Raw genomic sequence first — 72089 nt, 5'->3', positions numbered from 1 at the left:
ACGCAGTGGACGAATCCATCCCCTTCCAGGTGGAAAGCGACGCGTCCGACTTTGCCCTGGCCGCTACCCTCAATCAGGCGGGGAGACCCGTGGCCTTCTTTTCACGAACCCTCCAAGGCCCGGAGACCAGACATTCCGCTGTTGAGAAGGAGGCCCAGGCGATTGTGGAGGCTGTGCGTCATTGGAGGCACTGCCTGGCCGGAAAATGATTTACCCTGCTCACTGACCAACGTTCAGTTGCTTTCATGTTTAACAACAAGCAGAGGGGCAAAATCAAAAATGACAAGATCTTGAGGTGGAGAATTGAACTTTCCACCTACAATTACGAGATCTTGTACCGGCCCGGGAAGCTCAATGAACCCCCGGATGCGCTATCGCGTGGCACCTGCGCCAGCGCGCAGATCGATAGACTGCGGGCCCTCCACAATGACCTCTGCCACCCGGGGGTCACCAGGTTCTTCCACTTCATCAAGGCCCGCAACCTGCCTTACTCTATTGAGGAGGTCAGGACCATGACCAGGAACTGCCAAGTCTGCGCTGAGTGCAAACCGCACTTTTATAGACCAGACAGGGCCCACCTGATAAAAGCCACTCGCCCCTTCGAGCGCCTGAGCGTTGATTTTAAAGGGCCTCTCCCCTCCTCCGACCGCAATGTGCACTTCCTCAATATTATTGATGAGTACTCCCGTTTCCCGTTCGCCATCCCCTGCCCGGACATGACCAGTGCCACGGTCATTAAATGTCTGAACGACCTCTTCACCCTGTTCGGTTTCCCCAGCTATATCCATAGCGACCGGGGCTCATCGTTTATGAACGACGAACTCCGTCAGTACCTGCTAACTAGGGGTATTGCCACAAGCAGGACCACCAGTTACAACCCCCGGGGGAACGGACAGGTGGAAAGAGAAAATGCGACAGTTTGGAAGGCCGCCCTGCTAGCCTTAAAGTCTAGGGGCCTTCCAACCTCCCGCTGGCAGGATGTGCTCCCCGATGCGCTCCACTCTATTCGGTCACTGCTCTGCACTGCCACTAACGCCACCCCTCATGAGAAAATGTTTGTCTTCCCAAGGAAGTCCACATCGGGGACATCGCTACCGCCATGGCTGACGTCCCCAGGGCCGGTCCTACTGAGAAGGCACGTGAGGACCCATAAAATGGACCCCCTGGTCGAGAGGGTCGACCTCCTCCACGCCAACCCCCAGTATGCTTACATTGCATACCCGGACGGGCGGGAGGACACAGTCTCCATAAGAGACCTTGCACCCTCGGGGGCCGCAGTAACCCACTACTCACTACCACCCCCCCCCACGATCCGATATCCAGCCCCAGCAGACGGCAGGCCTGGGCCCCGCGACCCGCTCGACATCTATGAGGACGACACGCCTGTGCCACAGCCCACGCAGGACTCGACGCCGGAAGCTCCACTACCCCTGCCGTCGCCACGCCGATCACAGCGCCAGACAAGACCTCCGGAGAGACTCCAATACACTAACTTTTAATACACTTCACCCCGCCGGACTCAATTTTAAACAAGGGGTGAATGTGGTAAACCACTGTTTGTATTCCACTGTGTACATGCCTGGACATGCCTCGGCTGACTCCTCCCACAAGTCCTAGTATAAAGGTGACTGCTCCCCAGCCCTTTGTATTTCTGGACCGGTCGACCACTCGAGGCAGACCTTCATTCTTTTGTTAATAAAAGCCTTTAGTTACTCTCTTAACTCTCGGTCTTTTATGAGTAATTGATAGCGCATCAACTATAGAAACTTTTACTGTCTGTTTTTATATTTTTTGCTAATTTACTTTCATAATCGACCTTCCCTTTCTTAATCAATCTTTTCGTTATTTCTTGCTGTCTTTTAAAGACTTCCCAATCTTCCATCCTCCCACTAGATTTGGCTACCTTATATGCCCTTGTTTTTAGTCGGATACTATCCTTAATTACTTTACTTAGCCACGGATGGCTATCTTTTCTCTTACACCCTTTTTTCCTCAGTGGAATATATATTTTTTGGAAGTTGTAAAATAACTCCTTAAATGTACACCACTGATCATGTACCGTCTTACCCTTTAATCTATTTTCCCAGTCCACTCTAATCAATTCCGCTCTCATACCTTCATAGTCTCCTTTATTCAAGCTCAGCACGCTTGTTTGAGATCCAACCTTCTCACCCTTTACTTGAATATGGAACTCAACCATGTTATGGTCACTCATTCCAAGGGGATCCTTTACTAGGACATTTTTAATTAATCCTGTCTCATTACACAGGACCAAATCTAAGGTTGCTTGCCCCCTGGTCGGTTCAGTTACATACTGCTCAAGAAACCCATCCTAATACACTCAATGAACTCATCCTCAAGGCTGCTCTGCCCAATTTGATTCGTCCAGTTAATATGATAATTAAAATCCCCCATAATTATAGCTGTTCCCTTATTACAAGCCTCAACTATTTCCTGATTAATACTCCGTCCAACAGAGTTGCAACTGTTCGGAGGCCTATAGACTACACCCACTAGTGTTTTTTTCCCCTTATTACTCCTTATCTCCACCCAAACTGTTTCACTATCCTGCTCCTTTGACCCAATATCATTTCTCTGTATTATAGTGATTCCTTCCTTTATTAACATAGCCACCCCACCTCCTCTCCCTTCCTGCCTGTCCTTCCTGATTGTTAAATAACCTGGTATGTTTAATTCCCAGTCATGGTCACCCTGCAGCCATGTTTCTGTAATGGCCACAAGATCATACCCATATGTCGTTATTTGTGCCGTTAACTCATTCATTTTGTTACGAATGCTACGTGCATTCAGATAAAGAACTTTCAAATATGTTTTGTAACACTTAGTTCCTGTTTTTTCCCTTTTTAGTACTTTACTTTTTGCTCCATACCTTCTGTCCCTTCCTGACACATTCTGTTTTTTAATTCCCCCACTGCTACCTAAGTCTATGACCTTCTCTGTTGTCATTTCTATTATTTGCTCTCTAGAAACCTCCCCCCCACTAATTAGTTTAAAGCCCTCTCTACAGCCCTAGTTATATGATTCGCCAGGACTCTAGTCCCAGCACTGGCCAAGTGGAGTCCGTCCCAACGGAACAGCTCCCTCCTGTCCCAGTATCGGTGCCAGTGTCCCAAGAAGCAAAACCCATTTCTCCCACACCAGTCTTTGAGCCACGCATTTAACTCTTTAATTTTATTTATCCTAGCCATATTCGCTCGTGGCTCAGGTAATAACCCAGAGATTATTACCCTTGAGGTTCTGTTTTTTAATTTAATGTTTGCAGTTGTTGTATTTGAGGTGTTTGTTTCTGGCATTATATTGTTTTCCGTGTCTGGTACCATAACTGCTGTTAATTTTGTCCGCTGTTTGACAGCTTTAGGTGAGGGTCTGATATGGATCCTGTTTCGCCTGTATTGGTTTCCAGGTTCTGTCTCTACCAAGTAAGATCTTGGAGTATCAGCTTTTCCAATAACCTTGGCTGGACTCCATTTTCTCAACAGCGGATCTTGTATATGCACTGATTGCCCATTTAGCAGCTCCGGTAGTGGTTTTGCATGCTTGTTATAGTGTGTGCTGCCCGTAGCTTGTGTTTCCATCAGCTTCTGCCGAACGTCCTCTAGGTCCTGGGGAGGATATATCTTTGCTGGTAGAGTTGTTTTGTATTTTCTACTGTTTAGTAGTTCTGCTGGTGATTTCGAGTCTGCTCTCAAAGGTGTCGATCTGATTGCCAAAAGGGCGAGGTCTTGGTCTTCTCCCATCTCCTTGCTTTTAATGAAAGCTCTTTTGACTGTTTGGATCTGTCTTTCAATAAATCCATGTCCCCTTGGATAATGTGGGGATGAGGTAATTATTTTAAATCCGTATTTTCCAGCCAGTGCTCTGAATTCGCTGGAGGTGAATTGTGTCCCATTGTCACAGATGACCTTCTCTGGGATGCCCTGTTCTGCGAATAAGTTTTCGCAATTTTTGTGATTGTGGCTCTCATGTCGTTTATCCTTCTGACAAAGGGAAATTTTGAGTAGTAGTCTGCTACTATGATGTACCACTCCTGGTTGCACAGGAACAGATCTGTTCCGCCGTGTGCCATGGTCTCGGGGGTACTTCCATTTGAATCATCTCCTCCTTCTGCTGTGTGTTTCGGTATTTCTGGCATATGCAGCATGTGGAGACCATTTGTTCTATGCTTTTGTACATGCCTATCCAGTACACAGCTGATCTGGCTCTTAGTTTACATTTCTCCATCCCCATATGGCTTTGGTGTATTAAGCGGAGAAGTTCCGTTTGCATCGTTTTTGGCATTATGATTCTTGAGCCAGCAAGGAGAACACCGTGCTCCACCGAGATGTCGTCTCTGATTGTCCAGTGCTGTCGGATTTGGTTTTGGACCTGCTGGATCTTCTCCGGCCACCCCTGTATTACCTGTTGCATGAGTCGTAGCAACTCCTCTTCTTTACCAGTCTCCTCTTGAATTTGGCTAAGCTTTGTGGGAGTAACATTTACGAGGTGGTGTATTTTTACTGTCAGGCTCTTCATCTCGTGTTTTTTGTGTGGTGACAATCGAGACAATGCATCTGCCAGTGCCATTTCTTTTCCTGGCCGGTATTTTAATTCGAAGTTGTAACTTTGGAGTCTTAACAGTAACTTTTGCAGTCTTGCTGGGGCCTTACTTAGGTTTTTCTTGTAAATTTGTTCGAGTGGATGATGGTCACTCTCTACCTCGAATTTTCTTCCGTATAAGTAGGTGTGGAACTTTTCACATCCATATACTACTGCCAATAGCTCTCTTTCGATGTTTGCGTATCTTGTCTCTGTTGATGTCAATGCCTTCGATGCGAAAGCTATTGGTTTTCCTTCCTGCACGAGGGCTGCCCCTAGCCCCCTGGTAGAGGCAGCTACCTGTAGGGTGACAGGTTTTTTTCTATCGTAATAAGTCAGGCTGGTTTCTTTACATAATAATTCCTTTAGGTGTTTGAAGTTCCTCTCATGGGATTCTGACCATTGGTATTCGGGGTCTTTTAGTAATTCTCTGAGGTTCGCTGTGTAGCCTGACATGTTCGGGATGAAAGAGCTCATATACTGGACCAAGCCGCGGTAGCTTCTCAGCTCCTTCTTGTCGTTTGGAGGTTTCATCTCTGCTATCGCCTCGACCTTTTCAGGATTAGGCTTGACACCCTCCGGTATGTAGATCACGCCAAAAAACTTGCATTTCGTACTTTTAACGATGCACTTCTCGGTGTTCAGCTTGATGCCAGCTGTTCTGGTGCACTCCATGGCCTCGTGCAAGTGCACGTCGTGGTCTCTTTCATTTGTTCCGTAAACTTGGATGTCATCAGCGATTCCAATGGCTCCTTCACAGCCTTTGTATGTTTCATCAATCTTTTGTTGGAAGATGTCTTGGCTGACTTTCAACCCGAATGGCAGCTGCAGGAATTTATAACGCCCCAATGGTGTATTAAAAGTCGTCAGGTTAGTTGATTCTTCGTCCAGTTTTACATTCCAGTAGCCGTTTCTGGCATCCAGTTTGGAGAAGACTTTGGCTCCTGCCAGTGCTGGTGTGATTTCTTCTAATGTTGGTGTGGGGTAGTGGTCCCACTTTATTGCCTGGTTTAAGTCTTTGGGGTCCAGACAGATTCTGAGCCGCCCGTTCGGCTTTTCCCGTACCACAATCGAGTTTACCCAGTCTGTGGGTTCAGTGACCTTTGCGATTATTTCTTTCTCTTCCATTTCTTTTAGTTCGGTGTATAGTTTTTCTTTTAGCTCAATGGGTATTTTTCTTGGAGCGTGGATGACGGGTTTTACCTCTGGATCTATTGTTATATGGTACTTGAACTCCCCGAAGCATCCTACAGTGTCATCAAAACACTCTGGATACATGTCCATCAAATGTTTCATGTCCATGATTTGTGGACGATTTTCCAGTGGGGTGTTGCTGTCGACTTTCAGTGATATTTTTGTTAGTTCGTGGTTTACTGAGATTAACCCCAGCTTCTCGCAGCTGTTTAATCCCAGGATCGCCGGTCCCTCGGAGTCGGTCACATAGAACATGCAGTTGATGTTTCTGCTTTTGTGTGTTCCTTTTATATAGGTTGTTCCGAGTTGTCTGATCTCACTCCCCCCATACGCTGTCAGCGTGACGTTGTTTGCTTTTAAACATCCTCTTTTCGGGTATCTATCTTCGCCCAAGTTTTCGGGGAAGATCCTCTGGTATAGCCTCAGTGGAAGGATGTTGCTCTGAGCTCCTGTGTCCAACTTTACTTTTAGATTGACGGTTGTGGGGTGTCCTTCGATCCTCTTTTTAATCTGGATGATAGTGTGCCATTCTTTCTTTGGGGTGCTTTCCGCTCTGGACGTTTCATGTAAGAGAACCTTTATGGTTTCAATGTTCAGAGCTTTGTCGTACCTGCAGTCTTCGTCATCTTGCTCACCCATGGTATGGATTTTGTTTTTCTTTTGTTGGTTCTGCTGTCCACCTCTGCTTTTGGTGTGTAGCCCCTCTCTTTCAGCTCTGCACATCTTTTGCCAGTGGTTTGCTTTACCACATGTGTTGCAGCTTGTTCCATACGCTGGGCATTTTCTTCTGTCTGTGTAGTCGTGTTGTCTTCCGCATTTTCTACACGTATTCCTCCCGCTGTCATATACTTGTTTTTGTGTGCTATGCTTTTCGCGCACTGCATCTACTCTGTGATCCGGTTCGGGAGTTGTCCGCACGTCAGCCGTATGAGTATTCAGCGTTTTCATCTGTTGTTTTGTGGCTTTGTGAGCCCTCGCTGTATCTATGGCTTCTGATATTCTGAGCTTTTCTTTTCCTATTAGTTCTTTTTGCACTTCTGTATGTGCTGATCCCCATATTAGTTGGTCTACCAGCCTTTCTTCTAGTTCCGTAAACTTGCATTTGCTGGCTTCGTTTTTTAATCTCGTCAGGAAATTGTCAGCCGTTTCACCAGGTTCCTGTCTTAAGCTTTGGAATTTATACATGTGTATGCGGTGGTTTGATTTAGGCTCGAGATGGTTGCTGAACTTTTCATAAATCTCCGTAGGGTTCGTTTTATCCTCTTCGGATAAACTCCAGCTGTTATAGAGATCTAATCCTTTTTCGCCCGCCCACAGTAGAATGTAGCTGACTTTTTCCTCATCGGAGGAGCCTTTCAGGAAACTCGCATTTTTGCTTTAATTTCCAGAAAGCTTCCACGATATCGTCAGCTTCCCAGTTCATGATGGGGAGCATATTCGCGGTCAGTGCATTGGACGCCGCCATTTTAGCTGCCCGTACGATTCGCAGTTAAAACGCTGCAGAGTTTACTTTTAAATTTCTTTCTTCAATCTGATATCGTTTTTATTTGCATAAGTTTTACTCACTTATACCGCTGCCACCATGTTATGTCTTCTAGCGCTTGTAGTGCTTTGTAAAGACGCCTCTGGACTCGGTAGTTTGTAATTATAAACTACTGTTTTATTTGAGTTGTAATGGCCGCCTGCCGCATGGTGCGGGGTGATATTTCCAAGTGCCCTGTGCGGCGCCTGCGCACTACTTTCCCAGCATCGTAGTGCTGCTACACTTGATTTGAGTGTTAGTACACTTGTACAATGTAGTCCCAACATAACTATGTAACATCCATTCTTGTATATCCCTTGACATCCAGGGTTTCCTGGACTTGTTGGTCTCACCCTTGACCTTTACGGGAACATGTTGGCGCTGTACCCTCCCTATTTCCTTTCTCTATGGCTCCCACTGCTCTAATGTGGATTTTCTTACAAGTAGCTGATCCCAGTCCACTTTGGCCAGATCCTGCCTTATCATATTAAAATCGGCCTTCCCCCAATTTAGAACCTTTATTTCCGGTCCATCTTTGTCCTTTTCCCGGATTCCGGTCCTTAAAGGGACTGCCGCCCCCAAAAAGATAAGTTTTGTAAAAAAAATACAACAACAACATCTACAGCAACATGTATCTATATAGCGCCTTTAACATTGTAAGTATTTTAAGACAAAAAAATTGACACCGAGCCACAAGGATAAATTAGGGCAGGTGACCAAAAGCTTGGTCAAAGAGGTAGGTTTTAAGGAGCATCTTAAAGGAGGAAAGCGAGGTAGCGAGGCGGAGAGATATAAGCAGGGAATTCCAGAGCTTAGGGCCTAGGCAACAGAAGGCACGGCCACCAAATGTTACCTGAATGTGGAGCCGAGAGGAGCAGGAATGTTCCTTCGGTTTTACAGCAGTCCCAATTGTAGTGTATGTGCCTTTAAGTCAGAACTACTTTTACAGCTCCTGTATACTGTAGTACCGGCAGTGACCACACCTCTATATAAGCTTTGCGCATGCCTCTGTACCCCCAGTCTTGAGACTACCCTCCTCCACTAAATACCTGTTTATTGTTAATGTACAGCATCCGTGTGATTATTTAATAACAGCATATCCACTGAACCACGGATCCAACAGTGGCGACGAGTGTCGATTCGAATCTACCTGCAACATAAAGAAAATAGTCGAGGCCAGGAACACGGGCGTCGACCACGAGCAAACGCCCATCAGTCAGGCAGAGATTGAACTTCGCAGGGGAGGCTGTGGAGAGCCGGGCTTGGTTCCCCAGCCACGACGAGCAGCAAGAGACCGACGACAGGTCCAGCGCAGACCCTTCCCGAGCAGCGGCGGCTAGAGCCAACCGATGGCGGAGAGAAAGCCGAGCACCGTCAACGGGGTAAGACAGAGGGTGAAGAGCGCAGGGCGCAGCCGGGGGTTGAACACCGAGCGGCGTCGAAAAAAAGAAAACAAACCGGAGAGAGGGTAGAGAAACAGCCGGGTTCTAGACTGAGCGGCGTCGAAAAATATAAAAAGAAGAACGCGCAGAGCACAGCCAGGGCTCACGGGCTGAACAGGGTCTGCGGGGCGAAGAAAGGGGAGCGCGGGAGACGCCATTGAGCTGCGGAGAAGAAGAAAGAGCGCGGGAGACGCCATTTTTAGAAGCCGCAGCGGAGAAGAAGGGCGAGCGCGGGAAGGAAGGAAAGCGTGGGAGACGCCATTTTGTGCCAGCGGAGAAGAAGGGGAAGCGCGGGAGGCGCCATTTTTGACAGTTAACTCACACCCAAGGATGCCGAAGAGTGGCAGTATCTCTACGTTCGACAATGAAGTCGAAGATTGGGCGACATATGTGGAACGTATTGAGGTGTACTGCAGGGTGAATGAAGTGCCAGATGCTAATAAAGCACTGGTTCTGTTAACTTCCATGGGTGCAAAAACTTATGGGTTACTGCAAAATTTAATAACCCCAGAGAAGCCGGTAAAAAAGAATTTTGAAAGCATAGTAGAAATCCTAGAGGACCACTTAAACCCCACACCGCTGCTGATAGCAGAACGATTTAAGTTCCATAAAAGGAACCAACACAAAGATGAAAGCAATGCTGAGTACCTAACGGAACTGCGCAAGCTATCAAAACACTGCCAGTTTGGAGCGGGACTAGCAGATACGTTAAGGGACAAGTTTGTGTGTGGGCTACAAAGTGAAGGAACCCAGAAACGGCTTCTATCAGAAAAGGACCTTACGCTGGACAAAGCTTTCAGAAGGGCAGTATCACACGAAGCAGCCGCAAGGGGCGCTGCAGAGATACAACGGAGACCGCAAGAATATGGCACCAATGAAATGTCCTATGGAACAGGGAAGTGCTATCGCTGCGGCAGAACAACACATGACCAGAAAGATTGTTGGTTCAAGGACCAAGTGTGCAGACAGTGTGGGAAAGCAGGACGCATAGCAAGAGTCTGCAGGTCTGGGAAGAAAACCAACAGTAAGAAATCTCCACAGGAGAAGTACAAAAAGGTACACCAGGTGATGGACAGTGGTTCAGACGAACAGAAAAGTGACACAGACTCCAGAATCAAGGAGCTGGGTTGTCTGAAACTACATAAGGTAACAGAAATGGAGGATCACCAGACTATCTGGGTTACACTCAAGATAGACGGAGTCCAAGTGAAAATGGAATTGGACACAGAGTCAGCGCTAACAGTCATAAATCAAAGAGACTACAAGCGGCTATTTTCACACATACCCTTGAAAGCTACAGAGATTGTCTTGAAGACGTATACAGGGCAAAAAGTCTACCCCAAAGGAAAAATAAGGGTGAAAGTGACATATAAAGGCCAGGAAATACCTAAAATGGATATATATGTATTGCCAGATGGAGGACCACCACTGCTAGGACGTGAATGGATCAGGAAGATACAATTAGATTGGCATTCCATACAGGCACTGAAGGTTGAGGCCAAAAAGGATGACGACGTCACACCTGGACGACTGTCAAAAATGCTAACTGACGCAAAAGAAGTGTTCCAGTAGGGACTAGGAACACTAAAAGGAATAACAGCAACGATTAAAATAGAGGAAAATGCAAGCCCAAAGTTTCTGAAGGCCAGACCAGTGCCTTATGCGATCAGACCAGCTGTTGAAGCAGAGCTGGAAGGGTTGGAACGTTCAGGAGTACTGTCCAAAGTGGACTGGAGCGAGTGGGCTACACCCATCGTTCCTGTAATGAAGAGGTCGTTGAGTAATACGCCTGGGGAACCAAAGAAGGTCCGCATCTGTGGGGATTTTAAGGTGACAGTGAACCCAGTCCTTCACACGGTACAATATCCGCTTCCACGAATTGAGGATATTTTCGCCTCGCTATCTGGAGGTAAACGCTTCACCAAAATTGATCTAGCCCAGGCGTACTTGCAAATGGAGGTAGAAGATGCTTCAAAACAATACCTTACGATCAACACTCATAAAGGTCTCTATCAATACAACCGGCTGGTGTTTGGAGTAGCCTCAGCTCCGGCTATCTGGCAAAGGGCGATGGATCAGGTCCTGCAAGGGATTCCAGGGACCCAGTGTTATTTGGACGACATCTTGGTCACGGGAGAAAATGACGGTGATCACCTCGCCAATTTGGAGAAGGTGCTCACCAGATTAAAGGAGTATGGGCTACGAGCTAATCGCCACAAGTGCGAGTTTTTCCAGAAACAGATCTCGTATTGTGGCCACGTCATCGATGAAGAGGGGTTACATAAGTCCCCTGACAAGATTGAGGCAGTAGTCAAGGCTCCAGCACCGGAAAATGGGTCACAACTGAGGTCGTTCCTCGGGCTGGTAAACTACTACCACAAGTTCTTACCAAATTTGTCTACGGTATTACACCCACTGAACACACTGCAAACAGGGGTACCATGGAAGTGGGATGACGAACGTAGATGAGCTTTCCAGAAGTGTAAAGAATTGATCACATCAAAAGAGGTGTTGGCCCATTTCAACCCAGCACTACCAATTCGTTTGGCATGTATGGTATTGGAGCGGTGCTGTCGCACAAATTCCCTGACAGGTTGGAGAGGCCAGTAGCCTTTGCGTCTCGGTCACTAACCTCAGCTGAGCGCAACTACGCCCAGATTGACAGGGAGGCCCTCAGCCTAGTATGGGGAGTAAAAAAATTCAACCACTATCTGCATGGGCGGAAGTTCACCTTGCTGACTGACCACCAACCACTTGTCTCCATCTTTAATCCTAAGAAGGGGGTTCCAGTGATGGCTGCACAGCGGTTACAAAGATGGTCCCTGTTTCTAGGGGCGAATCAATATGAAATAGAATATAAAGGCACGAAACAGCATGGGAACGCTGATGGGCTATCGCGCCTGCCACTGCCTACGGTGGAGGAAGCACCAGCAGTGGACCCTATCGAGATATTTTATTCATCAATAATTGAACGATTGCCAGTAATGAACGCGGATATAGAGAAGGAGACCCGCAATGATCCGACGCTGTCTCGGGTATATGAATTGATGGTGAGGGGATGGCCAACTCATGGCAACTCACTGTTGCCAGCATTCTCATCCAGAAGAGAACAGCTGTTAGTATGCCAGGGGACAGTGATGTGTGGATCCAGAGTGGTGATTCCACCCAAGTTAAGGGAGAGAGTGCTAAATGAGCTACATGAAGGTCATCTGGGGGGAGTGAAAATGAAAAGCCTTGCTAGGGCTTATGTGTGGTGGCCGGGAATCGATCAACAAATTGAAGACCTAACTAAGAGTTGCTTAGGATGCCAGAAGGTCCAAAATGCACCACCACATGCCCCTCTACACCCATGGGAGTGGCCCTCCTCTCCATGGCAACGGGTGCATATTGATTTCGCTGGTCCATTCATGGACTCAATGTTCTTAACAGCAGTGGATGCTCATTCAAAGTGGCCTGAGGTGATAAAAATGTCTTCAACCACTACAGAGAAAACGATTGCAGTCCTACGGACCATATTTGCCAGAAATGGTTTGCCAGAGCAGATTTGCTCTGATAATGGACCACAGTTTGTGTCCGACGAGTTCCAAAAATTTATGAGAAGGAATGGGGTAAGGCATTACACATCCGCCCCGTATCATCCAGCCACAAATGGGTTGGCTGAGAGGTTCGTACAAACCTTTAAGAAGGCGATAAAGGCCATGTGCGACGATGAAATTCCACTACAGCATAAGATGGACAATTTCTTATTAGCCTACCAAAACGCGACACATGCAGTTACCAACCAGACCCCGGCCATGATGTTCTTTAACCGAAGGTTGAGATCTCGTCTGGACTTGCTCAGACCAAATGTGCGAAGAAATGTTGAGGACAAACAATTCCAGCACATCAATGAGAAGCCGACAAGGAGCTTCAATGTAGGGCAACCAGTCTTGGCCCGTGACTATCGAACAGAGAAATGGCAACCCGGAATGATATGTACAAGGCAGGGACCATTAACGTACACAGTGGATGTCGGGGAGAACATTGTGAGACGCCACGTCGATCAGATCTTAGCGTCACAGGAACGCGTCAACCCCATGTCTCGAGTACCTGGGGATGAACCCGACATACCAGTAGCATCTACCTCAGACCCAGTAGCAGTGGAACCCGAAGAACTACCTGATGAAAAGGGGTCAGAATCGCCTCTGCACCAAGAACAAGAACCTCCGGAAAGGCGCTATCCTGAAAGGGTCAGGAAGCCGCCCCAAAGACTGAATCTATAAATGGACTTTTGTTGTTTAATGTACATGTTGAAATGTTAATTGTTATTTGAATATTAGGGGTGCTACTAATCTAAAAGGGGAGGAATTGTAGTGTATGTGCCTTTAAGTCAGAACTACTTTTACAGCTCCTGTATACTGTAGTACCGGCAGTGACCACATCTGTATATAAGCTTTGCGCATGCCTCTGTACCCCCAGTCTTGAGACTACCCTCCTCCAGTAAAGACCTGTTTATTGTTAATGTACAGCATCCGTGTGATTATTTAATAACAGCATATCCACTGAACCACGGATCCAACACCAATGACCATTGCTGGTCCCGCTCAGCCCCCTATCAATTGCCTCCTCCCCTCCCAGCACCTCTCTGAGGGCTGCTGCCAGCTTCACAGTTGTCCAAAATTGACGCTTGTTTCACTGGCAAGTTGTCTGGTGATGTGCAGCAGCCGTCCCCAGCTCGCCGGTCTAATTTAAATGAGTTCTGAGGTACAATTTTGATCGGGCCTCAGGCCTACCTGTTCCTGCGCAGGATGTGTACCGTGTGGCGGGTTTGCATCGACAGGCCAGTGCTATCCAATTTCTTCCCCCACAGACTCCTGCCTTTCCAGCCCCAAGTGCTAGGCCAGAGTGGAAGCTAATTCTTAACATTACATCCTCTTCATGTGCTGTTAAGTGACAGATGTTGGCACATCTTCCTTCAGTAGCCTGATGTTCCCTGGCATTGTGTGCTGTCTTCTTCTGCAGGAGGAATGCATAGTGTTAATTGGCCGCTGCAGTCTACAGATCCTGCAGTCACAATCTGTCAGAAATCGTGGAATGGATGGTTGTAAGGGTAGCTGTCAGGGAGCAAGGGCCTAGGTTGTGCAACTTTAGTGTGCTAGCATGCATTATAGGATGTGAGAGAATTGACATAAGTGCTGCCAAATGACTTTGCTTCTGGGACAAAGAACATGGGGCCATGTGGTAATCAAAAGGGCAATGCTGACTATTGTGCCAGGGAATACCCATTTGTGATTCAGATAGCTGACCTGTTATTCATTTGAAAACATTCTTACCTTTTCTGACCAAGACTATTCTGACACTGCAAGAGGGTCTTCGGGGTTATGGCGGTCCCGCTCACAGCCAGAGCCACCTCCTTCCACGTGGCCCATGCTGCTACAGGTGATGGTTTCTTCCCCGGTACTCCATTTAACTATCACTTAATTTCTCTAATTTGTGACAACAGCACTTCCACGTCAGCCTCAGAGAAGTGAAATGCTCGTCTCTTCCCTTCTGTTGCACCAGCCATTTCCATCCCTCTTCCAAGAGCATGCTCAGCCCTTTACCTGCATGCAAGCCTTTACATATGGACCTTCCACCCATACGCCACCCCTTTCTGTACCTGGCCTCTTGCTGGCAGGATAATTGCCCCTCTTCTGCCAGGACTATTTAAATTAGCTGACCCGAGGATTTCTGATGGGGTCCGCTTCCTCCGATTTTGGTGAACATAAGACCCGATCCACTGCATCGGGGACCCAGGAATTTCCAGGTCAGAATTTATTGATAATGAACTGCAGATTGTTTTTCCATAAAGCTGCAATAATAATGTTGCAATTGTTCATTTTCTACTGCAAACATCATCACAGATCAAGGATGTGGCCAAAACATTGCTAGTTGCCATCTGAACTAACAGTTAGTATAACGACAAGATTAACCAAATCTAAGCCAGTAAATATTATACATAACAATAGATATCAGTAAGGCAGGATCTAATCTCAGGGTTTGGATGACAGTTATGAACTGCTCGAGCTTTGTTCTTGTAGTTTATGTCGTCTATTAGGTTATTGACTTTCTATCATTCCCAGGCATCCATTATTCTATCTATAATATATATTTCATACCAATGTGTAAGATTGTAAATGGTTGCAATAATGAAACTTGTAGTATCACAATGCCAGTGTCATGTGAGGCCAAGCATTTACAGATTTAGGGGCTGAGTTTCCGTGGTCACTCTGCTGGACTTTTGACATAACTCTGATGGAAGTCCGGCAGAAAAACTCAGAAAAAGGTTGGAACCAGATACACCAGGCCTTGATCTCTGTTGGGGGATCCCACCCTGCCTTGTATAGGACACCTGCCATGTCAGTGGGTGTGGGACTGGGAATTCCCTATGCTGGGAATTCCTCTTTCCCCAACCTGTAAGGAAGCCAGTGCCAGATTGAAGGTCGATTCGTGTCCAGAAGTGAGGTAGTGGGCCCCAACAAGGGTTTGGGGGGGTGGTGTTCAAGTAAAAGGCGGAAAATACAATTTAGTTTTGTTCCCCCTTACACGTGGGACTAGAATGAGGGATGGATGACGGGGAGGGGTTTAGGCACTTCCCCCAAGAGCTGGCGGGTGCCCAAGTTTCTGGCAGCATGGGTCACATGGGTTTCTGAGGTGCGCCATTAGTGGCCTGGGCAGCCACTGACCTGATACAAATGTCCCACTGACCCAGTAAACTCTGGTTGGGTTAGTGCTGGGGGGCTCCTGTGGACATAATCCCAGCATAACTTTCAACCCCTGAAACTCATAAGAAGCTTTAATATCCTTTCATCTACATCAAGCTGCCTCCATCTCATGGCCAAACCTAAATTGTGAGGAAAAAATAATCTTTGAGCGGAGATGGATGCAGGTTCATATCCTGCTCCACTCGGTTCCTGGTAGGACTCATAGTGAGTGGGAAGATACCAAGCTAAGGTGGGGAGTATTTCAGTTTGGAGGGGGAGGGGAGAATTGGAGACAAGAGTCATCACTGGGCAGTCTCTGGTGCCGCCTTGTGGCTGGCTTACAGAGGGTTTTGGCAACAACGTGGGAGCAGCTCACGTTGCCCCCATTGGCTGCAGGTGTCAGATCAGGTGGACAAAAGGGGATAAAAATATAAAAAGGAAGACATTTATTGAAATGCCCCATAAACTAAAGCAAAATAATAATCTTCATGGGCATTGAGTAGTGCCCTGGATTTCATCTCTCAGTCTTGGCTTTGAATTCAGTCTAGACTGAGAGAATGAAAGTCTTTTTTCTCTGATGGCTTCATGGATGTTTGGGTACTTGCAACCCAATTCCTATAAGGTGTAAATCCACAGCACCAATCTTCCATACTTCAGTCCAAGTTGACAATAAAATGGTAATCTGATGTAGGGAGGCTAAAAGGATATATGTGAAATAGAAACATTTACATTGAAGTAGAAGACGATTTTCTGTGTTACCGGGTTCAAACATGTTATTGGAGCAGATTGAAGGGAGATTTGCTTTGTATCTGACCAACATAATACCAAGTCTGGGATTGCTGAATTCGGATACCGGGTGCCAAAAGTAGAAAGTTTTTCCTCCGTCACCTTTACGATCACAAAAATACACCATCAAAGTAAATAAAACTACTCTACAGTGAATGACTATGTCTGGCATTTGTTAAAGGATTTAATTAGGTTTCCAAACTTACATTATGTTTGGAATGGCAAAATATTAGTTGTTTTTTGCTTCTCAGTATATTGAAATTACATTGTGTTTGTGCGATAATAAGGCATGTACCATTTTAGCCAAAAATGCTAGTTTGCACTTGTAACTAACTGGTGGTATGTACTTTTGTGTCTTGGGAACGGTAGCATAGTGGTTATGTTACTAGACTACTAATCTGGCAGACGTGAGTTCAAATCCTACCATGGCAATTTGTGGAATTTAAATTCAGTTAATCCAATACAAATCTGGAATAAAAAACTAGTATCAGTAATGGTAACCATGGATTGTTGTAAAAACCCACTTGAGTCACTATTGTCCTTTAGTGGAAGGAAATCTGCCGTCATTACCTGGTCTGGCCTATATGTGACTTCAGACCCACAGCAATGTGGTTGACTCAGTTGTAATATCAATAATAAGAATAAAACTGAACGGACCATCCAGCTTTGGATACAACAATGGCACACCCAGCCCAGTCAACCCTGCAAAGTCCTCCTCACTAATATCGGGGAAATTGTGCCAAAATTGGGAGAGCTGTCCCACAGACTAGTCAAGCAACAGTCATACTAACAGAATCATACCTTTCAGCCAACGTCCCGCACTCCTCCATGTCCCGTCCCTCCCGTCCCACTGGCAGGACAGACCCACCAGAGGTGGCGGCACCGTGGTATACAGTCGGGAGGGAGTCCTCAACATTGCCTCTGGACCCCATGAAATCTCATGGCATCAGGTTAAACATGGGCAAGATTATCTCCCTCAGCTGATGAATCAGTACTTCTCCATGTTGAACACCACTTGGAAGAAGCACTGAGGGTAGAATGTGGTGAGAGAACCAACACGAGGGAAAAACCTACTTGACCTCGTCCTCACCAATCTACCTGACAGTATTGGTAGCAGTGACCACCGCACAGTCTTTGCGGAGACAAAGTCCTGTTTTCACACTGAGGACATCCTCCATCGTGTTGTGTGGAATAGATTTAGATCAGATCTAGTAGCTCAAAACTGGGCATCCCTGAGGCGCTGTGGGCCATCAGCAGCAGCAGAATTGTATTCCACCACAATCTGTAACATCATGGCCCGGCATATCCCTCACTCTACCATTACCATCAAGCCAGGTGACCAACAAGGAGTGTAGAAGAGCATGCCAGGAGCAGCACCAGGCATACCTAAAAATAAAGTGCCAACCTGGGGAAGCTGCAACACAGGACTACATGCATGCTAAACAACGGAAGCAGCATGCTATAGACAGAACTAAGCAATCCCACAACCAACGGATCAGAGCAAAGCTCTGCAGTCCTGCCATATCATGTCATGAATGGTGGTGGACCATTCAACAACTGACCGGAGGAGGAGGCCTCATGAACATCCCCATCCTCAATGATGGCGGAGCCCAGCACGTGAGTGCAAAAGGCAAGGCTGAAGCGTTTGCAACCATCTTCAGCCAGAAGTGCCAATTGGCTGATCCATCTCGGCCTCCTCCTGAGGTCCTCACCATCAAAGAAGCCAGTCTTCAGCCAATTCGATTTACTCCATGTGATATCAAGAAATGGCTGAGCGCACTGGATACAGCAAAAGCTATGGGCTCCTACAATATCCCGGATGTCATGCTGAAGACTTGTGCTCCAGAACTAGCCCTTCCTCTAGCCAAGCTGTTCCAGTACAGCTACAACACTGGTATCTATCTGACAATGTGGAAAACTGCCCAGGTATGTCCTGTCCACAAAAAACAGGACAAATCCAATCCGGCCAATTACCGCCCCATCAGTCTACTCTCAATCATCAGCAAAGTGATGGAAGGTGTTGTCAACAATGCTATCAAGCGGCACCTACTCACCGATGCTTAGTTTGGGTTCCACCAGGACCACTTGGCACCATACCTCATTACAGCCTTGGTCTAAACAGGGACAAAAGAGCTGAATTCCAGAGGTGAAGTGAGAGTGCTGCCCAAGACAGCATTTGACTGAGTGTGGCATCAAGGAGCCCTAGTAAAACTGAAGTCAATGGGAGTCAGGGGAAAGACGCTCCACTGGCTGGAGTCATATCTAGCACAAAGGAAGATGGTTGTGGTTGTTGGAGGCCAATCATCTCAGCCCCAGGACATCGCTGCAGGAGTTCCTCAGGGCAGTGTCCTAGGTCCAACCATCTTCAGCTGCTTCATCAATGACCTTCCCTCCATCATAAGGTCAGAAGTGGGGATGTTCGCTGATCATTGCACAGTGTTCAGTTCCATTTGCAACTCCTCAAATAATAAAACAGTCTATGCCTGCATGCAGCAAGACCTGGATGACATTCAGGCTTTGGCTAATAAGTGGCAAGAAACATTTGTGCCACACAAGTGCCAGGCAATGACTATCTCCAGCAAGAGAGTTTCTAACCACCGCCCCTTGAACGGCATTACCATCGCTGAATCCCCCAAATCAACATCCTGGGGGTTACCATTGACCAGAACCTTAACTGGACCAGCCACATAAATAATGTGGCTTCAAGAGCAGGTCAGAGGCTGGGTATTCTGTGATGAGTGTCTCATCTCCTGACTCCCCAAAGCCTTTCCCCCAACTACAACGCACAAGTCAGGAGTGTGATGGAATATTCTCCACTTGCCTGGATGAGTGCAACTCTAACAACACTCAAGAAGCTTGACACCATCCAGGACAAAGCAGCCCACTTGATTGGCACCCCATCCACCACCATAAACATTCACTCTCTCCACCACTGGCGCACCGTGGCTGCAGTGTGTTCCATCTACAAGATGCACTGCAGCAACTCACCAAGGCTTCTTCGACAGCACCTCCCAAAACCACGACCTCAACCACCTAGAAGGACAAGGGCAACAGGCGCATGGGAACACCGCCACCTCCAAGTTCCCCTCCAAATCACACACCATCCTGACTTGAGAATATATCGCTGTTCCTTCATCGTCGCTGGGTCAAAATCCTGGAACTCCCTCCCTAACAGCACTGTGGGAGTACCTTCACCACACGGACTACAGCGGTTCAAGAAGGTGGCTCACCACCACCTTCTCAGGGGCAATTAGGGATGGGCAATAAATGCTGGCCTTGCCAGTGACGCCCACATCCCAGGAACAAAAAAGAAGACATCAGTGTATAAGCATGTCATTAAAGAATGCCTCTACATAGTACAAACCAATGGAATGGTTGCTATGATTTTTCTCCCATAGTAAACAATTTTAAGATGAGGAATTTAATGCAGTTGCGCATCCTGTAATGTGTGTACTTATGTAAGTTCAAAATCATACTAGTGTCAGTTGGTGCACTGATTTAAAGAAACTGTGTGTTTATTAGCAATGAGAAGAATTCAGATATCAATCAATCAATTTTTTGTCATCTTTACAAACTGCCTGACTGCGGAGATCATTAATCGTATGGTGATAAGGCAGGCTGTGCTCTCTCATGTACCTGGTACTCACCTTCTCTTGCTGTCTTTAACCTTACAGTGGGTTATGCCTATGTGAAATGTCTCTGTGGTCTGAAATGTTAATATGTCGACAGCTGTGGTGAAAAGGTATATAAAGCAGAAGATAATATGCTTTGGAATTGTAAACTTACATAAAAAGGAGCCTAGTCATCACTAACGCTTTTAAATGATAATAATTAATTTCAACATCCTTTTGCTTCTTTTCTCTGATAATTTGGGTTACTTTAAAAAAAAATTTTTTTCACATAATGTGTGTATCAAAAATGGTTTTGTACATTCACAAAACAATAGTAAAACAGTTCCTTAACAATGTCTTGGCAGTGACAATGGTTGTTTAACATTCTTAGTTGTAATGATTCTTAGTTGAAGCACTTTAGATTAATAGCTATATTCACTATTTTGATTGAAAATTCATTTAAAAAACCTTTTTCTTCTAAACCATTTTGAGGCCGAAGGATTTTTAAATATATGAAAACTTGGATGTTACATAAACAATGAACTTTAGAGTGTTTTATGAATTAATTTGTGTTTGTTTATAGACATTTATGTTTATTAAAGACCATGTAAGTTGGTAAACTCACGAATAGTGCACTAAAGGAAAAATGATCTGTTTCTATGCTCCTGACAAATGCTGGGAATGCATATACAGAAAATGTGTATCTCTACCCCATGATTTGTTTATCCATTCATTTTAAGAACATAAAAATGTATACATGAATGCTTTAAAAAAAGAACACAAAGACATGAGCTGGTTGATTGTAGGGATAGGGATAGTGGTGGTGGGGTACCCGAGGGTGTAAAGGGAATTCAGATGGGCTAGAGGTAAAGGCTGACGGGCAGGGATTTCCAACAAGGTTGCTGGCCCTTACTGCCGCCCCCCCCCCCTCCCCCCCCCCCGCCTCCAATACCGGCAGATAAGAACATAAGAACATAAGAATTAGGAGCAGGAGTAGGCCATATGGCTCCTCAAGCCTGCTCCGCCATTCAATAAGATCATGGCTGATCTTCAAACTCAACTCCACTTTCCTGCCCGATCCCCATATCCCTTGATTCCCCTAGAGTCAAAAAATCTATCCAGCTCAACCTTAAATATATTCAACGACTGTGCATCCACAGCCCTTTGGGGCAGAGAATTCCAAAGATTCACAACCCTCTGAGTGAAGAAGTTCCTCCTCGTCTCAGTCTTAAAAGGCCGATCCCTTATCCTGAGATTATGCCCCTAGTTCTGGACTCTCTAGCCATGGGAAACAATGTCTCAGCATCTATCCTGTCAATCCCCCTCAGAATCTTATGTTTCAATGAGATCTCCTCTCATTCTTCTAAATTCTAAAGAGTTTAGGCCCAATCTACTCAATCTCTCCTAAACTTTTTGCATTTGTTTACCTTTATACCTTTAGGTTTCCTAAACTTTCTAATGAAAATGGTGCCTCTTTAAATTATAGTATGCGGAGACCTCCAGAGGTCCTTGGGCCAGCTTGTGAATTGCACAAATGACTGAATACTGTCTTTGACAATGACTTCAGGAGTCTGGACATTCAACACCCTACTATCTTTAGGTTAATGTAATGAAATGGAAGGCCTCATTCAAGAGGTAGGGTCTCCTAAAGTTTATCTTCATCTTCCGAAAACCTATTGTGGTCTCCATTGATATTTCCAGAAGGAACCGAATCTTAAAAAATTAGGTTCATGGTTCCAGACTGGTTCTGTGTGGCTTCCCCCCAGAAGTGTATTTGCTGAAGAATTTGTGGAAGGAGCTGAATCAGGTGTGTTCTTTTATTCAAGCATTTGTGGCCTCCAAGACAGAGTAGTCAAGCTGATGAGATGGTGGCCAAAGCAACCTAAAAGGAGAAATATCACCATGAGAAAGTTCCAGTGCTGCATGTTGGCATGTGACTAAAGGTTCAATGCTGGTCATGGTGGGACGGTTCCAACAATGATGGATGACAGCAAATATGATTCAACAGGAAATATTGGAGAAAGAAGCTACTAGAATGTTGATCCAACACAGTTGGCCCTAGTTAAACCAAAAGGTATCTAACTGATCCTAGAATGGGCGAAGGTTGTTGGATTCCAGATAAAGGTCTGGAATGTGTGCAGTTTCTCTGATCCCAAAGGGCTCCATTTCCCCAGGGTTGACCTAGCTGTTTGAGGACTGAGTCTGACTCCACTGATGTACCTATCAATTCCCAAGCTCATTAATGTGGGCCTGCAGGATAAGCTTACAGCAGTAGAGGCAGTCTCAAGCATCCCAAATGAGACAGTGCAATGTTGTGCTTTCACAAGAGACATGGAATACATTTGAAGTGTCTGTTTAAACCAGAAAAGACCCAGGAATACTTAACCTATCATTGTTTCAATGCTTTGGTTTCATAAAAGAAAAAGAAATGCAACAAGAACCTCAATCTAATACAGGAGACCTCAAGAGTTTTAGCTGAAAGTTGTCTGATGGGGAAAAGATTTGAGGGCACCCATGAGGGGCTTTCCTTTGATAAGACTTGGTGAGGGTCACATGTGTAGCATTCCAGCATCATAATGTCAGTAGTATTAAAATGGCTTAAAAGGATGGTGCTCTAATGATTCTCTCTGTTGGTTACTTAGACTTAGCAGTATGTGAAGGATTCTGTAACAAAGAAGAATTTAAATATTAAAATATAGCAGCTGCCTGTGTCAATTGACAGTGCAGAAGTGCTGAAAGCAGCTCACTTCATATAGTGGAACAAATCCAGTGGGATGTTATTGAGAATCAGACACAAGTCTTGCTTCAGCATTAGCTGATCACAGTAGCACTTGAAATACTGGAATTTTCCAAAGCCATTTTTCTCTCAGTGCTGTTAACTATTCTGAATTATTACTTTGAATTATATCATATACAGCTAATAAACTTCATAGCAATGATAAGTGAATTAATAGAAGTTATGCAAGTTTTATTGCGACAGTTGTGAATTATAGCCTAGACACTTCAACTGAAGGAAGATTGTAGCCTTAAACAGATTGATTCATTAGCTGAATCCATTACAGTACGGTGTCTCTTTTTTAATAACATTTCATCTTCTTGTTCCAAATCTGGCCAATTCTGTTTTCTACTTCTATCTTACTCTAATTCCTTAACTAGATCAGTTTGTTTTCCTACCCTTACTCTCTTTTTCCTATTCTTACATCTTACAAGGAGCACTCTGTTTTCCTGCTTTTATTCCTCACTTCTCTAAGTCAACATGGTAACAAAGCACAATTCCATGCATCGTGGTGCAAAAACCTCATTTCATTCGGCACCACTAAGCGCAGAATCATATTTCCAAATTAATATTAATAACTTCATTTACATTAATTTCCGGAGCACTTTAGCGTGAGTGTGCAGGAATTACGACTGAACGCCAGAGAGGAAATGTTCTTAAATGGTGGCCCAAATTTAAAGGGCATTTCCTCTTTTGCTCCAGGACTAGAGATAAAACTGTTTGGATAAAATGACACTCAAGCGATTGGAAAGCCAAGTTCTTTCATATTGTATGCAAGTGAAATTTATTTTTGTAGCTTTTATTAGCAATTTTCTCCACTCTTCTCCTAAAGCAATGATTCACAGGGTGCAGTTCTATGCATGCCAGTAGCTCTCGAATATCTTGCCAAGTGAACATTTTTCATATATGAGCCCAGGATGTGAGTAGGATATTTGTTCTCAGAGGGAATCACAGACAAACCTATTCCTGTCCTTATCTGGCATCCACACGCATATACTTTCCAGGCAGGGTTATTGGATAACAATCAGGAACAGGAACCTTGGTGGATTTTTCCCCTCCTACCCCCAAAGTTATTCAGGCCAAAAATATCCCCACCCCAACCCCACCACCACCCACCCCCATCCCCCACTGCTATCATGGCTAAAGAACTGCTAACTCAGCATGGACCAGAGATTAAACTTGGAACCTTCTTGTTCTGTATGACTCAGTCACTAGCTGAACAGTGCATTTATTAGGGAGCTTTCTGTAGCTATTTTTGAGAATGACAAAGTAGTACCACCACTATCCATTGAGCATAAATTAGGCGGGGTGTAAATCAGATGCTCGATTCGAATCCGCCCCTTCCCATCAGGCAGGTTATTTTAAAACGGGGCTAAAGACACTGAACAATGTTTTATGTGTTGGTGTTTGACAAAGAAATGTAAGTGTTTAAAAGTCCTGGAGCATGGGGTGGATTATTCATTAACATTTGGCATCCCGATTTCAATAAACATTGTTAGGAACCTTGATAGACCTTGCCAGAATTCAATAAATTAGACTGTATCTCTGATTTATACTTAAAAACAATGATTTAATCTAGCAGAGGTCCAATCCTGCTACTGTGCCTTTCTCCTGATTACCTGGAGTGAAGACACAATAACAAACCCATCATTCCCTCATGGACGCCACACTCAGTTCCATACCACTAGTTCTGTTGCATGACTCAGATGTCTCCTTGTAGATCCAAGTTTCTTTTTCTTTGTCTTACCAATTTCTTACCTGCTCTTTGCAGATTGTGTTAATCCCTTGCTGAGCTATGGTTACATTGGTGCTGGCATTCCTCTGTTCAAAGTGGCCATTCTTCATATGTGAGCCTGGGAATCACATGTCAACAGGCTATTCGACTGCAGAAGTCATCACAATCAATCCCAATTCTACCCTTGCCCCTGATGTCCACACATGTATTTTCATCAGAAGTCAATTTTCATTCAGCTAGCAATCAGAAACAGAAACTCCAGAGATTGAGGCCAGTTATAGTGCCTTCACTGTCATGGCTGAAATCACCCAACTCAGCACAGGATCGGGATCAAACCTGGATGGGACATTACTGGTTTGTGTGGCTCAGAGATGGTAGGGTAAATTTTTGTGTCTTCACCAGCTGGGCAGTAATCTGGTGGAACGGATTATCTACATGTTGTAGAACCTGCCAATTGAAATCAATGGAATGAAAATCGGGCAGGTTGCACAATGGGTGGGAAATCTACTCCACCACATTACTGCCCAGGTGGTGAAGATGAAAATTTGCCCCTGTGACTTTTATCTCTGAGCACCAGACAGAGTGCTTACTAATTCAGAACTTCTACGCTTAACTACTCACTGATAAACTCTTTGAGACACAGGGGAGCTGAATGCTATTTCTAACTTCTAATGTCCGTGAGCTGAATAGAAATTTCACTTTGTGCCTGACTCACTGGACTAAAGTGTACCTTTTAAAATACATTTTGTTTCAAACCAAAATGTTTGCAAGTGATCATCAGCCCTAGTGATAGAATGTTGGAATCCTCATTCAGAGGGTCAGAGCTCAAACTCCGCTATGAATTGTTGCTCAAATCAAGCTACTTTTGCAGGAAAGGTTTGTCAGTTGTTATTCAGGGTCTTAGGTGGGTGGTTTATGGTAGTGGAGAGATGATCACAGGGATATGCAACACCTACTGCCCAATACAAAGTGGCACTGGAAGTATCTATGACCCACATTCATCCTGCTCTCCTGACAGAAGGAACCAATAAGAAGAAAAAAGAAAGAGCTTGTGTTTATATAGCGTCTTACACAGCCCAGCAAATTCAATGTATGCCAGACATCTCCTAAGATCCCGCTCGCAACAGCCAGGAGAGTCTGTAGATGAATTTTTACGGGCGCTACAAACACTCGGCAGGGACTGTGGGCTAGATTTTCAGGATAGGCAGTTTTGGGGCGCTAACCTTAGCGCCCGCCCGAAGTTAGCGCCCCGTTGCCGGAAATTCAGTGGCTTCGCCCTAAGAGGTTGGTGGAGCGCTAAAAGAGGCGTTCCACTACTATCTTTAGGCGCTAAGCCGGCGGTCCAGAGGGATAGCGCCCAGGCGGGGCGCAGCGCGGGTGCGGTCATTTTTGGACTGACAGCGGACCCCGTGGCGCCGACCAGCTCTTAAAGGGGGAAGGGACGAATTGGTCTGCTGCCACGCCCTGCACACTGCAGCCTTGCAAAGAGGCCTCAACACTGCTGCTCAGCCCCAGGGAGTCATGGCAACGCCAGAGAAGGCCCGTCAGCGTGCCCTGCGCTTCTCAGAGGGTGATCTGGACATAATGGTCACAGCTCTGGAGGTGAGGCGCAAGATCTTGTTCCCAGAGAGTGGGAGGAATCCAACCCACCACGACTACACCAAAGCCTGGAAGCAGATCGCCCAGAGGGTGATGTTCACCGGCGATGCCCCCAGGACCCACAAACAATGTCGTAAAAAATACAACGACCTGACCAGGATTGTCAGGGTGAGTACCCTTTCCAGTCTCCTCCTCATTCTTGCATGTACACCTGACATGATGGGCAAAGGGAGCTGAAAGTCCTATTGGCCAGCCCTCAGCCAGCAGCATTGGGACAGTCATGAGCATCAATTGGCCATTCGGCACTCTACACTCTGGCCAAGCTATTCCACCATGGGAGGCTGTGCACACTACATCAGGGCTTCACTGTCCAAGCTATTCCACCATGGGAGGCAGTGCACACTACATCAGGGCTTCACTCTGGCCAAGCTATTCCACCATGGGAGGCAGTGCACACTACATCAGGGCTACACTGCGCACTTACAGCCCGTCCTTTCTCTTGCAGGCTAAAGTAGCCTTTAATCGCCAGGCCTGTGCCAGGGGTGGCCGCGCCAAGCTGCAGAAGCTCACTCGGCTGGAGGAGTGTGTGTGTGTGCTCATGGGAGCCCGTGTGCTCGTCCCCACAGCGTGCGGAGTAGCCGACCCTCCACTGCCCGGCAATGGTAAGGACCTCGCCTTTTGGCCCTCTCGCGTCGCACTGGCCCATCCGAGCTACCTCCTTTGCCACTGTCCCACCAATGCGCTGAATGCCACCAGTCCTAACTCCCTCGCTGACGCCGTCTCCTCACTCTGAAGCTACTCTTGTGCATTCCTGCTTTCAGCTGGTGACGACCAGGACCCTGAAGCTGCCAGTGACAGCACCTCCGAGCAGGAGTAGGAGGAGGAGCAAGCCGGACCATCGGGGGAACAGTCACGTCCCGCAGGAGAGGAGGAAATGCTTGACACCTCCTCACTGGACGAGTGCCTGGAGGAACTGTCGCAGGGCAATGCAGCTTCTGGGACCAGTGGCGTCCAGCCACCCAGGAGCCGTGCGCGTGGCCCGCAGCCTTCCCCCCAAAGGGGGCAAGGATCAGAGGGGAGTGCTGCTGATTGGCACACTCGCCGCCACCAACGTGGCAAGGGTCCTCTAGTTCGGCCCCCTCCTCCCCAGCGGGAGAGTCGCGACTCCAGTCCAGACACCTTCACCTCGGAGGAGGTGCGGAAGCTGGATAAGATGGCCGAGGATTCGGACCGGCGCCACACGGAGCTCATGAGCGTGGTGGGGCGCATGCCTGAGGCCATCGAGTCGCTGGCGACCAGTGTGCGCGAGTTCGGGGCAGCAACTGCCGCGAGTGGCCGCATGCTGACTGAGGCCGTCAAGACCCTGGCGGATGTGATGCGGGCGCACACCAGGACAACAGGGGCACTCACTGCTGCCACACGCGCTGTCTCAGGCAGGCATCGCCAGGGCAGCCGCCGCGCTGGACCATCCCAGCAAGCCGCCCCTCGGCTGATTGTTGCGGATCCTGCAGTGCGGGCCCGGCCGAGTGCCACCGCGCCACAGCACCAGCCAGCGCATCCCAGACGCCAGCTGGCCCACATTGCGCCATCCGTCGCCGCCATTCCCCCACTGGGGCGTCAAGGGCAAGCGGCTGCAGCTGATGGTGGCCAGGCTCAGGTGCGCCACTCAGCAGACGGCCCCTCGAGGCCCAAACGCCGTGTAGGCTGCCCCCCAGCGGCATCTGGCGGAAGGGCATCTGAGCCTCAGTCACCTTCCCCCAGCCTCGCAGCAGCCACTGGGCAGAGCTTGCGAAGGAGCAGCAGGCCGGGCAGGGGAGGCAAAAGGCTGGGCAAGGTCTCGCCCTCGCGGGCCACTCAGTAGAGGGTGTGGCCAGCTTTCCTTTTATATGGCGGTGGCCATCTTTATTTTGCCCATGGTTGTGTTGTTAGAGGGCTTATTTTTTGCGTTAGGCCGACGTTGAGGCCCGGTTTGAAGAAATGTGGAGTGACTCCTCCCCAGTTTGTGGGAGTGAGTCGTTTGTTGGGCTTTTTGTGGGGCCCGTTTATTGTTTTTGGGGATTCATGTGGGAAGGGCTTTTCATTTTTGTGTAATAAATAATTATCTTTATTCATGCAGTCTCCATGGTTGTTCTTCTTAGTGTTTGTTGGCTTCACCGGCTGAGGGCTTGCGGAGCGGCTGCATTCATCTTCCCTCATGGCCCCTGGCCATTCCCTGACAGGGGGCTTAGAAGTACCGTGTAATAAGGTGGCGTCGTGCGGCCCTTGGCCCTGGTCGCTCCCTCCTGGGAACGTACTCCTGCTCCTCCTCCTCCTCCTCCTCATGCTCCTCCTGCTCCTCCTCCTGAGGTGCTGGTCCAACGTCAGGTGGCAGTGCCTGAGTCCTGCGGATAGCCAGGTTGTGTAGCATGCAGCAAACCACCACAAATTGGGAGAGCCGGTCCGGCGAATACTGGAGAGCTCCTCCGGAGCGATCAAGGCAGCGGAACCGCTGCTTGAGGACCCCAATAGTTTGCTCGATGATGTTGCGGGTGGTTTGATGGCTCTCGTTGTAGGCCTCTTCAGCAGCGGTCCTGGGCGCGCGGAGCGGGGTCATGAGCCAGGTGCACAAAGGATAGCCTTTGTCCCCGAGTAGCCATCCTCTTGGGGGAGGCTGTGCCTGGAACATGTCATGCACAGTACTCTGCCGCAGGATAAAGGCATCGTGGCTGCTGCTTGGGAAGCTGGCATTGACTGCCATGATGCGCTGCTTGTGGTCACACACCAGCTGCACATTCAGAGAATGGTAGCCCTTCCTGTTGCGATACTGCTCGCCATGCTCCAGAGGGGCCCGCAAAGCCACATGCGTACAGTCAATGGCGCCCTGCACCAAGGGGAATTCCCCGAGTCTGGAAAATCCCAATGCGCGCTGATGCTGGCTCTCCAGGGCCATGGGGAAGGAGATGAATTGGCTTCTCCTTCTGAACAGTGCTTCGGTCACCTGGCGGATGCAGCGATGCGCGCCGTACTGGGAGATGTTTGCTATGTCCCCAGCAGCGTCTTGGAAGGAGCCGGTGGCATAGAAGTTCAATGCCACCGTCACCTTCACTTCCACCGACAGAGACGTCCTGCACCTGAGCTTTGGCCGCAGATCTCGGCGAAGCAGGTGGCAGATCTCTGCAATCACCTCCTTTCGGAATCGGAGCCTTTTAACACATCGCGCGGCACTCATGTTTAGGTAGGAGCGCTGCTGGCGGTATAGCCTGACTGGGTAAGGCCTACGTGGCCGACGCCTGTAGCCCCCTCTGCCTCTAGCCAGGGCTGCCCCTCTCACAATGCGTCTGCGAGCCCTACGGACATGGAGCTGCAGCTCCGCGTTGGCACCCCATGCAACCCCCATCAAATCCTGGCAAACACTCAAATTTTCAAAAGGCCACTTGCAGCGCTCTGGCCTGAGTCCAAAAATACCTGAGCTCTTGCTGCTTGAAACCAGTTAGCTATCCTCCTTGTTGTGTCTCCAGAAATGCGTTGCACAAGAGTGTTTTCTGAAAAAAGGCTGGCCTTTATACTGGAGAGCACGTCCCCTTTAATTTGCGCCCCCCGGGGCCCGCGCTGGTTGTGTTGCGTTCCTTTTTCCAAACGCTCCGGCCGCCAGCCGCACAATGGGGCGGTCCGACTGAAGTTTGGAATCGGGGCGGCCAAAGGGCGTTGCACGAGGATGTGACGTCATTTTCTGCGCGCGCATCCGGCCGGGCGCTAAACTTTGCGCCGGCGCTAACGGGCAACTTAATTTGGGGCGGGGCGCAAACTGCGCTGCGCACGGGTGCTACACGCATAGCGCCCGAAAATCACTTCTCTTAAGGCGCTAACTGCTGGCGCTAGCAACTGAAAATCTAACCCTGTGACTTTAAAGCTGTAACGGCTGCAGAAAATGCTGAAGGAAATATCCGCGATGCCTTCGTGAAAGGCCTTCGGTCCGACTACTCACGGCAAAGACTGCTCGAATCAAAGGACCTCGAATTGAAAACAGCTGCAGCCCTCGCTCGCTCCCTGGAAGTGGCCCATCGGGACCTCGAGGCGTACTCCAGGTACAGTGCTGCGTGACCCTGGGACTCGGGCCCGACTCCGGCCGCAATACCCCTCGCACCGCCGCCCCTGGGACCTACTACGGCGTCGGTGTCCCGGAATCGATCGGGACCGCCACCCCCGGGACCTGTTGCGGCAGCGGACCTCCGCGATCGGGCCGCCAGCTGCTTCTTCTGTGGCCAACAAAGTATTTTTGAAGTGTGGTCACTGTAGGGAAAGAAAGCAGCGAAAGGGAGAAAATAGAATTAAAATATCATTCCTCCAAAGGAATTTATTGTGTTGCAAGGTAATGTGACCAGCAATCTTAAAACATTCAAACAAAGAGGTTAATACCCAATGTTTAGAAAGAAAAATGTGCTCATTTACCAATCTCATCAGCTGAGTCGCTATGGATGCCAGGACAGTCGTATATATTGCTGTGACCTTGTTCTCAGTGCTGAAGCTCCAACAATGAAAAGTAACTCTGTTAAAATATTTCACTTTCATTGTTCTTTATTAACTCAGAGTCCCTTGAACCAGCACACACTGCCAAATGCTGTTTTTGTGCTGTTGTTGCCAACTAATGCTAATGCTAATATGACCCATCAAAAGACACACCCCAGCGTAGGATCAACCTCACAGGAACTCAAATTTGTGGCTTCTCCTGTTGTCATGGCATTCGAGGTGTATGATGCCTTTGTACCATGAGCTGATCTGCCAAGGTCCTAACAAATTAACCTCTGGCATTGGGAAAGTCATGAATAAACCTTTCCACTAGATATTAGTTTATTTTTGTTAACTCTATTCACTGAGCCACTGCTAAAGTTGCTTTTGAATTGCATTTAGTGGGGCAAATGGATCCTAGTCACAATGCCACAACAGGCATTTTCCAATTTTCCTTGAGACATTTACGCGCTTCCTAAACAGATTTTTATTTTTATTCCATTTTAACGGGAGCACAAAGACTTTGGAAAGGGTGCAAAAAAAGTTCAAGTTCCATGCAGACACGCTGGATAGAACCTTACCGATTGCACTGTCCCTTTTGGCCTGCATCAGCAGATCCACATCCTTAGTTTTAAAAGAAAGAAAGCAATACGTATGATTTTACAAATGGACACAGAAAGACCATTAACCTGGATATGTTCTTCTTCTGACCATTCCTCCCATACCCTGAATTTTAGACATTCATACTTTTTATGATGTTATTCTTGGAATCAAACATTCACTTCATACTATGTGGCAGAACGGAGATATTTTCAGACCTAGCTCTGGAGAAAATGAAAGGTTCACTCCTGCAGTCCACTCTAGCGATTGCGTCCTTGTTACTGTGGTGGCAGTAATACAAGGAAGTCTAACAACTGCACTATGTAGGGGTGGTGGTCGAGTAAAACTAGCAAAAGTCATGGCTGTACTGGTGTCTGATTTCCCTTCCAGAAGATGATGATGCAGGAAGCCTGTGTGGATAAAGCTGGATGTAAGCTGCCATTAACACATCACAATGGCCAAAGGCATTTACTTTTTAAAAGATTATGGACCGACTACCATAGCCAGCATGGCAAGAGTATTGGGAGAAGTCAGAATGTTTAGGATTAAAAATAAACACATGCAATTTAAAGCCATTTGGGTGTTTTTCTTTTGCTCTCTAACTGACTTCCTATTTCCTTCTGCCACTGACTCCACCAAGACTGCCAGAAGAGACCAAAGGCTCCACTTCCGCACAGCATGTCACTGGCTTACAATTGCCAGTGTTGTCCAGCAGTGGGCATTGAAAGTACAGTATTGCTCTTCAGCAATTACTGAATCTTTGCATTGACCCTGAACTAGGGATTGTGCAAGTGCCATTTTGAATAGATATTCATCCCTCAGCCTAAAACCTGCAAATGCTGGGAATCTGAAACAAAAAGAGAAAATACTGGAAATACACAGCAGGCCTGTTAGCAACTAAAATGGGAAAAGACGGGTTAATGTTTTGGATATTCCAAGGAAGGGTCTTACCACGGAAACGTTAACCTGTCCGTCCTATTTACAAATGCTGGCAGAACTCAGCTGTATTTTTCATCATTTTCTGATTTTGTTTCAGCCTCCAGAATTTGCTTTTAAAATAATATAGCAATTGTTCCCCATGTCTTCAGTCTACTTGCAAGATTTTGATTGAAAGCTACCCTAAATGCTCTATTATAAGAGTTGACCAGTAGAGAATGCAGGTGGCTAAATTGCTTCAGGCTACTTCCTTCCTTTCAGTTTCATGACCCTGCCTTAGACCTCAGTTCAGCTCAGTGAGTCTACCTATTCGCCTGTTGGAATCTTACCCTGACACTGGCAAAAACATGAAAATATCACACAGAATGTAGAAAGCAGTTAAACCAGAGCTTTGAAATAAAGTTAATATCTTATTAATGGAGCTGTAAAAAGCAGAAGTTACTAACCTGTCAGCTCATTGACATAATCAGTGTTCTGTATAGTAGAGCTCATTTGTCAGCTATTAACTTTTGACTGGATTATTTAGGCATTAAAGAATATTTATAAGAACATTAAAACAGGCATAAATATTAAATAAATATTAACAGATATTCTCTACTGCATGAACAAGATCTGCACCTCTAATTTTATATAAAATGAGATTGGAAGAACGTTTTTGTTAGTTTTCTCCAGTCCCCTCCTGAAGGCACTAACTCTTACCGGGGTTCTATTACATGGGCCGGATGCCCTCTGCTATCTTGATCAAGTGGCCACTCCTGTGTCAGTGAGTGCTGGCAAGCTTTACTACTATGGAGGGGCATCATAATGGAACTTGCCTTCAACATCTATACACCTACTTTCCAATGGGGGTTGTGATAAAGCAAGGGAACTCTGGCTGATATTTTCCCCTCGGTAGAGGTCTGAGGCCAATTGTAGCCTCCACCTCCTCCATCGACTGTCACTCCAAGTGAGATCATTATAGACCAGGAATCAAATATAGAATCTTGAGGCCAGCAAGATATGGTTGCAAACTGGGTGGTGTATTTACAAACAGAGTCATCAGAGTTGGTGGGGGGGGGGGGGGGGAGGTGCGGCAGGGGGTGGTAAATATATTTATTGTAGCTGATTAACCTATCATTAATAAATCTGCTATTTCACCATTTTTTCATGCCATGACCTAAACTGGAAGTTGGGTAGAGAGAGAAGCTGCGAATATGGTGTCAGCAGTACACTGGATCTGATGGTGTTGCTCATACTGCTAAAGTTAAAATTAATGGGCTTGATGATGCAAGGAGCTCTGTGACTTTTGTTTAAAATTGTTATGAATGCAATAGTTGCTGTGTGCTTAAGAGCAACACAGCTGAATAATGGTTAAGATTTACTTCCAGTTTGTCATCAAATGTGATTTATCATCTGTGAATCCATTCATACAGGAATACTTGTAACAGGGTGACAGTTACAAACAGCTATATACAGCAATGTCTTGAAACTTGGACTTCTCTTAGCCCCAGAAATTGGCTAATTTGCAACAGGGATTTTGTGAAACAAGGTCTGTGACAATGAATGGAATGCAGTGGTCTTTGAAGTTTTGGATCTGCAATGAGGATCTGGAGCTGTGAATGTTCCAGGCAAAGAGGTCTGTTCTTGTCTGAGGTGAAGTCTTGTCTGGCCTTGCCTCTGCAACAGTAGTTGTCCCTTCTCTCTAAAAAAATACAGAATGTGTTATTCTCAACAAAAAAATTATCAGTTTGATTTTCATGATAAAGAAAGATAAAACCAAACAAGCAAAGAAAGAAATAATTAATTTGCATTTATATAGCGCCTTTCACAACCTCAGGACGTCCCAAAGCACTTCACAGCCAATGAAATACTTTTGAAGTGTAGGCACTGATGTAATGTAGGACTGAGAACTGACTAAGTTAATAGTAGAAAGTAGCAGCAGCTCACCTGTGAAAAGTCTGATTGCTGAAACATCCTCAATGCCAAGGAAAAACAAATACCCCTGTATAACCATTGAAAGCTGAGGATGGGCAAAGCCAACCAGAAATGTTCCAGATTTCTTTGTGCCTTTAGGGCACAAGTTCTCTGAAAGTGGTTGCAAACCGCGCATATTCATTCACAGGACTTTGATGCAGATTTTTTTTTGCTTTTCTACAAGGAAGTGCCATTTGAAAGATAAAGGTGATGCGAGCATGCCAGTGGTGCTTTTGTGAAAATAGTGTAACTTCTGCACTGCCAAAAATGATCAAAAAAATAAGCATAAGAACCACGTCAGAGAACTCATGTTCTAAAGGCGCAAGGAAATCCTCAAAATTTCCCTTATCTGCATTGAAAATGACCATTTCAAACACTCCACGTGAGACATCTCCCAGCTTTCTGCATTGGAAATCATCCAGTTCTTAATATGACCCTAGAACACCTTGTGCAGCTGAGGATTGAATATAATTTTTTGAAACTCAGATCTTCATAAATATTGCTCTTTTACCTGCTATAAAATGTCTAGGTTTGCCCTATAGAATTGTCTGTTATATTCATTAGGCACTCTTTACCCTTAAAGGTTAAATTAATATAATTTATGACTGTGCTCGACATGGCTGTGACTGCATCTTTATGTGGTATTCTGTAGAAAGCCTTTAAATTAAAGTTGCCATAACTTTTGGAGATGGTTGAATATTCCCACACTACCATACCTGAGGTGGGAGCTGGGGGAGGGTGGGGAGGGGGGAGAGAATCACTGCAGGAATCGGAGCTTTACATCAACTCACTAATGAGGGGCAAAGACCTGATACTCAATCTCAATTCTGAAGGCCTTTCACTCGAATAAGAAAATCTCAGTATTTAATGCACCAGTGATGCAGTATTCTGTTTATTACATGGGGAATTCTGTTTCCATTTTAAACACCTTCTCGAGCGAATGCGCCTTGCAGTTCAGGCCATTAGGTAATAATTCACTGCAGTCAGCACTTTAAATCGCAGAGCAGTGAGTTATCACCTGGCCAGGCAGTGAAATATTTATCTCTTTCATTTTAACTGATTTACGTCAGAATTCTGGGATGACTAACGTTGTTCATCGTTACTATAAAGGATGGCCCTATGCAGAATCTCTGCATTGTCACATGAAGTATGCTGCCTATTTTAAAGGATGTTGAAAATTGAAATTGACACAGTGTAAATGTGCGTTCCAGGAAGAGCTGGGATTTGTTTTTAACTCCTCAGATTACTTCTGCAATCCACTGTTGTTCTTTGATGACTTTATACAATAATCTCTATAATCTACCTGATCTTTCCAGAACACAACTACAATACTCCATTTCACACCTATGGTTTAAAGTGGCTCCCCACCCCCACCCCAATATATTTCTCCACAATTGGTTATCTGTCTGATCTCTATTAATGTGAGTGGTTGGGGTGGTGGGGGAGGGGGAAGAGACAGAAGGGCTTTTCTCCATGTGGCCTTTAATAAATCTGGGGAGTAACTGGTGGTGGGCTGGGAACCAGAACAGTTGAGGACATAGAATTTTCAGCATGTCAATCCAATTGATTTCCAGTTAGTGGCAGAATTTTGCCAGAGAATTTTTTGGGACTGACTTTCCAGTCCATGTTTTCCATATACAGGTAGAACATCCCGAATCCGGCAACCTCGGAACCGAGGCCGAGCCGGTTTTCGGGTTTTACCGGACTTCGAAAGGTGTTTCTGATGTCCGAAGTCCAGAAACGCCTAAGATAACAACAGAAAATGCTAGAAAAACTCAGCAGGCCAGGCAACATCCGTGGAGAGAGAAATAGAGTCAACATTTCAGGTCGAAACCCTTCGTCAACGCCCAAGTCCAGGCTGCGATATTTCCGGACTTCGGACATCAGAAACACATGCCAAGTCTGGAAATGCCTGGGCCCAGGTTGCACTTTTGGTAAACCTCCCTCAGGGTGTCCGGATTCCGGAACATCCCCGGAACTCCGGATTTGGGATGCTCAACTTGTACTGCTTACTGCCAGATCTAAGATTTTTTCCCCACTCTAACTATAGGCTTCCATTAGGTGCAGAGTTCCAAGTTAACCTTAACTGAGCAGGTTTAAAAAACTAACATTGTTAGAAGAAAACAACAAATTGAAATCTAATATTAAGCTTATACCAAATTTTACAATGTAATTTCTCCTTTTTAAATTCTCCATCTACTGCAAACGAATGGCTTTGATACTTAAGTGCTAGAATTTCATGATGTAAATCCTATTAATACGTCACTATGAAAGGCCAGAATGTAAAATGTTCATATGATGCAATGGATTAGACACTGACCTTTCACCTCGGGGACCTGAATTCAGATCCAGTCCAGAGTGAAAGGATGAAAGTCTCTTCTCTCTACTAGCTGTAAGGGTCCTATGTGAAATACGTTGAGCAGTCTCAATCCAGAGGTCGCACTTGTTCATTGGTGTAGGAAGTGGAAAAATATCAGCACTAGTAATATCTCTCACCTTGACAAGTACAAAGTTTGCACAATTTTTTTTTAATGTCCCCGTAGGAATTTATATATGTGAATGGAACAGTATGTATTACCTGCTACAGGAGGTATTATTTGACTAAGGTAAGACCCACAGTGTAACAGAGGCCACATGCTTCCAGAAACTACCGATTGTGCTACTAAACTGACTTACGTTACTTCTAAAAATAAGAAAGACTTGCATTTATATAGCGCCTTTCATGACCTGAGGATGTCCCAAAGAGCTTAATAGCCAATTAGCTACTTTACCGAAGTGCAGTCACTTTTGTTACAGCAAATGTGACAGCAAATTTGTGCACAGCATGGTCCCACAAACAACAATGGAATAAATGACCAGATCATCTGTTTTGGTGATGATGGTTGGGGGATAAATATTGGCCTGGACACCAGGGCACCCTTAAATAAAGGGAATTACGAGGGTATGAGACGGGAATTGGGTAAGATTGATTGGGTGGTGTTTCTGGGGGGATTGACAGTGGATAGACAATGGCAAGCATTCAAAGATAGAATGGAAGAATTCCAGAACATGTTTATACCGGTTTGGCATAAAAATAAACCTAAAAAGGTGACTCAACCGTGGATAACGAGGGAAATTAGGGACAGCATAAAATCAAAAAAAAGGGCATATCAACTGGCAAAAAAAAGCACCAGACCGGAAGATTGGGGGCAGTACAGGATACAGCAAAAGAGGACAAAGGGATTAATCAGGAAGGGGAAAATAGAATACGAAAGTAAACTTGCAGCAAACATAAAGACAGACTGCAAAAGCTTTTATCGGTATATCAGGAGGAAAAGACTGGTAAAATCCCAAGTCGGTCCCTTGCAGTCCGATTCGGGAGAATATATAATGGAGAATAAGGAAATGGCAGACCAATTAAACTCATACTTTGGTTCTGTATTCACAAAGGAGGACACAAATAACCTCCCAGGAATATCGGCAAACATAGGGACTAATGAGAGGGAGGAGCTGACAGAAATTAGTATCTCTAGGGATATGGTGTTGGGTAAGTTGAGGGGACTGAAGGCCGACAAATCCCCGGGGCCTGATAAACTACATCCTAGGGTACTTAAGGAGGTGGCCCTGGAGATAGCAGATGCTCTAAGGATCATCTTCCGGAACTCCATTGACTCAGGAACAGTACCCGTGGATTGGAGGGTAGCTAATGTTACCCCAATATTTAAAAAGGGGGGTAGAGAGAAAGCAGGGAATTATAGACCAGTAAGCCTTACATCGGTTGTGGGCAAAATGCTAGAGTCCATTATTAAGGATAAAATAGCGGAGCACTTGACAAATGGGGAAAGGATCGGACAGAGTCAACATGGATTTACAAAGGGTAAATCGTGTTTGACTAATCTGCTGGAATTTTTTGAGGAAGTAACTGGTAAAATAGATGGGGGAGAGCCAGTGGATGTGGTGTACCTTGACTTCCAGAAAGCCTTCGATAAGGTTCCACACAAAAGATTATCATGCAAAATTAAGGCTCATGGGATTGGGGGCAAAGTATTAACGTGGATAGAGAACTGGCTGGCGGATAGAAAACAGAGAGTTGGAATAAACGGCTCGTTTTCGGAGTGGCAGGCAGTGACCAGCGGGGTGCCGCAAGGATCTGTCCTGGGACCCCAGCTGTTCACAATATATATAAATGATCTGGATCAGGGAATTGGATGCAATATTTCCAAATTCGCTGACGACACTAAACTAGGAGGAGGGGTGGGCTCTGATGAGGATGTCAGGAGGCTACAGTGCGATTTGGACAGGTTGGGGGAATGGGCGGATACGTGGCAGATGCACTATAATGTGGATAAATGCGAGGTTATCCACTTTGGGGGTAAAAACAGGAGGGTAGATTATTATCTAAATGGCAATAGATTGGGAGATGGGGAAGTGCAGAGGGACCTGGGTGTTCTTGTGCACCAGTCACTGAAGGAGAGCATGCAGGTGCAACAGGCGATTAAGAAGGCAAATGGTATGTTGGCCTTCATATCAAGGGGGTTTGAGTATAGGAATAGGGATACCTTACTACAGCTGTACAAGGTGCTGGTGAGACCGCATCTGGAGTATTGTGTACAGTTTTGGTCGCCCCATCTGCGGAAGGATGTTCTTGCCATGGAAAGAGTGCAACGGCGATTCACCAGGCTGATACCTGGAATGGCGGGAATGACCTACGAAGAGAGATTAAATAGTTTGGGCTTGTACTCACTGGAGTTTAGAAGATTGAGAGGGGATCTCATCGAAACATATAAAATTATGGCAGGCCTGGACAGGCTGAATTCAGAGAGAATGTTTCCAATGGCCGGGGAGCACAGAACCAGGGGCCACAGTCTAAAAATAGCGGGCAAATCATTTGAAACAGAGATGAGGAAGAATTTCTTCACTCAAAGAGTGGTGAGCCTGTGGAATTCCCTGCCACAGAGGGCTGTGAAGGCTAATTCAATAAATATTTTCAAGAGAGAATTGGATATATTTCTGAAGGCTAAGGGGATTAAGGGTTACGGAGAAAAGGCGGGGACGGGGTACTGAACTGGTAAGATCAGCTATGATCTCAGACGAAGATCAGCCATGATCTCATTGAATGGCGGAGCAGGCTCGAAGGGCCGAATGGCCTACTCCTGTTCCTATCTCTATGTTTCTATGTTTCTCCCCTTCTCTTGTATTGAAATAGGGCCATGGGATCTTTTATGTCCACCTGAGAGGACAGATGGGGCTTCAATTTATATCCCATCCAGAATACAGCACCTCCGACAGTGCAGCTCTGGAATGTCAGCCTAGATTTTGTACTACTGCGTTGACTGGAGTGGGTATTCGATCATTATTACAACCTTCTGACTCCAAGGCAAGAGTGCTACCAACTGAGCCACAACTGACAATCTATAAAACACATGAAAGAAATACCACCTTGGTGAAGCTTGGATGGCATACGATAAAGAAGTGATGGAATCATTTTATTCCAAATAGCACAGAAAACATTTACAGTAAGGAAAAACAAGCTGATTAAATTTAAATGAAGTTGCATTTGCCACATAAATTTTAACTGTAAAAATATGAGCTATCGGTGATAAATATATTGTATTGAATAACAGGTTAAAGTACTAAATCGCTCCTTTATAAATCAGTACCTCAACGTTTGTAAAATTTTCACAGTATGTTTAGCTGTAAAGTCTTTTTCTGGTAACACAAACTTAATTCTGAAAGAGGAACATCTCTGAAATTATGTATCATTTCTGTATTTACAATGAATAGAATTGACCATCTGTGAAGTTTTGGTTGGAATTCTCAGTGCAGGTATACTCCACTAGGTCATGCTCAGGATGGAGTGGCACATCTGGCACAGTACCACTGTATGGTGCTGTCATTCCTTTCAAGACAGATGTCAGCTGACTCTATGGCGATCGACTGTTAATGTGCTGGTGTGGAAAGGTGGAAGAATATTGTGTGCAGCACATCAACCAGAGAACCAAACTGCTGTGCCAATTGTGCAAAGCTTTTTGCAATATGCTAGTCCCTAAGTATGTGGCTGTAATAATGTTGCGCAGTTTCCACATGGTTATCTAGCTCCAGACATATAGGGCTAAGTACTTGCTCCTGTATGCCCTGCTTTGTAGTGGGAGAGGTGAAGGAACGGGACATATGTGCTCTGGTTAATGTTCCTTCTATCCTATCATGACTGTAAGGAGGATATTTTTATATGAGTGATGGTCCCAGCCACTGAACAGTACATTCATGGATCTGTTTCCCATGTGCTATTTACCACCATTCTTTGGCTGTGATCATCTTCCTCAGCTTCTACAGCTTCTACAAGGTGAGGTTTTTTTTCTTCTGACACTTCCTTCTCCTCTGAGATCACGGTAGCTTCTGGTTGTGTTGACCTTCAGATTGCACATGTTGAAGAATCCTCTGTGTAGAGGTGAGTAAAGGATTTTGCTGAATTGATATTTTTCGTCCCCTCCCCCACAGTTTTCTCCCTTGCTTTCCTGAAGGTACTGGCGTATGTTGTGGTTTGGTTTTATAGGTCATGGTTGCCTTCTGTTACCTCACCCAAGTGGCCATTCTTCATATGTGAGCCCATACAGTGAGTGTCAGCAGACTGTTCCTATCATGGGGAAGCATCACATTCATTTTAACTTTTCAGGAATGATAGCAGCTAAGACTGTTATATATGAAATAAAATAGATACATTTATTAACATTCAATAGAATCAGTGAAGTTGGAGAAAATGTCAGCTTATAGAGGTTGGATATTATGACCAGATTTTTCAGCTTGTTAAGATTTTTTCCTGGGGCAAATTACTGGCATCTGGCGTTGTATTGTTTTCCTGTTATTTGCAGCTTATTTTGTTTTAGGGCATGGTGAATCCACTAGTGGCAACCAGCAGTATGTGCAACTTTAGACCCGCTGGCAACTCTTCTGTAATAACTGGCCAACCCACTCAATGACCCTGTGGTGCAGGAGATCCCGTCTAGAATTCACTATGACTGTTGCAGAAGAAAGTTTAGATTCTTGTTGTGTGTCTTTTTTCAATGTTATTTTCCACATTTTACCATCTGTGCAGCGTGGAAACAATATTGCTTCTATGGGTCTTACTGCTTCGTTCCTCTGGTTAAGGCAGTACATTAAATAAATACAGCTGATTGCCAGTCAACTGTCCACAAGAGAATTTAGATATTTGGTAGAAATGGCTTTTTATCCTCTAAAAGTTTCCAAAATTTGTTAAAGCTGCCTTTCTACCCAATACCTGGTCAAAAGTTCTCCCACCCACCTGCCCATGTTTACCACATTTCCTCTCTCACACAGCATTGGGAGACACAATTCTTCCACCTAGTGGTCAGGCTGAGAACTGGCAAAATATCTAAGTAAATTGATGCCCACAAGATGAAGAGGAAATCAGACACTAAACTCATTGACCTAAAAGATTGAATTCAACCAGAATGCATCTCTCTCAACTGAATTTCGTCTGCTGTAGAGTGTCTCTGGAAAAAAAGACACACATCGTTTGGAGTCAAATTATAAATGGGCAGGAGTCCAATTGTGCTGGAACTAAAAAATTCTAGTTGGCTTCTAACTTACAAGTGGCAGTAAAAATGTGATAGTTTTGTCCACAGCAACAACAAAATCAAGTTAGCCCACTTATAGGGAGGTTGTTTAATTTTTTCCACCAATTTCCTCCTTTTTCTGTGCTGGAGGCATTGCCTGATTCTGGGGAACAGTTGTACAGAACTCTGGGAAACAGTTCTATAGGCTCTCTACCCTCCACTACTTTGCTCAAGGGCCAGTTATTTCTGTGTGATCAGGCTATTCTATCACAGCGGGCTTCATAATTGAGCCTGATCCTGTTCTCATCCGATGTCCAGTAAGGGACGCTGGAGAACCATCAGGAATGGGAACCCTGGCTAATTTTCCCCTCTCTAGGCCCGGGGTACTGTAGCGACTTGCTGCTACATGGCCGAGATCACTAACTCAGCAAATCTGGGAAACCCTTAGACCTTTCAGCTCATTGTCACTGATGACGGCTTTCGCCTTGCAGCCTAAAGGGTGCTTCCTGTTTCAGAGTTTATGAAAAAAAAGCTTCTATTGTGCTGCGTACCTCAGGGACATTATTGTACAGTCAACTCTGCTGAAGGTGAATGACTGATTTGTGAAAATCTGAATGTTCTTGCATTCATCATCACAATCACTCCTGTTAAATAAACACTGTTTGCTGCTTATTGTGTTAACTGAATAATTGTCCACATTACATCCTTTAACATGTTCACGTTGCAATTATGTAGTTAGCTTTTGTATTTAATGAGTTTGACCAATCTGCTAAATTATGGAAAGTGAAATGTTGCAGTTTATATTTCAAACACACTTCTGTTACAGTTAATGCCTGTGAGAACTTGTGACAGGCCTGTGTATGACAGTTAGCTGCTAGAGCACTTCCATCATCCTGCTCACCACCACTATGGTCTAGGTCACTCCACACAATGGAAACCATGGTCGAAGTCACTGAGACAACCTTCCTGTACCGTTCATTTGATCACTGTCAGGTTTCCTTCAGCTTATGATGAGTGCATCTCTAACAACGTTTTAATCATTTGAACTCAGCATAACTTAATACAACAGTTTTGCTGATTCTGGGCAAATAAGATGCAGGCACTGACCTGCTATGAGTCAGTTTCTCAGTTAACTCAAATTGGGTGACCCACCCTTTTTATTCAGCGGTCTCTGTTAGTAGTGGAAGACTCACTGGCCATGGCATTTACTTCATTATTTGCAGTTCAGACTTGGCACAGGATAGAGGAAGATTTTATATCCCTGGAATGTTCTCCATGCCAACCATGCATATAATGACAGGGTGTCGCCGCGTTGGCATCCTTGCAGTCCGCCACCCTTACCCAGGATCAAAGCTCTGCTACAGACTAAACAGGACAGAGCCTCAGGTTCTTAAATGAACTGACCCAAGTAAAATGCCTACACTGCTCTGGTGTGAGTGGGAATTGATGCAGGTCACAGCTCGGCTGATAGCATTGCTTGGTCGAGATTCCTAGACTTGTAGCACTACCTAGTGGACAAAAGGCTAAACACCTTTTTTTTGCTGATGAGGAGAAAATAACGGGTCATTTTTCCACGTTGGCCTGTGGTGAGCCTGGCAATAAAACAAGCAATGATAGCTGGATTTCCTCTGCCTTAACTGAATGCTTCTCCTTCTTCCCAAATAAACCCTGCCGTATAATATTCCACAGATATGCTGCTTGTATAATTTTATTACACCCACATGCTTGGTGTCACTTTACTGCCTAATCCATGCTAAGTTGGTTTTATCGTAGGTTGGAGAGCTTGTTATTTTCAGTATTTGGTGGGACAGTAAATTTTGTGGGTTTGAGTTCTTTCATTTTATTTGACTTTTTTAACACTTCGTAAAATTTAACTAGTGTGCTTCATGTTTACAAGGCCACAGAAGTACTGGCAGCTTGTCAGAGGGCTTTTTTTTATGATATACTCAGTGAAATATTACTAGGCCTCAGATAATCATGCCAAGAACTTTATGGAAAGCCAAGCAATTATCCAGCACCATTTCCCTGCTGATAAGTTAGAGGATGGATAGGACCAGTCCAATGGTACTTTCCCCCAGAGTGAAAAAGGGAAGTGTGGGGAATTTGTGTTATTTAAACGACAAGAGTTTCCATATTATTCCGGGCATTTCTTTGTGTGTTTGCAGTTATCAAATATTTTGGTCTGAAACCAACTGTTAGGCCTGAACTAGACCAGAAAAAATGGAAAAGTGAACTTGTACAAACAAATAATGTAGATGTTATACTCGATAAATGTTATCAATCAGAAAACATTATCTGCTCACTTCACTTTATTGCTCTTTCTTCTCCTTGGCATCCAGTTTTGTTATGTTTTCTGCCATTTCTGTTCAGCTTATTGGAAACAAAAGCTCATTTGTGACTCCTTGAGACACAAGTGGACAGTTTGGAATCAGCTCAGTTGCTGTCTGTGGTGTTTCTGCACACTAAATAGACCATAGAATTGAATGAGTCTCTCCATATGTAAACAGACTGCTTTTGAAGGTTACGATTATGCCATGAAGTTGGTGATAGGCAGTGCCACACTCTGACGTGCCTTTCATGTCTCGACCCAGAATTTGATTTTTATACAACCTTTACAGCCGTCCAGACTCAATATCAAGTTCAACAATTTCAGATCATAACCTTGGCCCCCATTACATTTTTACTTATATTTTTTATACACACACCTTTGTTTTGGCCTTTTCCACCCCCCCCTTTCTTTTTTTTTCTCTCCCACATGGCAGTTGTCTCCCATTCTGCCAGTGCATTTCACACCTAATCTAGAGCCATCTTTTGTCTCCACTAGTCCTATCACCATCTCGTCTCGTTTTGAATACCTCTTAATGTCTCTTCACTTCTCTTTTGTTCTCTCCCAGCCTGGCCTCTTAATCTATTTCATTTCCTGTGCTTTTTTTAGTCTTGACCAAGGGTTCACCCGAAACGTTGACTCTATTTTCTCTCCACGGATGTTGCTTGGCCTGCTGAGATTTTCCAGCATTTTCTGTTGTTATTTCGGATTTCCAGCACCTGCAGTATTTTGCTATCGTCATTTGTTTTTTTTGTTCCCAATCAAAAATGGGCCCCTGATTTCAAGTAAAATGCTGGATTGCTGACAGAAACGGACATCATAAGAACATAAGAATTAGAAGCAGGAGTAGGCCATTCGGCCCTTCGAGCCTGTTCCGCCATTCAATAAGATCATGGTTGATCTTCTACCTCAACTCCACCTTCCAGCCCTATCCCCATATCCCTTGATTCCAAAACTCTGTCGATTTCAGTCTTGAATATACTCAATGACTGAAATCAACAGCCCTCTGGCTAGAGAATTACAAAGATTCACAACCCTCTGAGTGAAGTAATTTCTCGCTATGTTTAAGTCGGTTGCATTGACTCACTCTGATCAGGTCTGACATTTCCTCTCCCCAATGTTGACACCTCTTGACCTTTCCAAAATCCTGGCAGAAAACTTGTTGGCCCTTTCAGAGTACCAAAGTAATAAGTAAGGCAGAAAATGACCAATATCAAGACACTACTTGTGCTATTCCCACCAGCCACAAAGATTTTCAAAGTGTCATGCATGCTATGCATTCTATACTTTGTAACCTTAATACTTACCCCAAATAATGTACATGGCCTGTAAGTGCTAAAACAGTGGGGAGAGACAATAGACCATTAGGAATTTAGTTATATTTCCCCATGGTGTCAGCTGTGGCTCAGTGGGTAGCACACTCACCTCTGAGTTCAAGAATGGTTGTGGGCTCAAGTCCAGGGACTTGAAGCATAAAAATCTAGGCTGACACTCCAGTGCAGTGCTGAGGGAGTGCTGCACTGTCAGAGTTACCGTCTTTCGGATAAGACGTTAAACTGAGGCCCCATCTGCTCTCTCAAGTGAACGTAAAAGATCCCCTGGCACTATTTCGAGGAAGAGCAGGAGAGTTATCCCTGGAATCTTGGTCAATATTTATCCCTCAATCAACATAACAAACCAAACAGATTATCTGGTCATTATCACGTTGCTGTTTGTTGGAGCTTGCTTGTACGCAAATTGGCTGCCGCATTTCCTACATTACAACAGTGACTACACTTCAAAAGTACTTCATTAGCTGTAAAGCACCTAGGGCTAGATTTTCAGTTGCTTGCGCCAGCAGTTAGCGCCTTAAGAGAAGTGATTTTCGGGCGCTATTCGTGTAGCGCCCGGGCGCAGCGCAGTTTGCGCCCCGCCCCAAATTAAGTTGCCCGTTAGCGCCGGCGCAAAGTTTAGCGGCCGCCCGGATGCGCGCGCAGAAAATGACGTCACATCCTCGTGCAACGCCCTTTGGCCGCCCCGAATCCAAACTTCAGTCGGACCGCCCCATTCTGCGGCTGGCGTCCAGAGCGTTTGTAAAATGGAACGCAACACACCCTGGGGAGCGCAAATTAAAGGGCACTCCTCCTGCACTATAAACGGCAGTCTGCATGTGTTGTGTGGAAGGATCCAGTGTGTTGCGGTGAACTACTCCTCCTCCTCCTCCTCCTCCTCCTCCTCCTCAAAAAACACATGCACCCTTCCCCTTTAAGAGCTCACTGGCACCAGAGTGTCTGCCGTGCGCTGCGCCCGAGCTCGGGCGCTGCAGTAGCGCCTAAAGATAGTAGTGGAACGCCTCTTTTAGCGCTCCACCAACCTCTTAGGGCGAAGCCACTGAATTTCCGGCAACGGGGCGCTACTTTGGGGCGGGCGCTAACTTCGGGCGGGCGCTAAGGTTAGCGCCCCAAAACTGTCTATACTGAAAATCTAGCCCCTAGAGTTTAGAAGAATGAGAGGGGATCTCATTGAAACGTATAAAATTCTGACAGGGCTGACAGACTGGATGCAGGGAGGATGTTTCCCCTGGCTGGGGGGTCTAGAATGGGGGGTCACAGTCTCAGGATACAAGGTAGGACATTTAGGACTGAGATGAGGAGAAATTTCTTCACTCAGAGGGTGGTGATCCTGTGGAATTCTCTACCACAGAAGGCTGTGGAGGCCAAGTCACTGAATATATTTAAGAAGGAGATAGATAGATTTCTAGACACAAAAGGCATCAAGGGGTATGGGGAAAGCGCGGGAATATGGTATTGAGATAGAGGATCAGCCATGATTATATTGAATGGTGGAACAAGCTCGAAGGGCTGAATGGCCTACTCCTGCTCCTATTTTTCAATGGCCCGTATTTTCCGATCGCAGGCCTCCCGCGGGCGGAGGCCTGCGATCTGGAAAAATCTACGCCCTTACCTGAGGGCTCCCGGGACGCACACGCTTCCATTCCTGGGCCTCTCCAAACTGCCGGTGTGCAGGGCCCACGTATCCCAGAGGCGCAGGTAGTTCGCAGCATCCCTGGGATCACGTGGGCCATGGGAGCCAATCACAGAAGGGAACCTCCCTTCATACACTTGACAGGAAGACCTGTCAAATATATGAATGGAGAGCACCCCAAAAACATAGTAAAACTTTAAATAAATTAAGTTAAAAACGAAAATCACATTTTTGAAATGACTTGAACTTACAATAAATTAAGTATTTTAAACAAAAATTAAATTTTTTGAAAAAACGAATTAAAGTTTTTTACGGCCTAAAAATGAACTTACCTTTTTTAAAGTATTTTTAAATGATAAATCAGTGAAAAATAATTTTTTTAATTACTTTTTTCAACTCTTATCCTGGTAAAAGCAGGCCTTATGCCTGCTTTTACCAGGCATAAGAATTGTAAGGGTTTTCTGCGGGTGGACGGTCTCCAAAAAGCGGAACTATTTGCCCGCAGAGGCCCTTCTCCAGGGCAGCCTGAGGATCTGTCAAGACCATTCTTGCCAGATCAGAAATGCCAGTTTTCAGCGCATGCACTGTGCATGCCTGAAACCGTCATTTCCGATGTCCCTATGGGTGGGTACACAGCGCATACCCACCCGTAGGGATCGGAATATCTGAGCCTATGTTTCTATGCTTCTATGAGACGTCTGGTGGTCATGAAAGGCACTATATAAATCCAAGTCTTTCTTTCTTTCTTTCTTTCTTTCTTTCATGCTACCCCAGGCTAATACTGATCTAGGATGTACTGACCCAGGTTAAACTGACCAGCAATGGTGTGCAGTTTTATCATTTTCAAGGAGATTATACATTCCTTCAGCTACAATACAGCAAACAGCAATGCTGGTACAGCGGCCAAAACTCAAAAAATACAGTAGGAAAGTTCACCCATTGATGGCACCCCCAGAACACTTTCAAAACTGGGCCCAAAGAATTTGAAAAACACTTTGTCAATGCTGGATGTTTTCCTTGTGTGATTTGTTATGTTTTTCTTTGTCTGTGTATAATTTACTCTGACTGGACGTAGGACCTTTTGCTCTGTTGTCTAGGTCTGTGGTACTTACTGAGTTAACTCTGGATGGGTGACAAGGCAGACATCTGGCTGTCAGCTACAATTACATCTCTGCACATGAAATTGTTTATAAATACTTTGGTTTCCCTTTGAACGCAGAACTGTGACAAATAGCAGTTTCGGGTCATTAATGTAAGGGGTTGAGTCAATTTAGGGATTAAACAGGATTAAAAGAGATTTATGAGAGGCATTGTATCCATTTTACTGAGAGGGAGTCTCTTTTCCAGCACTATCTCAGTGATGCTGTTTCCTTTTATGGCCGACACAACCAGGCTTTGAATGCAATAAGGCCCATTTCTGGAACTCCTAATCAGATTGCCAAAAGGAATTTACAACTGTCCAAAATGATAACAGTGCTATTGTTTTTGCTATATCTTAAAAGTATGTATTGCTAATAGGAAGTTCTGGATGATAATTCAGAAATTCAGAGTTGTTAATATTAGGGAAAATGTTAGGAGTGAGATTTATGATCAAAAAGATTGTAGATCTGTTTAACTATGTGGAGCTGTGTTTATTGTTAAGAGTGAAATACAATAAATAGGGCACATTTTTAAAGCTAAAATGAGTGACTCTCACTCTAAATAAGTGAGGTGTCACAGGTCTGAATGATTCCTTTACACAGTCATACTTGAATCAAGGTGCCAAAGATAGTACGAGAAATATGAATCCGTTGAATTTGTTCAAGAAAAACATTTTGACTTTCAAATTTTACAGTGAGGGGTTCTTTTTAAAAAATAAGATTTATTCACATTTCTGGCACCATCTTTGAAGTTCCACACTGTCTGCTTTTGGAGATAGGAATTGCTGGTTTACAATATACTAACTCCTGGTAATTGTATGCGCCTTCAAACTCCAAGTTAAAAAAACCTACAATTTACCAGACAAGTTTCAAACAGCCACCTCACATAACCCGCAGCACTGACAACGTAAGAGCAGATCTTGCATTATGACCCCATTGGAACCTAGCACAATGTTTCTGGATCAAACCATAAAGAGTACTAGTTGTCAGTCCATGAAGCGTATGTGGTTAATAATGTACTGCTGTAGATTTATTATAAGATGTGTAATGATCATTTTATACATGTTACATTTGAAGTTCTTTGGTTAAATTTATATTGATGCAAGCTTGCAAAGGCTTTAAATCTCATTTATTGGACAATTAGCACTGGTAGTGTACAAAATAATGACTAGTGCAGAGATTTTAATGTAAACTACGGGTTGTATGTAGTGATTAAAGGAGTTAGATCCTAGCTCAGCCTCCAACTGGCAGTGCTGTTTTTCTGCCAGATCTGTCAGCATTAAGCTATAGAAAAGAAATGTGTGTCTAGCGGCTCTTGAGAACTCTGACGTTTCAGTCATGCATCATTTTAGTAGGTACTGTACTGAGCAATTAAACTGCATTTATTGTGGGCTCTTCCGTAAAATAGTTACCTTCCTCTGACAGGTCAAGCAGCTCACTTTTCCTTTGGTTTGGTTTTGCTCACTCCTTTATTCTGTTTCTTTAGCGGTAAAAGGAATAAGGCCTCCTGCCCCTTGCATCTGCTGTGTTTTGGCGAATGTATTTAAAGCAGCTTAAGATGGATGAATAACCCTTATGAGAATATATATATTATGGTTAGACCTAAGCAAGTGCTTTGATCAGCTGTGAGCCCTATTAAAATATACACCAGGGACATGAATTCACTGCACTTTAGATGCTGTCACTGTTCTTAGTGAGAGACACTAATATAAACTCAGAAGTAGCATAGGCAGTGGTGGAAAGCAAACATTAAGCATTTTAATAAAAATAATAAATGTAAATATCTTTAATCTAAAACTAACAATGAACTCCAAGGAGATTCTTTATCCTGGTCACATCAATTAATGACCTCTTCCCTCAGCCAAACAGATTTTTTTGTGCTCAAACACACAATAAACATGGACATTGTTTGGTATTACCCAATTCAAGTTTGTCTGGTCAAAGAGGTGACCTATTAGTGGTTCTTTAAATGCCCTCTATTTCACAGTGGATCTGCTGGTGTTTCCTAATATTTACAGGCAAAATGACATTGACAGTGCTCTTTTCACAGTCAATGGGAATCAGAGGAAAAACTCACCACTGGCTGGATTCATACCTAGTACAAAGGAAGATGGTTGTTGGCAGTCAATCTGCTCAGCCCTAGGACATCACTGCAGGAGTTCCTCAGGGCAGTGTACTCGGCCCAACCATCTTCAGCTGCTTCATCAACGACCTTCCCTTGATCATAAGGTCAGAAGTGGGGATGTTCGCTGATCATTGCACAGTGTTCAGTTCCATTCGCAACTCCTCAGCTAATAAAGCAGTTCATGCCTGCATGCAGCAAGACCTGGATGACATTCAGGCTTGGGCTGATAAGTGCCAAGTAACATTTGTGCCACACAAGTGCCAAGCAATGACTATCTCCAACAAGCGAGAGTTTAACCACTGCCACTTGATATTCAATGGCATTACCATTGCCGAATCTTCTACCATCAATATCCTGGGGGTTACCATTGACCAGAAACTTAACTGAACCAGCCACATAAATGCTGTGGCAACAAGAGCAGGTCAGAGGCTGGGTATTCTGTGGCGAGTGTCTCATCTCCTGACTCCCCAAAGCCTTTCCACCATCTGCAAGACACAAGGCAGGAGTGTGATGGAATACTCTCCACTTCCCTGGATGAATGCAGCTCCAACAACACTCAAGAAGCTCGACACCATCCAGGACAAAGCAGCCCGTTTGATTGACACCCCATCCACCACTGGTGCACCATGGCTGCAGTGAGTACCATCTACAAGATGCACTGCAGCAACTCACCAAGGCTTCTTCAGCAGCATCTCCCAAACCCGCGACCTCTTCCACCTAGAAGGACAAGGGCAACAGGCACATGGGAACACCATCACCTGCAAGTTCTCCTCTAAGTCGCACACCAACCTGACTTGGAAATATATCGCCGTTCCTCCATCGTTGCTGGGTCAAAATCCAGGAACTCCCTCCCTAACAGCACTGTGGGAGTGCCTTCACCTCAAGGACTGCAGTGGTTCAAGAAGGTGGCTCACCACCACCTTCTCGGGAACAATTAGGGATGGGCAATAAACGCTAGCCTTGCAGCGACGCCCACATCCCAGGAATGAAAAAATAAAGTTGACACTTTTCTGCTTTTGCATGGTATCATTAATTCCTTGATTGACAATGGTGTTTTAGAACACTGTTAATATCAGCCAGTGAGAGCAGGGGTGGGATTCATAGAAACATAGAAGATAGGAGCAGGAGTAGCCCATTTGGCCCCTCGAGCCTGCTCCGCCATTCAATGCGATCATGGCTGATCATCCAAATTCAGTACCCAGTCCCTGCTTTCTCCCCATACCCCTTGATCCCTTTAGCCTTAAGAAATATATCCAACTCCTTCTTGAATATATTTAATGAATTGGCCTCTACTGCCTTCTGTGGTAGAGAATTCCACAAGTTCACCACTCTCTGGGTGAAGAAATTCCTCTTCATTTCTGTCCTAAATGGCCTACCCCTTATCCTTAGACTGTGACCCCTGGTTCTGGACCCCCCGACCATCGGGAACATCCTTCCTGCATCTAGTCTGTCCAGGCCTGTCAGAATTTTATAAGTTTCAACGAGATCCCCTCTCATTCTTCTAAACTCCAGCGAGTATAAGCCCAATCGACCCAATCTCTCCTCATATGTCATTCCTGCCATCCCAGGTGTCAGCCTGGTGAATCTTCGCTGAACTCCTTCCATGGCAAGAACATCCTTCCTCAGATAAGGCGACCAGAACTGCACACAATACTCAAGATGTGGTCTCACCAAGGCCCTGTACAACTGAAGCAAGACATCCTTGTTCCTGTACTCAAACCCTCTCGCTACGAAGGCCAACATACCATTTGCCTTCTTAACTGCCTGCTGCACCTGCATGCTTACCTTCAGTGACTGGTGCAGCAGGACACCCAGGTCTCGTTGCACTTCCCCTTCTCCCAATCTATTGCCATTCAGATAATAATCTGCCTTCCTGTTTTTGCCACCAAAGTGGATAACCTCACATTTATCCACGTTATATTGCATCTGCCATGCTTCTGCCCAATCACCCAACCTGTCCAAATCATCCTGGAGTTTCTCGGCATCTTCCTCACAGCACACACGCCCACCCAGCTTTGTGTCAGCTGCAAATTTGGAGATATTACATCTAGTTCCCTTGTCTAGATCATTAATATATATTGTGAATAGCTGGGGTCCTAGCACCGATCCCTGCGGTACCCCACTAGTCACTGCCTGCCACTCGGAAAAAGACCCGTTTATTCCAACTCTTTGCTTCCTGTCTGCCAACCAGTTCTCTATCCAAGTCAATACCTTGCCCCCAATCCCATGTGCCTTAACTTTACACGCTAATCTCTTATGCGGGACCTTATCGAAAGCCTTCTGAAAGTCCAAATACACCACATCCACTGGTTCTCCCTTATCTATTTTACCAGTTACATCCTCAAAAAATTCCAGTAGATTAGTCAAGCACAATTTACCTTTTGTAAATCCATGTTGACTTTGTCCGATCCTGTCACTGTTTTCCAAGTGCTCTGCTATTACATCTTTTATAATTGACTCTAGCATTTTCCCCACTACCGATGTCATTCCCCGTTTTCTCTCTACCACCTTTTTTGAATAGTGGGGTAACATTAGCTACCCTCCAATCCATGGGAACTGTTCCAGAGTCTATCGAATGTTGGAAGATGATCAGCAATGCATCTACTATTTCTAGGGCCACTTCCTTAAGTACCCTAGGATGTAGATTATCAGGCCCTGGGGATTTATCGGCCTTCAATCCCATCAATTTCCCTAACACCATTTCCCTACAAGTACTGATTTCTTTCAGTTCCTCCCTTTCATCAGACCCTATGTTCCCCGACATCTCTGGGAGGTTATTTGTGTCCTCCTTTGTGAAGACAGAACCAAAATATGTACACCACTGCTGGGCTGACTAACATTTTCGGGACTCAATTATTTTTACCTCTTCAGCTGTTGAACACATTTTTGCTAAAATTCATTGAGATTGTGTGTGAGAGGTTGCTAATCAACAATGACCAAAGCATCAAACCAAAAGAGGTAAATTGCCCTGTGAGTACCAATACATCACACAAGTCTCTAGAAAAGGTTTAGAGCAAAAATGACCAACATTAAGGTCTGAAGTGAGCAATTCCAATGATCCCAGAATTTAACACTGATCACATACAACAGATCTACTCTAAAGTAACCAGCGCATTTCAGAAGCAAAGCAGCTCGGTGGTTGAAAATGCAACCAGTCTATAAGTAGTCATAAGTAGGTGTTCACTCAATTATAGGAGAACCTTGTATTCTATGCTTTATTCTTTCTTTTTTATTATTAGGTAGGTTCCAGTAGGGTCTTATGGTTTGGGAAATTAGTTCTATTGGATTCCATAGCACAAAGTGCACATCCTTTGTTTCTCTGATACCAGTTTCAAAGAGATTCTTACAGGGCATGTGACGCAGATGATCGGCATTAGCAGCCATTTCAGGAACTGTTCAGTTAATTGCAATCAATATATAATTATCGTTAAATTAATCAGTTCAATCAAAAAGTCAATACATCTTTCCAGCTTATTTTGTTCCTTTGTCCTGTCTGCATTGTTGTGTACAAGGAAGCTGTGTGCTGAATAATATTGCTAGATTTGGGAAGTAGTCCTGAAGTACTCAGCCTGGTTGTGAAGCTTTCAGATGTGTTTGACCTTTACATAACATAATCTAACTGTCCTGCATCAGCTACACTACGGAAAACAGATGCAAATGACATTTGAAGAAATAGTTTTACTAATTAAAATGAATTGTCTATGGATGTAATTGAATTATTGTTTGTTCCAACTTTTACACAGCATTGTGAATTTCTGATTTTGCTAATATTAAAGCTATAATTCCCTAAAATGCTAATTCTATTTACATTAATAAAATGAGTCAATGTATTACAAAGAAATAATACATTCAAATATTCATATATCAGTGTGCACTGGTTATTACTGAAATAGGAAAATAAAAGTATTAATAAAATCGTATTTCTAATTGTTATTAAGTAGAATGATAGTGCAGGCATTGAATATTTTATGAATGTTTTTTCAATGAGCCAGAGCATTTCTCATTTTCTTTTCTGATTCTTCTCTTAGGACTTTAGTCAGTGGGTGCCCCACTACAATAGGCCCCAGAATGGTCATAGTCTCCATGACAATCTGGAGCTCAATTAGGTAGTCATGTAGCACTATACAAATGCGGGTAGTGGATTATGCAGGTCCTTTGGTACACTCTCCAATGACTCCTTAACGCTGATACTGAAATCTCAAACTCTACATTTATAGGAAGGCTTTGAGAGAACATAAGAACATAAGAAATAGGAGCAGGAGTAGGCCATTTGGTCCGTTGAGCCTGCTCCGCCATTCAATAAGATCATGGCTGATCTTCTACCTCATCTCCACTTTCCAGCACTATCCCCATATCCCTTAATTCCCTTAATATTCAAAAACTATCGATCTCTGGTCAGAATCCATGAGCTCAAAATCTGAAGCAGCCCTGGAGCTGGCTCTCCAGCAGCAGTTTCACTCAATCCTGCTCAGTTGTGCTCTGTGATTCACCAAGTGCTTCCTCCTTCAACTAAATAAATTATCCCCTGGACTGGACTGTGCTATTGCTTGCCATTATTCTAGGGTGTGTGAGGTGTCATGGAGAGGGCCAATGTATGCTTCATTGGGCTTCTTAGGTGCACCAACGGAATAAAAAGAAAAACATATTTTACAGTACGACGAAAAAGCCAACCACTTCAAACACAGCTTACATGGCAAGCTGTTGTGTGTTATGTACGTATTTGTATCAGGGAATGGATGAATGGATAAGGGAACAACCAATTAAAAACAAAGGATGGCACTAAACCTGAGCTTGAGGGAGGCCTCCAACCTTACCCACTCCTGCTCCCTCTGTTGCCACCAAATCCCAGAATTTGGAGAACCCTTCCATGGTAGGGAATCAATGGGCACCAGTAGCGAGCTCAAGCTTTAGTGTTTTATATGAGCACACAAACATGCAACAGGCAAGTAGTTTGTATTGGCAGTCCTAGCTTGCAAGATTCATGTGCAGCATTAGAAATGTATTTTTCTACCAGCAACAAAGTGTGCCCTGCAGCAACAAGGGTATTTGCCAATCAGATGAATGGTTGCCCAAGTGCTGTGAATGTTGCCTCTCTGATGTTGCACCAAGTTGAGAGTAAACTGCCGTTGGCATTCATTGCAAGCCAATATATCAAAAGCAGACAAAGTGTGAATACATTTACCAGGGCAAACTTCCTGAGTTCCAAAAATTCCCTTTTCATCTGTTGCCGCCAACTACAAGTGGGTGAGACACCAGTCACACACTTCGCAACCACCACCATATGGCGCATATTCTGTTTTATTGGAGGCTGCTTCTGAGCTTTAAAAGAATCATTTGTTTTTGGAGGAGTCCATGGAGCGAAACCTCCAAAGTGGCGTTCACAAAAGAGGCAGCCCCGCTCCTCATCTTACTGGCTGCCCTGCTCAATTTGTAGTGTGAACATTTTGTGCAGAACAACTTTAATAAGTGATTAAAAGCCCCTTGCTGGATATCCCACCCATTGACCCATTTCCTGCACAACAGACAATCTGTGCAAGAAACATTGACATAATATTCAAGTTAACCGATTTTATGACATGACACAAAGTGAGCTTTCTCCACCACTGGCGCACAGTGCTCTACGATTTAGATAAGGATGATAAGCTCATGTGGGACCCCCAAATTCAGGTGGCATGACACCTGAGGCGTTATGTCCATCATTACCTCAACACTCCTACTTATCATGTCAGGTAAGACCTGTCTTTGCTGTCTCTACTCCATTTGAGAAGTTGTGATTAAGCTATGTCATTTGTTTCAGGCTGAACTGTAGATAACTTCTACACAGGGACAACTGTTCCCATAATTGTGGAGGTTACCATAGCATTCAGCTTCTATGCTACCAGATCTGCCAGCCAGTCAGTCCTCAGTCAATAAATGTATAGAAAAGTGAGCAACACTTTCATCCCATTCCCTGTGGAAAGAAGGCATCAGCTGGACTAGGCACAGAACTTTTACTGGGTAACAGAGTTCCCAAGATCCAGAGCATAGTAGATGCCAAAGGCAAAATACTGTGGATGCTGGAAATCTGAAATATAAACAGAAAATGCTGAAAATACTCAGCAAGCCAGGCAGCATTTATCAACCTTGGTGCCAACCTTGTACTCAGTGTGCAAGTGTAATCCAATGTATAATGCGTGTAGGTTCTGGTGGCAGTGCTGGTTCAGAGCACACCATTCAATGTTTATAGGTCACAGTGCAAGCTATTCATGTGCTCTACAAAAAGTAAGGCCTACAGCTCTACTGCAATAAAAGAGAGCGTTAAAAAGGGGAAAGATTGTTTATCCTTTAATGGTACTCAGCACCCCAATAAAAGCTGCTGCTTGCCAGATTTCACCCTCTCCAACCAATTGTGGTGGTGGCCAGGCTCCCTGTGCCTGTTTTCTGGTACAGGGAGACTATTACTGAGGTGGAAGGAGCAGTCTCACAAAATTTTGCAAGGCCAGTCTTCCCCACTGCTGGCACACTCTCATTGTGAATCCTATGTCATGGGTGGGAACAGCCCTGGTTTTACTGCTTTCACAAAACTAAGGCTATTGTGTATGCACAAACACCACGAAGTATTTCTCTTCCAGCTTTTTATTACCAATAACCCCTGCTAACTAGAATTCTTTCAAATTTTCAAATTATTTACAAACTGTTTTATAAGGGGGTATAGATAATGACATTCACCCTTTAATAAAAGTAATTTCTTTGACTAAAACCACAAATGTCCATTTCTATATTCATGGAGTTATTAGAGGAAATTTCTGGAAAATGACCTTTTTCACATCAAAATGTATAGTATTACGTAAGTATGACTTCCTTGTACATTTGGCACTGTACCTAATTTACAACAACATCCTGTCTGAATTGTATTACAGTGCCTTATATACCTGTTTTTTCCAAGTCAATCTCATGTTTTACCAAGCAAGGTAATCCTCAGTACTGAATTTCCATGTTTTAATGAACAATACCTAAAATAGTCGAGATGAGATAATAGGATTTTGAATTAACTTTGAAAATAAGCTTTGTTCCATCTTAGGGAAAGATACAAAATGTTACTCAGCGTGTTAAACAATCCACGTTAGCTTAATTATTATCAGCATTAGAATTCCTTTTAAAAAAAATAAAAATTAGAAAATAAAATGGCTAGTTTGAAGTTAATTTTTTGCATGGTAAAACAAATAGTAAATCAGTTTCCATTTCATCAGTTAAAGATATAAATTTATATTCATCTCACAGACTAGAAAGCTGCCCAATAGATATAGAGTTTTTGAATGTTACGTGATCATGCTATTATGTCAAAGCAGACAAGGTAAAAATGTAAACCAGTTGATACCATTGCTCTCTAGTCTTAATTGCTTCAAATGACCCATAACATTTTAGTACAGTAGTATATCTAACAATAAAGTCTGCCTTGTGCTGCATGCAATAACTCTGCATTAATGACAGAGATTAAAGTGACACTTTGAAATGATATCATAAATTGCTAACGTCACAATCCTGTGCAATGACAACACATCAGTGAGTAATCGATCGTAAAAGCCGGTGTATCAGTCACACCACCTCAACTTTTACACCAGGCAACCAGCTGGAAACATTGTGATTGTATGGCAGTGTATGTTGTACCCTCAGCTTTTCACCAGGGTGCAACATATACTGCGGGAACAGATTTTACAGAACTTCTTGACAGGGCTGACAGTTACCTGGGATCCCATTAGACAGTAAGAGTACTCACAGCCAATTTCAACCTAAGTCAGATCTGTGTCTCTATTTTCTCTCTCGTTGGAGGTGGATAAAATACATAGCTGATGGAGCTGCAATTTTAGGGAATGTTACTTTTATGCAATCATCTTAAAGCACAATGTGTAATTCATAAAGTCAACTTTTCTTATTGATACAGCAGATTTTTAAGAAGATTATAAACTTCACACTCATTTAGGTTTTACATGGGCAAATAAGATATAGATGACTTGATCAACAATAAACAGAAATATAGGGGGATGTAGGCTCCAATTACATCAGTTATCTCTGGGCTTCCCCATCCCAATTGTGAGGCCCTCCTGAAATCCCCTCCCCACAACTTGCCCCAGTGCTGAATTTCGTTGTTCCTACCACCCGGCATTGCGCTCTAGCCTGCCGACCAACTGCCGTTTCCCACTGATTTTGGGTGGGAAACTGACCGGGGTCATGCAGATGAGGTCCGGGTGTTAAAATCGCCTGGGCCTCATGCTTCTGAAGTCAGTTTGCTGCATGCCTCAGCCCCCTTCCATGTGATTCCCACCCTGAATTACAGTGTTTTGTTCATGTGGCATTTTTGGAGCAGGAACCTGATGACCTGGCGGCACATGTTCAATCAGCTGGTATTGTTGAATCGGTGTGATAAGTTTAAGGGACATTACAGAAATTATACACTGCCTGTATAAATAAAGTTCACTGCAGCATTTTCTGGTTCACTTCATAAGGAGCACGTGTGGGATCTCCTAAGTACCTATGTCATGTTGTAAGTCTCAGGTTATTGCTGCTCTAATCAGGAAACCAGGTAATTTTCCATAGATAGTCCAACAGAAGGTCAAACAGTAGCTCTAGCAAATAGTGGTCATCCAGAATGACCTGAAGTCAATGGATTGCTTGCATGTGGCTCTCAGACCATTTCTATCTAATGTAGATGTCTTATGAAAGAGGAAATTCTGTGGATACCGTAGCCATCAGTAGAGGTTCCATGATGTAGTACTGTGGCTTCTCATTTCAGTACTGCCTGTATGGGTTCCTTAAGTTAAACATACATTTCACTACATCAGTAAGATGTGCCGTTCCCAGGTGCACAGAGTTCCCCAATAGTAAAATCATTTCCGCAGCTCCAATAGGCCAAAGTTGCAACATCTTCATTCTCTATTCATGAATGCATTTGTGAAACAGTTTAGACTGTACAATTTCTACAAACGAAGATCTCCCCAGACAAGGTTGTATTAACAGGGTAACTCATTTCAATGGGATAGGGAACAAACCAGAGCCAATTCAGTTAGTGATGAAAATAGGGCTTTTGAGTTGATACAAGTGACATTGTAACTTCACTGACATTTTTAATAGTATGCTTACCTGCATCATATAAATGCCATTTGGTTAATGCTGGGTGTGAGCAGTGCTGAAATGTATAGAATGAGACTGTTCTGATCCTTTTTGTTAACAGCGGTCATTAATAAGCATTCAATAATAGTTCCTCATTTACAGTGCTCACTGCTGGAGCTGGATTGTGGTTGGCTCCCTCCACTGTCAAACACAGATCACTGCAACAGTGTGTAAAGTGCATCATTCCTTGTGATGAGCCTAGACATTACTGTTGGTAATATATTAGCAGGGGAAAGCTGAACATGTTTGTATAAATTTCCACAGTCTGCTGCTTTCAAACAGTTGTTAACCTATTTATTTTAATTGGGTCAATGCCTCTGCCAAAATAGGAGAGAGCAATGTCACACATTCAGCATTGCTCCACTCATATCACCAACAGCAGTTTCTAACTTACGGTTTTCACAGCTTATCTTCGGGGTTCCTATGTTATAAAACCATCCAGAGGACTGTGAGGACATTTAGAAGGGGGCAGGATATGTGATGAGTGTACACAACTAACACAATTATATGCTGTGTGTCTCACTGCTGCACTGCTCTAACAGCACAGCTGTCAGTTCACATCCCTGAGCATCACCAGCATTTAAAAAAGATAAAACGGCTAGGACAAAGCATATGGCACAAGTAGTAAAAGATACCTGATAGTATGCAAGTGAAATAGACTTGCTTACAATCTGTAGTTAGGTGAACTGTGCTGTTTAGAATGAACTTTTCAGCACCACAGTACGAGGTCAAGGGTTAAAACAGTGGAAGATAAATTAGACCATTCAAGATAGCAAGTTTCACAAATTGAAATTTGTTCCAGTTAAACAATAAACAATAACATTCAAGCTAGGGGTGTCTGTTTCAGGCTCCCATTTTAGGATGATTTAGATATCATGTAATTAGTGTCTTATTTTGTATTTTACATTCCTGCCTGAAGTTCTGCTTGCTCTGATTTTATGGTGAAATTTTCACACTTCAGTACTCCATTAGAACAGAGGAATTCCACACACGTCTGTCTCAAGCGCTTTGTTTTAATACTTTCAGGACTATCAGGCCGTTCTTTCCCAAAAGAAAAACAGAAGAGATTTACAGTTTCTTGGGCCAATTGAAGGTTGCAGTGCACAGAGAGTGTGAAGGGTGATCCCTCTGCCCTGTAGCTGTGGTTGGTGCATGGCATGGAGAGAATCAAGAAGGAGAAAAAAAGAAAATACCTTAAAAAAGAGGGAGCCTCACCTGGAAATAAGATTGCTGTGTACTTCACTCAAGGGGGCCCATGAGAAGAATATATACCCAGTTTAAGTGCATGGTATTGTATGGACTAATATACTATCATACATTGCCCTTGAAGCTTTCTTCATTCAGTGGATAATAATAAGATTCATTGTGGGTAAAATTGATAGCACAAACCGCCCTGATAGTCAATCTTGGAAATGGAAAAGTAAATCGGGTGCAGTATAAAATGGGGTCCCTATTCGCTATCAGCGTGCTTTATGCTACTGGTGGTGACCAATTTCACCCCCATTTTCTTTATTTTCAAATTCCTTTTACTTTTTACATTTTTTAACATGTATATTTTATTAAGCCGCAGTGCACTTTATCACACGGTACTCACATAGTTGTAGGGGGCCAAAAATTTGTGGCCCTTCCAGCACACTTGCGCTGAAAGTTCACCAATTTCCGCAGGGCCTTGCTTGGGGGAAACCTCCATTTACCCCAGACAAGGTCACCCATGTTAGAGGGGTCGTAGCAGGGATGATTTTCCTTGTTTCTGTCTGGCAGATCAGCACCAGCTAGTACGCCCACTGAAAATAGGCTTATTGGCCATTAGAGGGGTGCAAGTGGGACCCTCCTGACAGTCCAGGCCTCGGTCATGGCCTGGACCCTCAAAGAAATGTTTTTGTTCTCTGATTTTTCTTAGCCCCCTTATAACGAGGACCAAGGGCTATTATGTCCGTGTATAATTGAGACACGGACTGCAGGAGTTGATTATAACAAGTCTTTACTGAATGGAGACAACCTGGAAACTGAAACTACAGAAGCCTGCTAGGGCTTTTTATACAGGGGTGGTCACTGCCGGTACTGCAGTCTGAGACCAGTTATTCCCTTAAAGGTACATACACAACAATTCCTCCCCTTTTAGATAAACAGTACATAACATTCATTTAACAACTAAATAATAACTAATTACAATTACAATTACGGTTGCTAGATACATTGGTTGAAGTTAAGCAATTATAAGTTCAGTCTTTGAGGAGGCTTCCTGATTCTGTCTGGATAACGCCTCTTTGGGATATCAGGTTCTTCTGGCAAGGTTGCGTCGGGATCAATGTCGTTGTTTGGTTCGTCTGCTTCCAATATCACCGATTCTGCGGTAGATGCAATTGGTACTTCGGTTTCATCACCAGGTGTATCAGATCGTGGTGTGGAGTTGACGTTTTCCAGTGACTCTAGAATCTGGTCAGCATGGCGTCTTACAATGCTCTCTCCAACGTCCACGGTATACATTAGAGGTCCTTGCCGTGTACAGATCGTTCCTGGCTGCCATTTCTCTGTGCGGTAGTCCCGGGCCAAAACTGGTTGACCTATCTTAAAACTCCTGGTCGGCCTTTCATTCATATTCTGAAACTGCCTGTTCTCCACATCTCTTCGGACGTTTGGCTTAACCAAATCCAAGCGGCATCGTAGTCTTCGATTGAAGAACATCATGGCTGGAGTTTGGTTGGTAACCGCATGTGTCGCATTCCGGTAGGCAAACAAGAAGTTATCCACCTTGTGTTGTAGGGGTATATCTTCGTTACACATTGCCTTGATAGCCTTCTTGAATGTTTGAACAAACCTCTCGGCCAATCCATTAGTGGCTGGATGATATGGGGCGGATGTGTAATGCTTAACACCATTCTTCTTTAAGAACCTCCGGAACTCTTCAGACACAAACTGTGGTCCATTGTCAGAGCAAATCGGTTCAGGCAGCCCATTCCTGGCGAATATGGTTCGTAAGACTGTGATCATTTTTTCTGTGGTGGTTGAGGACATTTTTATTACCTCTGGCCACTTTGAATGTGCATCCACCGCAATTAAAAACATCGAGTCCATAAAGGGACCAGCAAAATCAATGTGCACCCTTTGCCATGGAGATGAGGGCCACTCCCATGGATGTAGTTGAGCTTGTGGTGGGGCGTTTTGGACCTTCTGGCATCCTGTACAGCTCTTGGTCATCTCTTCGATTTCTCTATCGATTCCCGGCCACCACACAAACGCTCTGGCTAAGTTCTTCATTTTTACCCCTCCCAGATGACCCTCATGAAGCTCATTGAGCACTCTATCCTTCAATTTGGGTGGAATTACTACTCTGGATCCACACATCAAGGTTTCTCTGCACACTGACAGCTGTTCTCTTCTCGGCGAGAATGCTGGCAGCAGTGGTTCGCCATGTGCTGGCCATCCCTTCACCGTTAAATCATAGACCCAGGAGAGTGTCGGGTCATTTCGTGTTTCCTTTTCTATGTTTGCATTCGTCACAGGGAGACATTCGACTATAGTCGAGTGGAATAACTCCACTGGATCCACTGCCAGTTCTTCTTCCACCGTCGGCAACGGTAGGCGCGACAATCCATCAGCATTCCCATGCTGTTTAGTTCCTTTGTACTCGATGTCATATTGGTGTGCCCCTAGGAAAAGGGACCACCTCTGTAGCCGTTGTGCCGTCATTATCGGTACGCCCTTCTGAGGGTTGAAAATGGAGACGAGAGGTTGATGATCAGTTAGTAGAGTAAATTTCTGACCGTGCAGGTAGTGATTGAACTTCTTCACCCCCCACACCAGGCTGAGGGCCTCTCTGTCAATCTGGGCGTAGTTACGCTCAACTGAAGTTAAAGAGCGTGACGCAAAAGCTATCGGCCTCTCTGAACCATCAAGGAATTTATGTGACAGTACCGCCCCAACACCGTAGGGAGACGCATCACACGCCAGTCTTATCGGTAGTGATGGGTTGTAGTGAGCCAATACTTCTCTTGAAGTGATTAGGTCCTTACTCTTCTGAAAGGCCCGCTTACATTCATCGCTCCATTTCCATGCTACTCCTGTTCGTAGTAGGGTATTCAGTGGATGCAGAATTGTGGACAAATTCGGCAAAAACTTATGGTAGTAATTCAGCAATCCGAGGAATGACCTCAGTTGTGACACATTTTCAGGCGCTGGAGCCTTAACTACCGCTTCAATTTTGTCAGGGGACTTATGCAACCCCTCTTCATCAATCACGTGGCCACAATACGATATCTGTTTCTTAAAAAACTCGCACTTAGGGCGATTGGCTCGTAGCCCATGTTCACGTAGTCTAGTGAGCACCTGCTCTAGGTTGGCAAGTTGTTCACTGTCATCTTCACCTGTCACTAGGATGTCGTCCAAGTAACACTGAGTCCCCGGAATCCCTTGCAGGACTTGTTCCATCGCTCTTTGCCATATCGCCGGAGCTGGTGCTACTCCGAATACCAGTCGATTATACTGGTAAAGACCTTTCTGAGTGTTTATTGTGAGATACTTCCTAGAGGATTCTTCAACCTCCATCTGCAAATATGCTTGTGCTAGGTCAATTTTTGTAAAACGCTTCCCTCCAGATAGTGAGGCGAAGATATCTTCTATCCTTGGAAGAGGATATTGTACTGTGTGAAGGACTGGGTTCACCGTCACCTTGAAGTCCCCACAGATGCGAACCTTCCTTGGCTCCTCAGACTTATTGTTTAACGTTTTCTTCATGACAGGAACGATGGGTGTCGCCCACTCGCTCCAGTCTACCTTAGATAACACGCCTGCCTTCTCCAGATTCTCCAGCTCTGCCTCGACGGCTGGGCAAATTGCATATGGTACCGGTCTTGCTTTGAAAAACTTGGGAATTGCATTCTCCTCTATTTTTATCGAGGCGGTTACGCCTTTAAGAGTGCCCAGTTCTTGTTGAAATACCTCATTGGTGTCAGCTAAGATTGTTGACAATCGTCCAGGAGTGACATCGTCATCCTTTTTACCAGCCACCGTCAGTGCCTGAATGGAGTGCCAGTCTAAACTTATCTTTCTGATCCATTCACGTCCCAATAACAGTGGTCCACCATCTTGCAGAATGTAGAGATACAATTTCCGGATTTTCTTGCCGTTGTATTCGACAGGCACCCTTATTTTTCCTCTGGGGTATACTTTTTGCCCCGTATACGTCCTCAAGACAATGGATGTCTCTCTCAAGGGTATGTGTGAGAATAGCCGCTCGTAGTCTCGTCGATTCATGACGGTTAGAGCTGATCCTGTATCCAATTCCATTTTGACTTGGGACCCTGCTATCGTGAGGGTGACCCAAATGGTTCGGTGATCCTCTTTTGCGATTATGTTGTGAAGTTTGAGACAGCTTAGTCTCTTGTTCCCGGATTCACTATCGCTCATCTATTCTTTGGAACTACTGTCCGTCATCTTTTGTACTTTCCTGTACGGTTCCTTAGTAGCCTTTTTGTTGTCGTTGGTCTTCTTCCCAGACCTGCAAACTCGTGCAATGTGTCCCATCTTTCCGCATTGCCTGCATATTTTGTCCTTGGACCAGCAGTCCTTCTGGTCATGGTTTGTTCTGCCGCAGCGATAACATTTTGCAAATCCCCGTGTCATTTCGTGGGTGCCGTATTCCTGTGGCTTTTGTTGTATTTCCGCAGCTCCCCTTGCTGCTGCTTCGTACGATACTGCCACGCTGAAAGCCTTATCTAGCGTCAGCTCTTTCTCTGAGAGTAACCTCTTCTGGGTTCCTTCACTCAGGAGTCCACAGACAAATTTGTCCCGTAAGGTATCTGCCAGTCCTGCTCCAAACTGGCAGTGCTTTGATAGCTTGCGTAGTTCCGTAAGGTAATCAGCATTGCTCTCATTTTTATGCTGATTTCTCCTGTGGAATTTAAATCTTTCTGCTATCAGCAGCGGTGTAGGATTTAGGTGTTCCTGTAGGATAGCAACAATTTCGTTAAAACTCTTCGCCTTCGGTTTGGCTGGAGTAATCAGGTCCCGCAATAGGCCGTACGTTCTTGCGCCCATTAAATTTAGCAATACCGATGCCTTTTTCTCATCGGCTATTTCGTTTGCCTCGCAATATACCTCGACTCTTTCCACATACGTGGTCCAGTCTTCTATTGCATTATCGAAGGCAGTGATATCGCCAGTCTTTGGCATCTTGAAAATCTAAGATGGCGCCTCCTGCGCTTTGCCTTCGTCCCCGATGGATCAAAATGGCGCCTCCCGCTCTTTTCCTTCTTCCCCGCCGAGTTAAGATGGCGCCTCCCGCGCTTTCCCGCCACTGCCGCTGCTGCCAACGCTGTTCTCCGCGGTATTTTTATTTTTCTATCGCGCTTCAATATTTGCTCCGTTAATTGAAGAACCGTTCCCGTCGTGGAGCGGACCCTCTGGGACACTTCCCTCCCTCTTCTTAGGTCCGAACGCTGCCCGGCTGCGAAGCACCGGCCGCGCCCTGTGTGCTCCACCCTCTCTCTCTCTCTTTGCTTCCCGACTCGCTGCCCGGCCCCGTTGCAGAGCCACCCGATCGAGCTCTAGCCCGCCGCAGCCCAGGAAGGATCAGTGCACTACCTGCCACCAGCCCGATTGGCTGGGAAACCACAGACTGGAGACCAAGCCTGGCTCTCGACAGTCTCTCCTGCACTTTTCAATTCGATGATTTGGAGGGCGGTTGCCCACGGTCGACACCCGTTTCTCGAGTTTCTTTGGATTTTTTTTTTCTTTCTTCTGGCTTCGACCTTCAATAATGTCGTCTGAGGTGCTGCCGAGTTGCAGGTAAGTTCGTTTCTTACTCGTCGCCAGTATTATGTCTGTGTATAATTGAGACACGGACTGCAGGAGTTGATTATAACAAGTCTTTACTGAATGGAGACAACCTGGAAACTGAAACTACAGAAGCCTGCTAGGGCCTTTTATACAGGGGTGGTCACTGCCGGTACTGCTGTCTGAGACCAGTTATTCCCTTAAAGGTACATACACAACAAGGGCCACATTGTGGCATCTTTCCTGGGGTGGTTGGTGTCCCTGGCATCCACCTCAGAGCGTGCAGCCTCTGCTGCATTTTGTGTCCTCCCCAGTCAGGCAGGTACTTGAGATACGCCCTTAGTGGCATTGGAGCTTGCCAGAATGATTTAGATGGGGGAATGTCCCTCTAACTCCACACAGTCTGCAGGGCCAGCTCTGAAGTTTCCAGATGGGTCGTTTCTTATGCTGAGGCCAGTTTTTTGGGCCCATACATTGGTACTTAGGAGACAACAACAACAGAAACTTATGTTTATATAGTGCCTTTAACATAATAAAACATCCCAAGGCGCTTAAAGACATTGATACTTACAGAGGTAACATTGATAAAATAGAGGAAGACATTGGGACTTTCAGAGGGAGGATTTGGTACTTCGAGGGATACATTGGTACTTGTAGAGGAGACATTAGCAAATTCAGATAGTTGGTATGTTGTGTGCATGCTGGGAATAGGGCTCTGCTGGGGATCAGGATAATTTGATAGAGATTTGCTAGCTATGGGGTATCAATGGACTTACAGGGGACCTTGTTAAGCTGAGCCATTGCCTTTGTGGAGCAGTAGGAGGCATTGTGGCTTCACTCTGACTTCCTTGGGGCAAATCTGGGTCTTTATGGAATACGCTTAGGTTATGTGGGCTTCCAGGAATGAGCTCCAGACTGTCTGCTATTTCTTAAGTTCCAGGCGGAGTCCATACATCGCTATCTCTGGCTGGCATATATTCCACAGATGTTTCACCCACATGTGTTTTGTGCAGAGGATTGTGCTCTGCCATATTGGAGGAATACATCATCCTACAGCTAGCAGTGAGATTTGCACTAGCATGTATATGACAGGGGGAATTACTATATGGTGAGTTAGCCTAGCAGCATTGGTTCAGATCTGCAGATTGTGCAACCTGTCACACTTTCTGTGGCTTTCTGAATTGCTGCCCAGAAAAGTTGAAAGAGAGGACAGGACCAGGACTGTGGCCACAGACACTCCAGCATTCATCCCCTTGTGAGGGGGAGGAGGGGGGGGAATTTGTGGACCAGGTGTGGGCTGTGGTAAGCTCGATGTATATTAAGCTGGCCTCAAGAAAGGGGGTAAGGACAATTCTAGTAACTATAGGCCGGTTAGTTTAACATCAGTGGTGGGTAAAGTTTTAGAAACAATAATCAAAGTAAAAATTAATGGGCACATGGAGAGATTTAAACTAATTAAAGAGAGCCGGCACAGATTTGTAAAAGGCAGATCGTGTTTGACTAATCTAATTGAATTTTTTGATGAAGTAACAGGGAAGATCGATGAAGGAAATGCGATGGATGTTGTCTACATGGATTTTAGGAAGGCGTTTGACAAAGTACCACATAGAAGGCTGGTTAACAAAATTGAGGCTCACGGAATAGGTGGGTCAGTGGCAGCTTGGATAAGGAATTGGCTTAAGGACAGAAAACAGCGAGTTGTGGTAAATGCCTGTTTTTCAGACTGGAGGATGGTAGACAGTAGTGTTCCCCAAGGTCAGTGCTGGGGCCACTGCTTTTTTTGATATATATAAATGACCTGGATATTGGAATACAAAGTAGAATTTCTAAATTTGCCGATGACACCAAACTTGGGGGTGTGGCAAACAGTGATGATGATACCAATCGACTGCAACAGGACATAGAAAGGCTAGCAGAATGGGCAGACAAGTGGCAGATGGAATTTAATACAGAGAAGTGTGAGGTGATGCATTTTGGCAGAAGGAACAGGAAGAGGCAATATACACTTAATGGCACAGTTTTAAAGAGTGTGCAGTGAGAGAGGGACCTGGGAGTTAATATGCAAAGGTCTCTGAAGGTGGCAGGACATATTGAGAGTGGTTAGCAAAGCAGATGGGATCTTGGGTTTCATAAATAGAGGTATTGAGTACAAAAATAGAGAAGTTATGCTGAATCTTTATGAAGCGCATTCAGTTCTGGTCACCACACTTTAGGAAGGATGTAAAGGCTCTTAACATAGAAACATAGAAACATAGAAGATAGGAGCAGGAGTAGGCCATTCGGCCCCTCGAGCCTGCTCCGCCATTCAATGAGATCATGGCTGATCATCCAAATTCAGTACCCTGTTCCTGCCTTCTCCCCATATCCCTTGATCCCTTTAACCTTAAGAAATATATCCAACTCCTTCTTGAATGTATTTAATGAATTGGCCTCTACTGCCTTCTTTGGCAGAGAATTCCACAGGTTCACCACTCTCTGGGTGAAGAAATTCCTCCTCATCTCTGTCCTAAATGGCTTACCCCTTATCCTTAGACTGTGAACCCTGGTTCTGGACTCCCCGACCATCGGGAACATCCTTCCAGCATCTAGTCTGTCTAGTCCTGTTAGAATTTTATAAGTTTCGATGAGATCCCCTCTCATTCTTCTAAACTCCAGCGAGTACAAGCCCAATCAACCCAATCTCTCCTCATACGTCATTCCTGCCATCCCAGGTATCAGTCTGGTGAATCTTCGCTGCACTCCTTCCATGGCAAGAACATCCTTCCTCAGATAAGGCGACCAAAACTGCACACAATACTCAAGATGTAGTCTCACCAAGGCCCTGTACAACTGCAGCAAGACATCCTTGTTCCTGTACTCAAACCCTCTCGCTACGAAGGCCAACATACCATTTGCCTTCTTAACCGCCTGCTGCACCTGCATGCTTACTTTCAGCGACTGGTGCACAAGGACGCCCAGGTCTCATTGTACTTCCCCTTCTCCCAATCTATTGCCATTTAGATAATAATCTGCTTTCCTGTTTTTGACACCAAAGTGGATAACCTCGCATTTATCCACGTTATATTGCATCTGCCATGCTTCTGCCCAATCACCCAACCTGTCCAAATCATATTGGAGTTTCTCGGCATCCTCCTCACAGCACACACGCCCACCCAGCTTTGTGTCGTCTGCAAACTTGGAGATATTACATCTAGTTCCCTCGTCCAGATCATTAATATATATTGTGAATAGCTGGGGTCCTAGCACCTATCCCTGCGGTACCCCACTAGTCACTGCCTGCCACTCGGAAAAAGAGCCGTTTATTCCAACTCTTTGCTTTCTGTCTGCCAACCAGTTCTCTATCCAAGTCAACACCTTGCCCCCAATCCCATGTGCCTTAATTTTACACGCTAATCTCTTATGTGGGACCTTATCGAAAGCCTTGGAAGGGTGCAAAGGAGATTTACTAGAATGGTTCTGGGGATGGGGAATCTTAGCTACAAGTACAGGTTGGAGAAGCTGGATTTGTTTTCATTAGAGCAAAGGAGGTTGAGGGGTGATCTTATAGAGGTGTACAAGATTATGACGGGTTTGGATAGGCTAGATGGGGAAAGGCTGCTCCCACTAGTTGATGGTACAAGGACTAGGGGACACAGATTTAAGGTTTTTGGCAAGAGATACAGGGGGGGATGTGAGGAAAAACTTTTTACGCAGCGAGTGGTGAGGACCTGGAATTCGCTGCCGACGGAAGTGGTGGATGCGGACACACTCAATGGGGTAGATTTTCCTGGAGCCGTCAGGCGGGGTTTCAGGCGTGTGGGAAATCCTGAAATCGGGGGTCCCGACACCATCCCGCCCAAAACCCGCCTCCACGTAAGTTTCACAGGAGGCGGGTACCCGCCCCGCACTGGGACCCGCCGACCCGAGGCGGGAAGGGATTAGTGCCAATTTTGAGCATAATCCCTATTTTGAGGGGTGTCGTGTGGGATTCCCGATGGTTCGAAACCATGCCAGGTTAGAGCAGTCGGGCCGTCGGGTTCAAGGACTTGGAGGGGTTGTGATGTCGGTGTTCAGGTGAGTGATGGGTGCATAAGTGCAAAGGTAAGTGTGTTTGGTGTGTTTAAAGTGTGTAAAGAAGTTTAAATTACCTGTACTTACCTTAACAGCCTTTCTTCCTCTAGGTCTCGGGAGTCCATCACTCAGCTGGCACTGAAAGCAAAATGGCTGCGAACTGTCAAAAGTGACAGCCTTCAGCTTTCATTGCCGGTGACAGTTCTAACTGAGTCTGTGTAGAAGGACTCAGGTTAGAAGTCAGACTGTCAGTGTTTGACAGCTTCAAACAGCTGTGAAACACTGATATTTCATCTGTCAAGAACTCTTGACAGATGAAATTTCAGTCTGTGACGTCACCTGCTGCCGGGTGGCCCTTAATTGGCCTGCTGAGCCCGCTGGGCGGGCTCAACAAGGTCAATCAAGGGAAAATTGCATGGATTGGCCGGACGTCGATGTAGGCAGGACTAAAGCCCGAAAGTTGTAGTCCCGCCTCCTTCCCGACAGCTTCAGGAAAATCTACCCCAATGTTTTCAAGGGGAGATTGGATATGCACTTGAGGGAAATAAACTTGCAGGGATATGTGGATAGAGCAGGGACTGACTCGATTGCTCTGCAGAGAGCCGGCACGGACTTGATAGGCCGAATGGCCTCCTTCTGTGCCGTTATGACTCTATGACTCATGTATTCTGGCACAGGTGGTGGTCGTGAGGATTTACTCCCATTCTCCCTCTGCAACCTGGTGGCCTAAGTCTTATTCTCAGGGCTTCTTGAAGCCTCTTTGAGTTGTCTTTAACTTGAAAGTGGAAATGTACATACATAGAAACACATAGAAGTTACAACATGGATACAGGACATCCAACACAACCAGTCTATGTCAGCATTTACCCTCCATGCGAGCAAATAGTCCTAATCACATTTACCCACCCACATCCATTTTACTTCATCCAACTATCTGACCTTAAAATTAGATATAGCCTCTCCCTCAACCACTAAGCCTGGAAGTGAATTTTACAGCTTCACACCTCTCTGTGTGAAGAAGCGTTTCCTGCCTTCTGTTCTAAATCTCTTTCATTTAATCTTGTATCTATGACCTGTCGTTCTTGACCCCTCAATTACTGGAAAGAGTCTGTTTCGATCTAGCCTGACTGAAACTGCCTTGAGAACTTTCAACAAGACATGTGTCAGTTTAAGGAGTAAGCCTTGTAGAACTTGGCTGGGCAGCGATCATGTCTGGGGCTTTTCCTGATTGGAGGCTTCATATTGCTGGTTGAGGCTCTTTAGCTGAGATTGCAGAGTCCAGTGTTCAGTTCTCTTCCTGGGTGGGTTGGGAGAGAAAGAGGTTGCAAAAGGGTGTTCTGCTCCCTCTGGGCTGACCTGAGATTTTGAAATGTCTGATAAAGCATAAAGGTCTGCAAATGCCTTGTTGATTTTAGTAGGCTCTAAGGTTAGTTTACTCAACTTTCCTAACGGATGTGATTGTTCTATTCTGCACTTGTTGTTGCAGTGTGGATGTTGGGAGTTTCCTCAGCTTGTCCCACTGCTCGTATTATTTAGAGTGCCAGATGATTTCCCTGCTGCTGTTGACAATAGGATGTTGAGTTCACCTCTGGCCTGTAGCAAGGCTCGCTCCTTGCTCTTCAATTAGTGTCTTTTGTGCTGGGTTTCTAGCACCACTATTCTTTACTCCCAGATGTTTTGGCGTTGTAATAGACTACGCATCTTGACAGAGGAGAAGGCAAAGACATGGCTCCCGAAGATTACCTTGGTAGTTTCCAGAGGAGCTTAGAAGAAGTATTGGATCCCTGTTCTCATCTATACCATGGGCAAGCTTCATCCTCAAGGAGGCCATGAACTCTTGGTCACCAAAGAGTGCTGGATGTAGCTGCCAATATTGGGGGGATAGTAGATTAGCAAGGATGAGCTGGAGGGTGACTGGTGCATGGTCAGAGATGGTTGTAGCTTGATATGGCAACTTTTGATTTGAGGTAGGTATGCCTACTTCAAGAAAATGTGGTTGATTGCATAGTACATTTTGTATGGGGTTAAATAAAAGGGGAATACCTTCGCTGTGG

Source organism: Somniosus microcephalus, chromosome 4, assembly GCF_052327205.1.
Source record: "Somniosus microcephalus isolate GS21.2 chromosome 4, FLI_Smic_1.0, whole genome shotgun sequence".
In the NCBI taxonomy this organism is placed as follows: Eukaryota; Metazoa; Chordata; class Chondrichthyes; order Squaliformes; family Somniosidae; genus Somniosus; species Somniosus microcephalus.
This window is presented reverse-complemented; position numbering follows the sequence as displayed.